General features: G+C 40.5%; 1 protein-coding gene across 1 annotated transcript; it reads left to right on the top strand.

Moving 5' to 3' along the window:
* The first annotated feature begins 14912 nt into the window (after positions 1 to 14912).
* LOC124722456 (Down syndrome cell adhesion molecule-like protein Dscam2) lies at positions 14913 to 71434 on the top strand. Its single transcript, XM_047247614.1, has 6 exons — positions 14913 to 14925; positions 15520 to 15819; positions 21296 to 21589; positions 35107 to 35280; positions 37358 to 37623; positions 71205 to 71434. The coding sequence occupies exons 1-6, from the start codon at positions 14913 to 14915 to the stop codon at positions 71316 to 71318; spliced, it is 1161 nt and encodes a 386-aa protein (XP_047103570.1). The 3' UTR covers positions 71319 to 71434.
* Positions 71435 to 72089: the final 655 nt, after the last annotated feature.

The following is a 72089-nucleotide window of genomic DNA, read 5'->3' as shown; positions in this document are numbered from 1 at the left end:
GTCACCCAATCCTACACTTTACTCTGGAAATGAAAAAGGACTAGGAAGGGTGAAGGTATACTAGGGCATGCTGCTTGTAGGAAGGCAACTTACCTTCAACCCAGCAGTTGTGGCAGTTTGTCTAATTATGTAGGGGTACTTCACACCAAGGTGCAAAGGATCCGTCAGTATTGGATGCTGAATCTCTGCAAATTGATTTAACTCAGATCAGCTATACTTTCTGCTGGGAAATGAAGCCAATCATCTATAGTCTGTCGATGTGTGGAGTGCAGAAACAAGTAACAGAAAAAAAAAACATTTACAGAAGCTTTTGAACACTAGCTCCTTTTCTAGCAAAAGTAAACACATTCACACACAAACACACACTCCCGTGGCCATGACAAGACTGCCTATTGATACTTGATTCTTGAAAGCAAGTGGCTGAGCTGATTGGAGGTGGGGAGGAGGTATGGAAGGACACAAGGAGTGTAGATGTGAAAAGAGGTACAATGACTGCTGCTGCACAACAAAATGAAAAGAATACAGAGGGTACAGCGAAAACAGATGTAGGATGACTGAGAGGGGGAAGAGTGAGGTAGGAAAAATGAATGCAGAAAAGGAGAGATAAGTGAAGATGAAGAGGGAGAATAGAAGGGGAGAGCAGTTGGAGCAGGGGGGGGGGGGGGGACAGGGAAAGTGAAAGAGAAAAAGTGGGAGGGAGAGAGAGAGAGACAGACAGACAGACAGACCACAATAGGGTAATGGGGGGAAGAGTGTTGGAGAAAGGCAGTGCTTGGTCTGAATGGAGGACTGGTTTAGACAGAAGGGTGAAGTTAAGGTGATACATTGATAACAGGTTAATGAAGGCTTAGGCCAGGGTGATTGTAAGACTGGAGGATATGTTGGAGAGACAATTCCCATTTTTGTAGATGAGGGAAACTTGTGCTGGCAGGGAGTATTCAAATGACCCACATAGTGAAGCAACTATTGAAGTCAATTTATTGCGGTTTGTAGCACACTACATGTTCAGCAACGGGATTGACAAGTCTGCAGTTTGACACAGTTTGATGGTAGCTGTTCATGCAAGTAGACAGTTGGTTACTTGTCATGCCCACACAGAATTGTGAATTGTGATTTATTAGTCTCATAACATACACTTACAAATCATGTGATTATGGTACAGGAGACACATCAAAAATTACAAACTAGAATCTAATATTAATTTTTAAAACTATATTTAGTCTATGTAGCAGTATCTATATTTTCTTATTTTCCAACATAGGTAAATATCTTTCTTGATAATGGACAATTTTTTTTCACAATATAATGCTGATTTGCAGTTGGATTCTGCTCAAATTATCAATTCATCTTCCATGAACTCTTCTAATGAGTAATAACATTTGAGTATAAGAATTTCATGTAACTTCTTTTTTAGTATCCCTAGTTCCATGTTTATAATGTTTTTGCCTTTAAGTTTGTTGTAGACTTTCATGCCCATATATTGTGGGGTCTGAGCATATAATTTCAATCTATGGGCAGGAAGCATAAAATTATCTTTTTTCCTTGTACTGTATGGATGATCAAATTGGTTTTTAATGAACAATTCCTGTTTGTTGTGTAAAACTATCATTAGCTCGTATATGTATAGGGAGGGGACAGTCAAAACTTTTAGTTTCTGTAACAATGGATGACATGATTCTCTTTGCTGTGCAGTGCACATATTTCTGATAATTTTCTTCTGGAGCTTCAGTACACAAGATATATTATTGGAGCTGCCCCAAAAAATAATGCCATATCTTATCACTGTTTCAAAGTAACTTAGGTATGCTACTTTGCGAGTGGACATGTTAGTAGCACTTGATAATATATGCATGGCATATGCAAAGTCACCCAGTTTGCTGCACAGATGCTCAATATGTGTGTTCCAGTATAAATTCTTATCAATGTGTAGACCTAGAAATTTGGCAGAATGCACTTCTGTTAATTCTTCACTTTTATGATTTATACTAATTTCCTGGTCTTTTGGCTGTTTGGTTCTGAATTGAATCAAGTTTGTTTTTGATATGTTAAGCTTCAGACCATTTAACTGGAACCATGACTCTAGCCTGTCTAATGTACCAGTGACTCTATCAGGAATCGTTTTTGTTTCTTCACTCATTACAAGACAGATGTGTCATCAGCTAACAGAACGGATGGTGAATTTATGTTTAGTGGTAAGTCATTGACATACAATAGAAAGAGAATTGGACTGAGGATCGAACCTTGCAGGACACCATGTTATTGTTTTCCAGTGTGGATGGTAGTTTGCAGAATTTGAAGAGATTTTTGTTCTCTGTTTTCTATTAGATAAGTAAGAAGTAAGCCATTGAAGTACTGCAGCCTTAATCCCATATTTTTCTAGTTTGTGGATTAGCAAGGAATGATTTACAGAATCAAAAACCTTTATCAGATCACAGAAAATTCCGGCTACTTTACTGTTTTTGTCTAGAGCTGTGCAGAGTTTTTCTGTGAAATTATTTATGGCATCTGTTGTATTTTTCCCTTGCTGGAAGCCAAACTGATTGCGCAAAATAATCCCCGGTGGTACATTAAAGTTTTGGATTTGGTTAGCAGCTACTTTCTCAAAAATTTTTGACAGCACTGGAAGGAGGGAGATAGGCTGATAATTCCCCATATCTTCTCTTGACCCTTTCTTAAAACGTGGTTTTATTTCAGCGTATTTTAATGATTCTGAAAAACAACCTTCTTCAAATGATTTGTTGATTAATTCAGCTAGTGGAGGACTTACTATTTTGTACACTGATTTAATCACTTTCGTAGGTGTCCCATCCCAACCCACCGAATTTTTATTTTTTAGTAATAATATAATGTCTTCTGTTTCTTTCATTGTAATATTTCTAAATTTCATGGGAGATATATTTTTTTCAATCAAGACCATATGAACATACATTTTAATTGTAATTTGTAACATTGACATCTCCCCCATGAACCATGGACCTTGCCATTGGTGGGAAGAATTTGGACGACACAGATAGCCGTACCGTAGGTGCAACCACAACAGAGGGGTATCTGTTGAGAGGCCAGACAAATGCTTGGTTCCTGAAGAGGGGCAGCAGCCTTTTCAGTAGTTGCAGGGGCAACAGTCTGGATGACTGACTGATCTGGTCCTGTAACACTAACCAAAATGGCCTTGCTGTTGTGGTACTGCGAATGGCTGAAAGCAAGGGGAAACTGCAGCCGTAATTTTTCCCGAGGGCATGCAGCTTTACTGTGTGATTAAATGATGATGGCGTCCTCTTGAGTAAAATATTCCGGAGGTAAAATAGTCCCCCATTCACATCTCCGGGCGGGGACTACTCAAGAGGATGTTGTTATCAGGAGAAAGAAAACTGACATTCTACGGATCGCAGCGTGGAATGTCAGATCCTTAATTGGGCAGGTAGGTTAGAAAATTAAAAAGGGAAATGGATAGGTCAAAGTTATATACAATGGGAATTGTGAAGTTCGGTGGCAGGAGGAACAAGACTTTTGGTCAGGTGAATACAGGATTATAAATACAAAATCAAATAGGGGTAATGCAGGAGTAGGTTTAATAATGAATAAAAAAATAGGAGTGTGGGTAAGCTATCACAAACAGCATAGTGAATGCATTATTGTGGTCAAGATAGACATGAAGCCCACGCCTACTACAGTAGTACAAGTTTATATACCAGCTTGCTCTGCAGATGATGAAGAAATTGATGAAATGTATGGTGAGATAAAAGAAATTATTCAGGTAGTGAAGGGAGATGAAAATTTAATAGTCATGGGTGACTGGAATTCGACAGTAGGAAAAAGAGGAGAAGGAAGCATAGTAAGTGAATATGGATTGGGGCTAAGAAATGAAAGAGGAAGCCGCCTGGTAGAATTTTGCACAGGGCATAACTTAATCATTGTTAACACTTGGTTCAAGAGTCATGAAAGAAGAACCCTGGAGATACTAGAAGGTTTCAGATAGATTATATAATGGTGAGACAGAGATTCAGGAACCAGATTTTAAATTGTAAGACATTTCCAGGGGCAGATATGGACTCTGACTGCAATCTATTGGTTATGAACTGTAGATTAAAACTGAAGAAACTGCAAAAAGGTGGGAATTTAAGGAGATGGAACCTGGATAAACTGACTAAACCAGAGGTTGTACAGAGTTTCAGGTGGAGCATAAGGGAACAATTGACAGGAATGGGGGAAAGAAATACAGTAGAAGAAGAATGGGTAGCTCTGAGGGATGAAGTAGTGAAAGCAGCAGAGGATCAAGTAGGTAAAAAGATGAGGGCTGGTAGAAATCCTTGGGTAACAGAAGAAATATTGAATTTAATTGATGAAAGGAGAAAATATAAAAATGTAGTAAATGAAACAGACAAAAAGGAATACAGACGTCTCAAAAATGAGATCGACAGGAAGTGCAAAATGGCTAAGCAGGGATGGCTAGTGGACAAATGTAAGGATGTAGAGGCTTATCTCACTAGGGGTAAGATAGATACTGCCTACAGGAAAATTAAAGAGACCTTTGGAGAAAAGAGAACCACTTGTATGAATATCAAGAGCTCAGATGGAAATCCAGTTCTAAGCAAAGAAGGAAAGCAGAAAGTTGGAAGGAGTATATAGAGGGTCTATACAAGGGCGATGTACTTGAGGACAATATTATGGAAATGGAAGAGGATGTAGATGAAGATGAAATTGGAGATACAATACTGCGTGAAGAGTTTGACAGAGCACTGAAAGACCTGAGTCGAAACAAGGCCCCGGGAGTAGACAACATTTCATTAGAACTACTGACGGCCTTAGGAGAACTAGCGCTGACAAAACTCTACCATCTGGTGAGCAAGATGTATGAGACAGGCGAAATACGCTCAGACTTCAAGAAGAATATAATAATTTCAATCCCAAATAAAGCAGGTGTTGACAGATGTGAAAATTACTGAACTATTAGTTTAATAAGTCACAGCTGCAAAATACTAGCGCGAATTCTTTACAGGCAAATGGAAAAACTGGTAGAAGCCGACCTCGGGGAAGATCAGTTTGGATTCCGTAGGAATGTTGAAACACGTGAGGCAATACTGACCCTACGACTTATCTTAGAAGGAAGATTAAGGAAAGGCAAACCAACATTTCTAGCATTTGTAGACTTAGAGAAAGCTTTCGACAATGTTGACTGGAATACTCTCTTTCAAATTCTGAAGGTGGCAGGGGTAAAATACAAGGAGCAAAGGGCTATTTACAATTTGTACAGAAAGCAGATGGCAGTTGTAAGAGTTGGGGGTCATGAAAGGGAAGCAGTGGTTGGGAAGGGAGTGAGACAGGGTTGTAGCCTCTCCCCGATGCTATTCAATCTGTATATTTAGCAAGCAGTAAGGGAAAAAAAGGAAAGTTCAGAGTAGATATTAAAATCCATGGAGAAGAAATAAAAACTTCAAAGTTCACTGATGACATTGTAATTCTGTCAGAGACACCAAGGGACTTGGAAGAGCAGTTGAACGGAATGGACAGTGTCTTGAAAGGAGGGTATAAGATGAACATCAACAAAAGCAAAACGAGGATAATGGGATGTAGTCGAATTAAGTCAGGTGATGCTGAGGTCATTAGATTAGGAAATGAGACACTTAAAGTAGTAAAGGAGTTTTGCTATTTGGGGAGCAAAATAACTGATGATGGTCGAAGTAGAGAGGATATAAAATGTAGACTGGCAATGGCAAGGAAAGCGTTTCTGAAGAAGAGAAATTTGTTAACTTTGAGTATTGATTTAAGTGTCAGGATGTCGTTTCTGAAAGTATTTGTATGGAGTGTAGCCATGTATGGAAGTGAAACATGGACGATAAATAGTTTAGACAAGAAGAGAATAGAAGCTTTCGAAATGTGGTGCTACAGAAGAATGCTGAGGATTAGATGGGTAGATCACATAACTAATGAGGAAGTATTGAACAGAATTGGGGAGAAGAGGAGTTTGTGGCACAACTTGACTAGAAGAAGGGATCAGTTGGTAGGACATGTTCTGAGGCATCAAGAGATCACAAATTTAGCATTGGAGGGCAGCGTGGCGGGTAAAAATCGTAGAAGGAGACCAAGAGATGAATACACTAAGCAGATTCAGAAGGATGTAGGCTGCAGCAGGTACTGGGAGATGAAGAAGCTTGCACAGGATAGAGTATCATGGAGAGCTGCATCAAACCAGTCTCAGGCTGAAGACCAGAACAACAACAACATTGACATTTGATTTTGTCACATTGATAAAGAATTCGTTGAAGTGTTCCAACATTTGAGCAGGATTTACAATGGTAGTGTTTTCTTGCTTTATTTTACACATTTCATGGCTGCCGACTTTAATGCCCAATTGTGATTTAACAACAGACCACATTGCTTTCGATTTATTCGTATGATTTGAGATTAGTTCGCTGTTACACATTTGTTTTGCTGCATTTACAACATTTTTGAAAACAATTTTATAATGCTTCACATGTTCAATAAAAGCTAGATCTTTGTTATATTTCAGCTCTTTGTGCAGCTGCCATTTCCTAGCACTAGAAATTTTTATTCCTTCTTTTATCCAAGTTAGTTTACTTGTCACTTTGGTGTTGGCACACTTAGGTGGAAAGGTTTCATTGAATACAAGAAGGAAGCTGTTTAGGAGTTTTTGAAAGTTTTCATTAATTGATTTGTTATTGTTACATTGCCATTCCATCTCTTTTAATCTGTCCTGGAATACAGTCAAATTTTCTGAGTTGAAATTTCTTTTAAAGTACTTAGGCTTATTTTTAGGTGAGGTTTCTGTGCTTGTTTTTGCCAGTTCAATAAACAGTGCTTTATGGTCAGACATTCCTATAGCTAAGCAAACTTTATGAATGTCTTCAAACACGTAATTTGTCAGAATTTTATCAATGCTGGTTGCTGACTGGGCATTTTCTCTCACGTATTCTAAGAAGTTTAGTTTGAAGCTGGATTTCTTTATTAGATCAGTGAATTTGTCAGCTTCATGGCATTTACTTAAGACATTGATGTTGAATTCAGCTGCTATTACTACTTTTTTCTTTTTTTCTTTAGTTAGGCTTTCGAGTATATTTTCTAATTTGTATAGGAAGTGGTTCGTTATTTGATTTCCCGGGATTCTGTAAATTGAAATTACAATAATACCTAGATGTACAAGTTCTACACAGCAACTTTCAGAGCTACATTCCTCATTCAAATGATCACACTCATTCCTTATTTTAAACATTATGTTAGAATGAGCGACTATACGTGAGCCTCCATGTGATTTATTTTGTCTGCAGTAGCTAGCAGCTATGGTGAAGTTTTGGATTTTATTTAAAAATTTTAGAGTGTCTTTCATCAACCAATGTTCATTCAGACATACATTTTTTACCAATTTGCATTCAGACAGATATATTTGCAATTCATCTATTTTACACGTGCCATTCGAGGATTTAGAGTTTAGACCATTTATATTGTAATGCATAATATACATGGTTCCAGATTTATTTATTACTGTGGGTAGATTTTCATTTGATTTTGCGTCCCCCCCCCCCTCTGCTTATTTGTTTCTCTTTTTAGTACTTTTTAAGACGTGGCATACATCACTAAACATTTTACTAAGCAATTTGGAGCCTAGCCTGTTTAGATGAAGGCCATCTAACCCCAGGCATTTGTTACAGAATAACCTGTTTGGGTCTATAAATATTGCTCCAAGATCATTACAATGCTCCCTGATATTACAATTTATCCTGTGTATGTATATTAATAACTTACTGACCTGCTGTATTTATACCACTGATAACAATTTTTGAGGTCCTGTATAAGCTTCTTGCCACTCGAATTAAGTTTTGTGTTTCATTGATGAGGTCTTCTACACTGGAGCTGTGAAGAGAATTCTTTCCTACATGAATGAACATGCCCTTGTAGTTTTATGGAGATTCTTCTTTTGAGTTTTGAATGTTATTTAAATGTTTGTTTAGTTGCTGTGTCCTGATTCCTGGACGTACATCGATCTTTGCATTCGGCACGATGATGTTCTTCAGTATAGAATCGCCAATAATAAGAAATTCATTATTTTCATTTTTGACTCCGCCAACACAATGACTTTCATTGTTTTTCTTGTAAGCTTACTTCCTCGCTTAAGTGACAATATTTCACATTTTAGAGTGTCAATTTCTGTTTGCATCACTTTTATGATTTCGTCTTTCGTCTTAACAGCCGATGCTAGATGTACATTTTCTTTATGTAAGCAATCAAAACAAGGCCATTTAAAGTATTCACTTACGAATTTAAGGTATGTTTTTGCGCATTTCTCATGCATCCAAAAGTTGCACTTAACACATAGTACTCCTTTAACTACACATTTTTGACATTTCTTGCATGACGAACTGTTTAATTTGTTTTCTTCCGAGAGCACTGTGTCACTGCACTTTTCATTGGGCCTCATCTTAAATTAATCAAATGGTTCAAATGGCTCTGAGCACGATGCATCTTAAATTAATCCTGTACAGTAATTGCAGCATAGCTGATATCTAACATGACTACTTCCACAAGTGGCCCTGCCTTTTAATGGGTAGGAGATGTCAGTGACCAGGCTGCAGTAGGAGGTGGTGGGTAGTTGTATGGGAGAGGTCTTGCACCTATGACGACCACAAGGCAATGATCCGTAGGGTGCAGGATTGGGGGTAGGATTGGAATAGGGATGGACAAGGATATTCTGTAGTTTGGGTGTGTGGCAGAACACTGTGTGGCATATGTGTAGGATTTTTGGTAGGACATCCCTCATCTCAGGGCATGATAAGAGGTAGTCAAAGACCTGGTAGAGGATGTGGTTGTGGGTTTCAAGGCGAGCATATTACCAGGTGATCAGAGTAGTGCTGGTCAGTGGTTAGGCAACAAGTTTACTGGTGTCAGAAGAGCAGATGACACAGGAAATTTGGGTGTACAAGGTCAGCACAGCCATAGTGACCAACAAGGAGTCTGGTGGTAATGGGACAGGAACTGTGGTGAGGCAGCAAAGGAAGTTATCAGTGTCTTGAATGTAGGATGAGATGGTATGGACAATAATTTGGAGTCACTGGTCAACAAACATGAGGTTTTGTCTGTAGGAGCATTTTACCTGCCATAATGCGACAACCAGTAGGGAAACCTGTGGAGTTGGGTTTTTTGGGTTTGGGGAGCAGATAAAAGTTAGTAGTGCAGGGGGTTGCTGGTGTGAGGAGAGTGATGGATTCATGCATCAGGTTTCTGGATGGGACTATGGTCTTGAAGAGCTGCTTGGGGTCATGTTGGACTTCTGGGATGGGATCATAGTTGTGAGGTTTGTATGCAGAAGAGTTGGAAAGCTGGCATACACCCTCCATGGTACTGCCAAGGGTTCTCACATGGCATCATCCTATGCCAACATATTTATTGACCACCTGGAGGAACCCTTGCTATACAGTAAACACCTAGAATCTCTTTTCTGATTCAGATTCACTAATGATGCTTTTATGATCTGCACTCACAGCAAGGACCACCTTTGCTCTTTTCTTCATAACATCAACACCTTTTCCCAAATCTGCCTCACTTGAACTTTCTAAACTCATCGAGCCACCTTCTATTGTGTTGATTGCACCTGTCACATGGAACCATCAATTTTGTCAACATATTTTTTAACAGAATTAAAAATGTCCAAACCTGTTGTTCTGTGCAACAGAAGTAAAGCTAGTAACTGTTCATGCACATAACAGTAGTGTCAAAAGCCTTCAGAAAATCTAGAAATATGAACTTAATTTCAAATCCCCGGTCAATAGTACTCATTACATCTTGTGAATAAAGGGCTAGTTGTGTTTCACAAGAACAATATTTTCTAAATCTGTATTACCTTTCAGGCAATTCATTATGTTAAAACACAGTAGATGTTCCAAAGTCCTCCTGCAAATGACTGTCAGTGATATGTGTCTATAATTCATTGGATTACACCTATTTCCTTTCTTGAGTAATGGTGTGATTTGTGCAACTTTCCAGTCCTTAGATCAGATCTTTCATAGAGTGGTCAGTTGTATATAATTGCTAAGTATGGGGCTATTGTATCATAAGACTCTGAAATGAACGTAATTGGTATACTATCTGGACTAGAAGATGCATTTTGTAGTAATTTAAGTTGCTTTACTACACTGAAGGTATCTACTTATAAGTTACTCATGTTGGCAGCTATTCTTGATTCAAATTCTGGAATCTTTTCTTCATCTTTTTTGATGAACAGATTTTGGAAAACTGTGTTTAATAACTCCACTTTAGTATTAGTCATTTTTAATATTATCATTAGTATCGTGAGTGAAGATATTGATTGTGTCTTGTAACTAGTGTACTGTGCATATGACCAAAATCTCCATGGATTTTCAAGCAGATTTTGAGACAGAGTTTCATTGTGGAAGCTATTCATATTATCTTGCATTGATGTCAATGCTAAATTGTGAGCTTCAGTATAACACCACTGATCTTGAAGATTTTGTGTTATTTTAAATTTGGCATTTTTTAAATAGTGTTCTGACATTTTTATGTACCATGGGGATCAGCACCATCTTTCATTAATTTATTTGGTACAAATTTCCTAATTACCTCAGATATTGTTTCTTTGAATTTAAGCCACATATCATCTACACTTAGCCAATTTGGAAGATGTGGAGACTGTCTCTTAGGAAGGCACTAAGAGAATTTTTATTTGCTTTTTTAAATAGATTTATGTTGTGTTTACTTTGGGGGATTTAGATGTTGTGGTGGATGTTCTCTTTACAAATATCTTGTGGTCACTAATACCTGTATCCATCATGATGCTTCCTATTTGCTCAGGATTATTTATTGCTAAGAAGTCAAGTATGTTTTCACAACCATTTACACTCTGAGTGGGCTCCTGAACTAATTCCTAAAAATAAATTTCACATAAAGCATTTAGCACAAATTCTGGAAATGTTTTATATCTTCCACCTTGATAACCTTTGCAGTCTGGTCCCTTCAACCCTACAAACCAACCAACCATCTTCCACCTCCTTTGCATTTTTACCACTATATCGAGGGTAGATTATTAGTCACTCCAACTATAATGGTATGTGTGGGGTACCTATTTGATATGATATTCAAGTTTTCTCAAACTGCTTAGCAACTTCATCATCTGAGTGTGAGAGGAGTAGGGAGAGGGGGGGGGGGGGGGGGGGGGAGAGGAGTTGAACCAATTTTTTAAATTTATTCCAGTTGTCAAGTATAACCTCTACCCATGTAACTGCACAGGAACTATCTAATTCAATTTCACTACAAGATACACTAGTTCTAAAAGAAACAAACATGCTACCACCAGCTGAATTTTCTGTCCTTTCTGACAATGTTAGGCTATTTGTAGAAATTTCAAGTGAAATTATCTCTGGCTTTAGCCAGTTTTTGAAACCTACAAGATTTGAGCTTCAGTGCTTTGTATTAGAGCTTGGAGCTATGGTTTTTTCCCAACACAGCTAAAACAATTTACAACTACAATTCTGGTAGCTGTTATGTCTACTCTCATCGTGTGATTGTCTTGCACACTTTGAGAAACAAGCCCTTTCTGTACTTTCCCAAGACCCTCTAACCTATCTCTAACCTACAACCAACACTATCAACACTTTGAGTGCTGTCACATGTTTCAACTATAAATGTTTCATTCTTACAGCCTCACCATCTGTACATGCCACATTTGCAGTGAAAACTGAGAGCTGTCAGAACACTCCACTAATCTTACCACTGCCTTTACTCACAGATGAAATCCTATCCAGTTCATCCATAAACAAATCTCCCATGTCATCTACTCCAATCCTACTCCAAATCCGGCACCCTATGAGTCGTTACCTTGTGGTCGTCACAGGTGCAAGGCTTGTCCCATACATCCACCTACCACCTCCTACTACAGTCCAGTCACTGTTATTTCCTGCCCATTAAAAGGCAGGGCCACATGTGAAAGCAGTCTTGTTATATTTCAGCTGTGCTGCGATTACTGTACAGCATTCTGTGTGGGCATGACAAGTAACCAACTGTCTACTCACATGAATGGCCACTGTCAAACTGTGTCAAACTGCAGACTTGATCATCCATTTGCTGAACATGCTAATGTGCTACACACCACAATGCAAATGACTTCAGCAGCTACTTCACTATGTGGGCCATTTGAATACCCCCTTCCAGCACAAGTTTCTCTGAAGTGCACAGATGGGAATTGTCTTTCCAACATATCCTCTGGTCTCACAATCCCCCTGGCCTAAACCTCCATTAACCCGCTACCACTGCCTCACCTTACCTTTTCCCTTCTGTTTACAACACTCCTTCTCCATCGAGATCATCATCCACTGCCTTTTCCACCGCTCTTTCTCTCCCCTGCTCCCAACATAGTCTCTCTCTCTCTCTCTCTCTCTCTCTCTCTCTCTCTCTCTCTCTCTCTCTCCCCCTCTGTCTCCCCCCCCCCTCCCCCCCCTCCTCCCTGCCCACTCTACTTTCCCCTTCTTTTCAACCCCTCTCCACTCCCCTTTTCTCTCCTTTCCATCCCCTCCATTTTCCCCCTCACTGTCTTCCTACATCTCTTTTTTGCTGTACCCTCTGTACTCTTGTCATCTTATTGTGCAGCTGTGGAGTCATTAGTTCAATGGCCTGCCTCTTTTTTGCATCCCCCATCCTTGTGTCCTTCCCTACTCTCTCCCCACCTCAATCAGTTCAGGCAACTGCTTTCAGTATAGAGTATCAATAGGCAGCCTTGCTGCAGCCAAAAGGCATGTGCAATTGTGTGTCTGTCTGGTTATGTGTGTGAATGTGTTTACTTTTTCTAGTCAAGGAGCTAATGCTCAAAAGCTAGTGTGAATGCTGTTTTCTATTACCTGTTTCCACTCTCCACACTTTGATTTGATATTGGTGAGTGGTTGCCTTTCACCTATTTTACGTATTGCTCCATCCAGGAATTTCTATTATTGTTATACTTTCTGCTGTTTAAAGTGAGTCACACATTTAATGTGTTCATTTCTACCAATCAGCTGCAGTTTCAGAGGGTGAAGCACTGGGGAGATGGGTCCAAAGTCAGTAGTTTTTTTTTACTTTTGCAGTAAGTATTTAACTCTTAATTCACAAGGTGTGTTCACTCATTCCATGCAAAAATATTGTAAATCGCTTTCTCAGGTCAGTTCCAGCAGAATGCTTCTATATCCCTCCTACCCAACTTATTTCACCAACTCTAAAATGTTTTATTGTTGGTAGGATTATTCCCCGTTTTTTGTTTGTTGTTGACTCTTGTTATTGAAATGTATTGAGGTCTCATAGACCACAACTTGTGAACTATATACCTGCTTTCTTCACAATAGTACAAAATGTGTTTGTAGGAATGTGTCAGTTTTAATTATCCTAAGTTTGATGAAATTGTTAGTCAGTGGATTGAGGAAGATGTCAGTGATATAATCAACAAATAGACAAAAAAGATAACAGTTTTGTAATAGATTGTGATCATATTTCTGCAAAAGGAGGATCATTTAGAAGAAGAATTGCAGAACAGTTTTGATGGGGACCTTTTTGTTTCTATTAGTTAAACTCAAATTTGTTCTGAGTGGTGACATAGAGAAACATAGAACCCAACTCTGAATGTCAGTTTTGGAGACTTTCTTCTTGTATTTATAGAGGACAGTTTTTATGTGCAAGTTTAAACCCTGGAATTTAGTTTTATGTGAAAAGTTATTTGCTTCAAGGATACCATATTTTTTCAGAATGTAAAATTCAGTTCTCTAACAGTTTGTTTGTGGGTACTACAGTAAAAGTTCCCTTAATGGGCTCTTTCCAAATGTGAACTCCTGTCAAGAGTGGACATTCGAAAATTCCCCTGCCAAATAACATTAGCCCTTATGGTAAAGCCCTTACAAATAGTGGAAATTCCCAATAACAGATGTGGACACTGAAATGTCTCTCCCAAAAACAATTAAAACTTACAGATAATTGGCAACATGAAAACAACTGTTTTAAGTTAATTGGCAACAATCATAATCATGCATGCCTTCAAATGGCAAGGCACAGCATGCCGCCACTGAGCACAGTTGCAGTTGTTGCTGTTAGTACCTTTGATGCTGCCGTGAACAGCTTTGATGATATCGCTACTGCTACATTGACTTCAAGTGCCAACTTTTTATATGTGTTGACACACTGCTTGGCTGGTCAATCCACAGCACCAGAGGTGAGTCTGCTACCAAGCACTGTAGAAGGCATGTGTGAAAGTGCCCGTTTAAACCATTGCTTGGCCAGCAGAAGCGCCACTGAGCAATGCTTCTCAGTGGCTCTGTGTGAAAAGGCCTAAAGTGCAAACTGTCACTAACTTCAAGTGAGAGAGTTTATGCACTGCAAAGCTAAGATGACACAAAAATGGAAGCTTTAATGCTGAATGAAAAGGTTGAGATAATCAATGTCTACAAAAAGGAAAAGTTTAGTGTTAGAGATATGGCCATGAGGTTTCCTGTTAGAAAAACACAATTCAGTGACATTTTATGAAATGAAAATGACTATCTGAAATCATGGACTAAAATGATAATTTTACCAGTAAATGCACTTTTCCCAACACAGCAGGGTTAAAAGTTGACAATTTGCTTTTGAATGGTTCTGCCATACTCACTGCAATAAGGTGCCAATTAGTGGAGCCTTGATCTGCAAGAAAGCACTCACAATCACCAAGGAGTTAGGGCTTAATGATTTTAAACCATCTGTATGGTGGCTTAACAAATTTAGGTGTTGACATAACATCACTTTTCTAACTGTGTGTGGTGATTCCAGTTCAATGGCCAAAAATATCGCGTGAGACTGGCAAAAATGGATAACAGGAGTTTGTGAGGGTTATGAAGGAAGAAACACTTTTTAACTGTGATTAGACTGGTCTTTTCTTCAGAACTCTTCACAGTAAAACAATGGCGCTGAAAGGTAAAAACTGTTCAGGAGGCAAAATTTCAAAAATTTCTTCTGAACTCTTCACAGTAAAACATTGGTGCTGAAAGGTGAAAACTATTCAGGAGGCAAAATTTCAAAAAAATGACTCACTGTTATGCTGTGTGTTAATTTGATTGGTGAATTTGAAAAGCCTTTAATTATTGATAAGGCAGCAAAACCTAGATGATTTAAGAGCATTGACTTGAGTAAATTGAATGTGGAATAGTATGCTAATAAACAATCTTAAATGATGAGAGCAATAATGACTGAATGGTTGCTGGCATTTGATACAAGAATGGAAAGACAAAGGAGGAAAGTGATTTTGTTTATGGATAATGCCGTCTCCCATTGTGATACTGCACTAAAAATGTGAAAATAATGATTTTGCTGCCAAATTCAACTACACATTGCCAACCACTGGATCAGAGGATTATTCAAAATTTCAAAGTGTTTTACCAGCAGAAAGACATATTTTGTCTCGCATGGACAGTGTTTACTCTGCATATGAAGTTGGGAAATCTATTAGTGTATTGGATGCAAATCATGGATTTCTTCAGCCTTAAAACAAGTAACATTCACTACAATCAGCAACTGTTTCAAGAAGGCAGGGTTCATTTTTTAATGACTGTGCTTCATTGATTGACATTGGTGTTGAAGAAAACAACCTCATGGAACATGAGCATGAACTTCTCACTTTAGTTGAGAAATTTGGTGGTTCTGAGGGATTTGCCAATACTGATTATGCGCAGTGCACAGAAATTATGTCAACTAGCATAAGTGAACTCATACAAGGGCTTAATCAAGAACAGTGTGGTGACAATGTCAAGAATGGACAAGAAAATGAAGGTGAAGATGACATAACTGAACTGGACTTTGCTCAACTTTCAGGTAAGCAGGAAGTGGAAGAGATAAGAAAATTGAAACACTACTTTTTAGTGAGAAGTTAACATTAGCAGTTGAAACACAAATTGAGAAGACAATTATAAATGAATTTCTGATTCAGAAAAAAAGACATGATTATTTCAAACCAACCTTCCAGAATGCATGAAAGAAATTTTAATACTGTATTGTACTAATGTATGGGGATTTATTGTGTAGTACTGTGCTAATAAATTTTCACTGCTTTACTTATACAGTAGTACAGCACTTTTCTGTCTACGCTACATTGAATGCACTGTATTGTATACTGTATTTTTATCCTTTTTGGAATAGCAGACACTTCTTAAAAGCAGACATTTTTAATTTCCCCCAAAATGTCCATTATTCAAAAGTTTTACTGAAAAAAGTGTGATTTTATGTGTTAAAAAGTAAAACACTGCAGGCTGTATTTATTGCAATAAAATCAGCAAGAAGTATATAAACAAAACTTAAATAATTTTAAAAATAAATGTTATTTAAATTAGAAATTTTGAATGAATTGTGCCTTAAATCTCAGTTTAAGTATAGGAGACCCAGAGATCCCACCTAAAAGTGTACATTATAGAAAAGTCACCTTTTGAGTTGAGGGTTAAATTAAAAATGGACATCTTTTGAGAAAACATGATGTTTAGTGTGTTACAGGGCCCACAGAGAATGACTTAGGTCTGCACGAGGCAGGTGTCTTACCATATGACTTCAATTGTGGCTTGTCTTTTATGTCAGATAACTAGAACCATTGAAGGACATTGTATTGAACTTGATGTGATCTACCTGTGATTTTTTTCTTAACCAAATTCCTGACTAGAAAGCAATTTGTGATTTTCCTAGGGATGGTATTTGGGTATCAACACATGTGGCTAGATACAGTCATACATTTGAGCTGTACACATCTGCTTTTGTGCCCATCAGTATATTTCACTGCAATACTGTGATTTTCTTCTGACCCTGCAGTCAAATTACCCAAGTATTAGTATTTAATGTGTATTATTAAGCAATACAATTTGAAACATAAGAATAATAATAAATGAATAAGGATTGAATTCCAGTGTATAATTTATGTTGTATGTTCCAGTTTATTCAGTCAGACAACACATCAGAACTGTTAAAGTGGCAGTCCTACAGAGAATCATTTAAATATGTAGCAAAATTAATAATGATTTTTTAGTGCAGTAACACTTGTGGAAATGCATAAACTGAGTCATAGCAGTATGCTAAGCACCACTGGCATGTGGAACAGAGTCTCTGAGACTAAGTCCCACATCACTCAAAAATTTATAAATATCATCAAAATGAAAAGCATTTGTTACTACTTGCCACTCTAAACTAAACACTTTCCCTCATCTGAATCATCCACACAGACTTCAATGTCCTTTACAAAATCCATTCCACACCAACTCTCATCACCCAGATCTGTACTGTGTCACCCCTCCAGAGTGCCCATACAGAGTGTCTTTCAGAACTTCTTGATGAGTCCTTCCTAACCCCCCAAGAACAAATCAGAATGCTTTAGCGCCAAACTGGCCATGCCAATGAAGATGTTTTCCCCCACTACTGCTGCACAGTTTTACGTAAAATGTAATATAGGGATCACCACTTGATTATTAACACAAGCATAAAAATGAGACATATTTTTCGGTGACAACTCATTATCTTATAATTCTATTCATACCAAATGCTATATACTATTAATAAAAGTTAACAAATAAATAATTTATCAAATAACTAGAGCACTCTTAGATGCTTCCATGTGGTTCATAGTATACTATGAACTGCATGTAAGCATCTAAGAGCTCTTATTGTGTTAATGGCTTCAGTATTGTATTACTTACTGCTCCTGTACATTTTTTTAGGACCATGACATTTTGCTGTATGCGCTTTATTGTCAACACCTGCAAATAATGTGATAGGTATAACTTTCTGAAGAAGGTCACTAAGTGCCTGAAACTGGTACAGAAATTAAATTTCTTTTATACAACTGGTTGCTTATTATTTCATTATAAACAACTACAGTTGCTGAGGATGGATAAAATACTAGATTTCATTAGTAATTACCTATGATTAGTAGGTGGTGCTAGGATCTAGCATTTTTTGTGTACGTGCACAATGTCTTATACTGTCCTCATGGACATAGCTCTGCACAGAGTTTAAATTGTGGTGCATATGTAGATTGCAATACTATTTGCCTTTTGAGAGTGGTGGGGATCTAATCTGTCAAAGAATCAGCAGTGTATTTCATAGAAGGATTCATTCAGTGTATTTGATGGAGTGGGAACATACAATTTTCCTCTTCTACTAGGCATACCACCAATATTAAGACTTCTGTATGAGTTATCAAAGTGATGTACATAAGGAACTTGAATGGTTTCAAATTTCAGCAAGAACTGAAAAAATTAGATGGATATTATTAGCAAATATGGTATTATAAAAGTCTAGAATGTGTTAAGTTCTAAACATGTCTTAAGAAATGTTGCTAGGTAAACACTGACCTGTATTAAGAAGCATTTATTATGCTTCCTTAAAAATTACTTTAATCAAAATAGCTTCTGTTGCAAAACTGTAAAATTCACATCCAATAATAAACAATATTCATTATTTGTGCAATTGGTCTCTGGAAATAGAATGTCCTCATTTGCTATAACTGTGATGCTTATAACTGTTTCCAAACATCGTACTCTGCTTTGGATGCATATTTCTTGAAGTTTGACAGCATATTTAATTTGTAAATGTGAAAATAATAATAGAAAGGGATTTAATCCACTTCCCAATAATATTGATTATATTACACTGGTGTGCAAAACCTAAGAAAAAAATTTTTGCATGGTGTGTCACTGCCCCGTAACATAAGCTCAACGAAACTTGCACCATACATAGAAAGAAATGTTACAGTGTAGTACAGAAGACAACAGAAAGAAATACACAATGAGACAAATGGAAATGACACTTTTATTCAAAGAGAATAATTACATTGAAATCATCATGAATCATGATGGTCCCCTGGGGGCACCAGTACATCATACTTGTGATCAATGGGATTTAAGTTGGAGGAATGGGGAGGTCAGTCCATTCTCCAAATATCCTCTCATTCCAAGAGGCCCTCCACCTGTGCTGTCTGATGCAGTCACACATTGTCGTTTATAAAAATGTAGTCAGGGCCAAATGCAGCCTTGAAAAATTGCATGTGGGGAAGGAGTACAGTGTCAAAATAACACTGACTGGTGAATGCATCAGGCTTGAAGATTTGGAGTACAGTATGCCCATTCAACATTATGCCTCTCCACACCATAACATCTGCAACACCAAAATGATAAAGTTCAGCAATGTTCCTTGATGTATTACTTGTTTGCACCTCTTGCTACATGAAGGTATATCCTGTTTTGTAGAACATTATGATTTTGGTGGTCCAGATGTTATGGTGGGAGGAGGCATAATGTCGCATTGGCGTACTGAGCTCAAAATTTTTGAACACAGTATACTCACCAGCCAGTGTTACAGTGACATCCCCATGTGCATCTTTACTAGGGTACATTGGGCCCCAACTTCATTCTTAGGGATGAGAATGCAAGACAGCATCGAACAGCACAGGTGGAGGAGCTCTTGGAATGAAGGAATGTTTGGCAGAAGGATTTGCCTGTCCATTTACCCAACTTAAATCTCATAGAGAGCATGTGAGGTGAATTGTGGAGACATATTGTAGCATGTCCTTATGCACCAATGACCATGTGGCAGTTTTCAACTGTGCAGGTGGAGGAATGGTATACCCTACCACAAGAACTACTTACCAACCCTCTGGCCAGTGTGGGAGCATGTTGTGGAGCATGCATTGCTGTCCATGGTTATTACACACCCTGTTAACTCTAGAAAAACCATACCAGTCAATCTAACCATTGAGAATTGTTCAAAATTTAATACATAGCATGCATTTTAATTTAGGGGACTTGTATTTCATTACCTTCAATGAACTTTGGTGGTTTATAATTTCTGTAAAAGACAGACATCTATTACAAGAAGTGATCAAATTATTAACATGTTTACCTTGAAGGTACACAGCTGATCATTTTGATAGGTGTGATTTTTTTACATTTCGTGTCTCTAAGGTGCAATAATGGATTTTTACATTTTCTTAATTTATTTTATTTCATTGTAGTGATCTCGTTCCCTCTTTTTCTTCCCATTTTACTTCATTCAGTGGAAACATGAACATATTGTAGTTGCTGTTCTATCAGTGTGTTGTATTGCTCTGGAGAAGCTTAGCATTTATTATTATGGTGCATCAGTGGTTTTATTCAGGTGAGCTTCTACAGTTCCACAATATTGGGAGTTGATAGATGGGTGTCTACAATTCCACAAAATCCGGAATTGAAATTCTGGACCAGATGCCTCATCTGTACACTGTTAAGTTTGGTTGCCACAGGCAGCCTATGCGTGTTTATTCAATGTGCTAGACCTTCCTGGAGTCAATGTATGGATCCTTTACAGAGAGATGTCAGTAAGAAAGAAACATTACCTCACAAATGTTTCTTATCAGAATAGCAGACTCTTCTCTGTGTTTGTATAGTCAAGGAAAGGGCCTTTTCACACATTCATTGCAGCCACTGAAAAATGAAAGATACTGATACAGAAGACCTGGCAGATAGGAGGATGCATAAGTTCAAATAAAACTAAGAATCTGTGTGTAGACTGCAACAAATTCAAATGTGGTCCATATGCTGCAAGTGTTCAGTATGTGTGTGCAAAGTATTTCTATAAAGATGGTGACTTTTATTAAAAATAATGCCATAGAGAGCAAAACAATGTTATTTTCTCATAATTTCCACAGCAGTTTATGTCCATTTTTCTTTTTATTTTGTAATAAATGTATGTTTGTAGCTTTCTTGGGGCTTTGATTAAAAACAAGTCATAGTGATAAAATTGCTATTTTATAATTGTATATTTATTTGCATTTGAAAGTTTAGTATCAGAGTTTAGTTTCAAGTGTTAAGAAGGATATTCCACTTTTTTTAATGTCCAGGGGCCATCATGAATAGTCATAACATCAGCGTAATTATTGTATTTGACTAAAAACGTCATTTCCATTCTCCTCATTGTGTGTTTCTCTCAAGTGTTTTCTGTACTACACTGTAGCAGTTCTTTCTATGTATGACCCACATTTCATTGAGTTATGTTACTTAGCAGTGATACATCAAATGAAAATTACTTAAAGAGGTAGTGTTCAACTCAGTGATAATCTTTTTTCCTATATTTGAATATGTTATGGAATTTACGTGTTATTCTAATAACATTGTAACTGTCTGTTTACTTGTGTCAGAGCTGGTTTTTCATAATATAAAACATTGCTGTTCTTGGTGGACTGAAAATGATTGATATGTGGAAGTTGTAAATTAAACGAATCATTGTGATTATGGTAATATTTCCTTACTTACAAATTAACATGTGCGTTTTATTCCAGCACCATTAGCACCGAGCATATCTGATTTAATACAAGTAAATTCCAGTTTCATTTTGTTAAACCTGACATCATGGGATGATGGCGATTGTCCTATTACATCTATTGTAATTGAGTATAGACAAAAGAATGATAATTCCTGGACACTTGTTTCAAATAACATCAAGAAAGAGCAGAGTGAATTTCTCATTTTAGATCTAAATCCAGGCACTTGGTATACCTTACGTGTTACTGCTCATAACAGTGCTGGTTCAACCGTGGAGCATTACAATTTTGTTACTCTCACACATTTTGGAGGTAAGATATTTGCTGGTGTCTGTGATAAAAAGCTTTATCATGAAAGTTACTGAAAATTTTTTAAATAAAATGTATATGATGAATAGTCTTCATGTAATGTAAAATTTGCATTTGGAAATGAATACAGATGCCTCATGAAATCAAATTAATCTGTATGTAATTGTTACACAAAATTTGCTAAAAATACTGGGTTTAAAAGAATGGTGTATAGGCTTTTAAATCCCACTAGATAAGTATCTTTCTCAGACTGAGTTGTATTCCACTGCACCATATTTTCCAACTCCATTTTATTATTTTTTTTTTTATTTTTATTTTTTCATTACGTTTATAGCAGCAGTTAATTGCCGGAGTATGATATTTAGTTATACTTATCTTTACCTCTTTTAGTTCTCAGTGCATGGTATTAAGTCACAGAACTAATGTGAAAGTTCCATACTTTTTCAGCCCTGTGTGTGTGTGTGTGTGTGTGTGTGTGTGTGTGTGTGTGTGTGTGTGTGCTATCTAAAAGATACCGTGTAGCTGCTGTCTCAGATATCTTCCTCATTCTTGAGTTTGCATGTTAGACAGTGCATAAAAATCATATTCAGATTGTTACTAGCTTTTATAGTTTTTGTCCCCTTCACTTAAATATTTATAGTACATCCATATTTTTATGATACTTACTTACCAATAAACCTGAGTTCAAATTTTGGTGTACCAAATTTTTTGTTATATGAGGTGTGATAAGAAAGTAATGAGAATTCTTTAATTTCATGGGCTTTATATATCCAATTTTCAAAACTTTTTTATCTTGTTGGTACACATGTTCCTGATGTATGTTTGTATTTTCATCTGTTTTGAATATTTAGTTTATTGTTTATAGTTGAAAAAGTTATACATGTTTTTGAGTGCTCAGAAAATTTTTACTTTCGATAAAGATGAATCAAAGAATCTGCATTAAATTTTACGTGAAAAATGGAGTAAAGTGGAGCACCACATTCAAAATGTTGATTGAAAAATCTACTATGAACAAGACAAGAGTTTACGAGTCATATAAACAGTTCCAAAGAAGGATGAGAACATGAAGGTGATGACCGCCTGGGATGCTCTGACACATCAATTACTGATGACAATGTGGAAGAAGTACAGAAAATGGCTCTGGAAAAATCACTGAATCACCATCATAGAGGTTTCTGATGATGTCTGCATATCCCTTGGCTCATGTCAAGCAATTTTTTGGGATGTTTTTGGCATGAAACATGTAGCAACAAAGTTTGTTCCAAAATTGTTGAATTTTGACCAAAAATGATATCACATAGCCATTGCCCAAGAATTGCTGAATGAAGATGATAATGATCCAGAACTTATAAAGAAGACTATAACACATGAAAACACATGGGTATAAGGGTGTGACACTGATAAAGACCCAGTTTTCCCAATGGAAACAGCCTGTAGAGGGAGGAAAAAAAGTTTGATCATATACTTTCTTTGATTACAATGGGAGGAAGAAAGGGAAATTGAGATTAATGTCCCATCAACATCAAGGTGAGTCAAGACAGAGCACAAGCTCGGATTGTGTTAAGGATGGGGAAGCAAACTGGGCATGCCCATTCAAAGGAACTATCTCAGCATTTTCCTAGAGTGATTTAAGGAAATCACAGAAAACCTTAATCTAGGTGGCTGGAAGGAGGTTTGAACCATCGTCCTGCCGAATGTGAGTCCAATATGCTAACCATTGTGCCACCTTGCTTGGTGATTATGGGAAAGTGCATCATTAGTTCCTGCCTTATAGTCGTACGGTCAGTAAGGAATACTACCTGGAAGTTATGCGCCATTTGTATGAAGCAGTTCAAAGAAATTGACCAGAATTGTAGGAATACCACTTGTGGAAATTGCATCGCAATAATGCTACCAACCACATCTCAGTGCTTGTTCATGATTTTTTGGCAAAAGACAAAACCATCATGTAGCCTCATCCATTGTATGCACCTGGAATGGCTCCCTGCAACTTCTTTCTTTTCAAGGCTGAAGAGAACCATGAAAGGATGTCATTTTGTCACCAATGATGAGTTAAAACAGAATTACTGAAGGAGTTGAACACGGTAATGAAATGTAAGTTTCAGAGGCACTTCCAACATTGGAAAAAGTGCAGTCACAAGTGTATTATAAGCAAGGGGGATTACTCATCAGTGTTGACGTAACATCAGAAACTGTTACTCCCACCTCCCTCTAAGCATCATGTGTTTGCCTTTGCTTTGCCTTGGTGACCAAAGCCCACCCTAATGCTCTATGGACCTTAATTAAAATAAGTACACCTTAATGTGGCCTCAGCTGAGGAATTTCTTAACATCAGCCTGCTATGAGTGTTGTATGATTAAACATATGTGAAACTGTGGAGGCTAGGAGAAAACATGAAAAAGCTGTTAACATTTGGAACTTAAATATTGAAAAACATCTTAGGACCATACCAGATATGGAGGATTAGAAACATAAAGAACTGTAGGAGTTATTCAAATGTCATAACATTGTCACAGTGTTGAAGAGGAGAGGGTTGAACTGGTCTGGCTACTTAGCAAGAATGTCATAGGATAGACTATATAATATAGTATTTTTGAATATGGCAGGACAACATCCAGGCTGAGGTAGGGAGGATGAATATCAATGTCAAACAGATATATAATGTGCTAAAGAGAAAGACATGAAGGAGGCTTGGGAAGCAGGTATATGATCAATAATGTCCATACCATACAATAGAAAAAGAGGAGTTCAGTTACAGGGCTGATAGATTTGTTTAGGAAGTGAAGACTAAGAAACTTTGTTACAGAAATGAAATTTAATTAAGACAGTTCCAGAAATGGCAAATGTAGTCCAGAGATAGAGGGAAACTAATGTAACTACCTTAATAAACTGTAGCATCAGGATTGATAGTAGGGAAATGAGGAACAGGAGGAGGAAAATAAGGAAGAGAGGGAAAGAACAAGAACAGAAATGAAACAAAAGAAGAAACAGTGGAGGAATAATGATAATACAGTCTGCCTAATGATGAGGTGTCTAAAATTCACTGATGAACTGAAACATTGACCATTACTCACCATGAGATAAAATGCACCTAGTGGGATTGCAGGCATGTGATGCACTAAAGGGGAGTATATAAGTGGAGTAGAGAAGAATGAGGAATCATTCTAACAATGATACAGGATGCAAATGGCGAAGTACACTACATAACTGGCTTTGGCAAAGGACAGATTTTTATGGCCTTATCCCTGAGAATGAGTATCTCAGGAATGGTGAAGTTAGTCAGCTGTTCAATGCTATTGTCATGAGCATCTATGGAAAGTGATTCAAGGACAGAGAAATCACAAATAGGCAACAAGATGTTGGACATCCACACCTCAGCACAGTATATGCAGGTTGGAGTCCAACCCACTCTGTAAAGCAGGAGTAGTAGTACTTTGTGGCTTATTTGACAGTGGACTGCAATTCTGAAGCAGGCACAAGTCTTTAAAAGCACAGAGCTTGGTGCACATTGTTGAACACGTGGCTCCATGGCAGATGACCCCTACATCATCCATGTTAACCCAACAGCATTGTCGCTTATGATTTCAGTGAGCACAGGATCATCAAGTTTGGACTTTGATTCAATGGAAAAATATTGCCTGGTCATTTCTTGTAACACTAGCTCAGCAGTCATTTCTGAATATGATGTTATCCAAGCAAACAACCACCCAAATATGCACAGTACCATGGACACAGGCTATTGGAGGTTATTTTATATGATCATTCACTGGGGCTTCCACAGGACATGTGGTAGTAATCAAAGGTACAAAACCAGCTGTGGACTATGTGAACATTATTGTGGACTACCTGCATCCCTTCACACTTAATGTCTTCCACAGCAGTGACAGCTTCTTCCAACAAGGTAATTGTCAAACAAAAAGGCCATAATCATGCTACAGAGGGTTGAGGAACATGATAATGAACACATTCTGATGCCTTGGCCCCAATATTTGCCCGATCTGAACCTGATGGAAAATGTCTGAAATGCTGTGTGACCTCCACTTAAGACATCTTGTTTCACATACCTCCAGAAAGCAACCAAGGACTTGTCAGATCCATGCCATGTAGAATTGCTGTTGTATTGCATTTAAAAGGTGGACCAACATGCTATTAAAGAGGTGATTATATTGTTTTAGTTAAGTGATGTTATTCGAATTATTGCTGGGTAATAAGTGCTTTGAGGGGTGCATCTGTCAGAAGTGGACCTAACACAATATATTTATATTGTAAATCTATAAATTCTTTTGTTTCCAATGAATACTAGTTCTAGTGATTGTGAGGTATCAATGACATATGTCGTATACACTGCCAGGAAAAAAAACATTAGTACACTTAGAAAAACAGTAGTGAGTTTGATCCGACATATGGTACATGGGGGATATTAGATGTACTGATAATGGTTTCAACATTGTCCACCAACAGAGAGTGCAGTGGCACTGCTAACAAAGCACCATCTGTGAATACCCTTTAGTAGGGAATACTCACAGCCAGAAATCTCACTGTGGTGCAAACATGTGAAGCAAGGAGGCAATCATGCCATGGAGATACACTAGTGCTTCCTACAGCCAACTGAGTGAGTTTGGAAGGGGTAAAATTGTGGCCTCCTGAGTTGCAGAATGTTCCTTTCAGAGAAGTGCCACCTAATTTTGACATGCTGCATCAGTGGACATTCTCACATCCATAAATGAGGTTCTGGATGACCATACAGCCCTGACAAGTGCCACATTTTTTGTATTGTAAGGGCAGCAGTAGCAGATTTTACAGCTACCAGAGCACAGATAAGAGAGCTTGTGAGCCCAGACATGACAACACAAACTGTTGCAAACTGGTTATTAGCTGTGGGGCTATGGGCACACACACTTCTAGCTCATCTTCCACTAACACCACAGCATCGATGTGCACGGCTCAATTGGTGCCATCGGAGGATCACTTGGAAGATGAAATGGTGTGATGTGGTCTTCAGTGATGAAAGGAGATTCTGCTTGCATGCAGGTGGTGGTAGTTTGCTTGTATGATGTAGACCTGCTGCACACTGTCTCATAGAGTACATTCATCCAAGACACACTGGTCCCACACCTGGACTTATGGTTCGAGGTGTGATAAGCTACAACTCTCATTCACCTTTGGTGTTTGTGGAGGGGGTGCTAGCCAGTACTCGGTACATGCAGAATGTTGTTGGATCCATTATTTTGCCATTCTTGCAATAGGAAGGTGATGTATTGTTCCAACAGGATAATGCTTTCCCACACACTGCTCGTGAAACTCAAAGTTCTGCAAGACATACAGCAATTTCTGTGGCCAGCATGTCTGCGGACTTGTCTCTAGTCAAGCATGTGTGGGATATATGGGAGAAGAAGTGACTTATACAACTTGTTACCAACAATTATTACAGAACTACTTGAGCAGGTCAAGCAAGTGTGGCATAACATATCCCTGGACAGTATTCGACATCTGTATGACTGTATGGCAGAATCTGCACCTACATTGCTGCCTGTCAAGGCTGCAATACATACTAATATGGGAAGTTCAGCATGGGTCAATACCTGGTACCTCAAAACTGCTTGTGCTATAGATCTATAAATGTAATGATTTCATGAACTCTATATACACTGATGCAACAATAAATCCTGAGTAAATTTTAAACTTTGAAAAGGGAGTACTAATTCTTTTTCTGGTGATGAATTTGCCATAATGTCTACACATGGCTATATTCAGGATCCAACTGTGCAGTGTATGAACAGAGATGTGTATGAATGATAAACAGTATAATACAGAGATGGTGTTCACTGTATATTATAGTTTTGGCTTCAGTGACAACCAAACATCTGTTCCCACTACAGAATGAAGTTGCATCACTGACAATACAAAATAAAGAGAAGGATCATATATAAAAGCACCAAATGGTGCTACCAGGAAGAATTATTATGTTGATGCCCCTGTAAGTTCACCAAAAGTTTGAATGCATGCTGAAAAGTAATGCCTCTGAATTTTTTATGTGAAAACTCGTAAAGCTTTTTGAATAAAACAAATCTCATTACCATTCTACATCTTTATTCCTCATGTATGTATATTTCTTTTTCAACATAGTCACCCTGGTGACAAAAACATTTCATGCAATGAGGGACCAGTTTCTTGATACTGTAGTGCTCGTAATTCCGCTTATGATTATTTGTGCAATGAGCAAACCCTATAATTGTGGCCACGCACTCTGCTCAAAGGAGGCCAAGGTGACTGAATACAAATGAAATGCCCGCATTTTATTACAATAATTGAGATGCATACAGTCGAGCTCGATATAATCCATTGCTGACTGCGTGACTGCAGTTGACGGCTTGAGGTGGAGCAGTGCGTGATCCAGAGGGTGTACACTCCACAAGCTGTCACGTAGCCATGTGCTCATGGGCAAGTCTCAGTATGGCCATTTCCTGGCACTATCTGTGGAGTGCAGAGCTTTTCGTGGGCGAGGTGGAAGTGGCTGCATAAACGGACCGGCTTCTGCGTGTGTACGTGTGGGGAGTCCATGATCGCTTGACCTATGTGCTTCACGGCTAGGCAGGACAGCTCTTTGTGTGATGTGTCTGGTGTGTTCTGATGCCCGACTCGCACTGGCTCTCACTTTATCTTCACATGTCTGGTGCACACCACACTGTTGCCGGGCTTCCGGCTAACAGTAAATCTGCGTGCATGCACTCCGAATGCTGTGTCTGCCGTGATAGTAGTTCTTGCAATTGCAATGCTGTGCAGTGGGCCGCCACACAGATCCCCCCTTGGAAAGTGGAACTCTGGAGCTGCGTGACAGTGCAGCCGTCAGTCTACAACACCATCCTGTTGTAATTTGCACACTGTGTGGTGACATCAGCAGTAGCATGGTGGCTACAGTCTGGTGAAGCAGCAATTGTGAGGTGGCTGGTGATGTCAGCGCATGGTGCTGGCTGGCGTGCAGTGGCGAGTCCTCTCACGGCGGCTAGTGGCAGCAGTGGCAGGCAGTACTGCTGGGCACGTGGGGGGCATATCTCCCGTGCGGTGGTTATTATAGGAGCAGCTGATGGCGCTGCCTCTGAACCATCTGAAGCATCGCATGGCATAAGCACATGGCTCTGTAACATCATGACTAGTGCACGAGTCCCAGAATTGTGACAGGCACATCCGTGGTATGGGGGTGGCGTACGAAGCTCGACAGAGAAACGGTTATGGTAACTGGCATGAGTGTAGGGCTGCCTTGACACCTGGCGTGGCAGAGGCATCTTGGCGCAGACGTGGTTCTGATCACAGGGACCAGTGCAGGGGAAACCTGCCTCGATGCCTGACGTGGCAGAGGCAACACAGCACGGATGTGGTCCCGAGAGTGCCAATGGATACACAACCAGTGATGTGGGTGGCAGAGTCTGGGGCTCGACTGGTAACGGCTCGGCAATGAGGTGGCCTGCTAGAGACAAGGTCTCTATGGCAGGCAGCGGCTGGCAGGCTGGGTTCCCACCCATTCAGTCTCTGGTGGCATGGCGCAATTGTCCCACGGCACGGGCATTTGAAACAGACGCACCGACTGAAACACGTGACACACTTTTCTGGCAGCTGTGGTGGGGGTGAGGCAGGTTGGGGTGAGGCACACGTGGAGGCACGGTGACATCTGGCGGCAGGATGACAGCTAGCAGTGTCTGTGTGCCGTTGTCGGTGGTGGGTATTGGTGCCGCTGGGCTGGCGGCACGGCAAGCTTCATCGGCAGTTACGTCTTCCACGGGGTCGTAGAAGTGTGCAGCGTCGGGAGCGGGCAAAACATAAGCCGGTTTGACACAATCGATGGTGACCTTCGTCGGCTTGCCATTGACCTCAAGCTCCAGCATTCTGTCATCATGGATGATGATGCTGTGCAGTTCCGAGTATGTGGGCCGAAGTGGTGGTTGTGTGGCATTGGTGCGCAAAATGACATGGCTGCTGTGTTGCAGGTCGACATGCACAAACTCTTTGCCTGTACTGTGCGGTGTAGGCACATGCAGTCGGAGGCCAACCATGTGTGCACGTAAATGTTCTGCCAGTGGTGGGGCGGAATGGTCGTGCAGCAGTGGTGCTTCCTCCACGAAGTCCCCTGGAATAGGCTCATAGGCCGAGCAGAATCGGGGAAGTGTCTCTTTCCAAGTCATATCGCAGCAAGTTAAGGCGGATTTTAGCATCCTGTGGAGCCTCTCTACCACGCCGTTGGACGCTGGATGGTAGCTTGACGTTTTTTGCAGCTGTACTCCACACCATCAGGCAATATGTGTGAGCAGCACACAGTTGAACTGGTGGCCGCAGTCGGTGGTCATGTGACTGGGGAAACCAAATCGGGCCACCCAAGTTTCAATGAAGCTGGTGGCGACTGTCTCAGCGGTGATGTCTGCAATCGGTGTCACGTCCGGCCAGCATGTAAAACGGTCTACCATGGTCAGCAGGTAGTGCTTGCCAATGGGACGAGGAAAAAGGACCGACGATGTCCACGTGAACGTGTGCAAAGCGCCTTGTTGCATTGGGGAACGAGCCGACGGGCGCGTGGGTGTGTCTGCCGACCTCGGCGCGCTGGCATGCAATGCAGGCATGTGCCCACTGATGGCAGTCTTTCCACATCCCTGGCCAGACGAAACATGCGGCTACGAGCGACGTAGTGCTGTTGACACTGGGGTGCGAGAGTCGGTGCACATGGTCGAAGGTGCTGCGCCAGAATTTCTCGGGATAAATGGCCGCTGCATGCCTGTCACACCAGATCTTGCGATTGGAGCCGGGCACAGGCACAAGTTCGAATTTTAGGCGTCGTGGAGGAGGCTATTTCGTTCGTCATCACTTTCCTGTACATCGGCAACATCCTTAAAGTTCACAGGGGGAGGGATAACGGCACACACGTGAGATAGGCAGTTGGCCATGATGTTGTCAATGCCAGAGATGTGGCGGATGTCTGTGGAGAACTGCGAGATGTACTCCAGCTGCCGGAACTGGCGTGGTGAATACTTATTGTGATTTTTCACGAACACGTGCGTGATAGGTTATGATCCGTGAATATAATAAAAGGACGAGCTTCGACAGACGGACAGAAGTATTTCACAGCCTCGAATATCGCTGGTAGCTCACAGTCATAAGTGCTCCAAACGCGTTGGTATTCCGAGAGCTTCCTGGAGAAGAAGGCGAGTGGCTGCCAGCTGTCGCCAACGCGTTGTTGTAATACCGCGCCTATAGCTGTCTGGCTGTCGTCTACTATGATGGCTAGCTCTCTGTCATGCACTGGTTGTGCAAGTAGCATCGCTTCTGTAAGGGCACGTTTCGAATAGTTGAAACTTTTACCAGTGCGTCTGTCCAAGGAACGGGAGTTTTCTCTTTTGCTGTCGGGCCTTGTAGAGGTGCAGTCAGAGGTTCCTGGATGGCCTTGACGTTCAGTATGTGACACTGGAAAATATTCAGCACTCTCAGGTAACGACGTAATTCCTTGTACGTCTGTGGACGAGGCATCTCCATGATCGCTCATACCTTTTCGGGAAGTGGTTTGCAGCTGCTGGGGTTGACGAGATGTCCGAGGAATTCTATCTCAGTGACTCCAAACACGCACTTTGCCGGATTGATGACAATTCTGGCTTCGCTGAGACGCTGTAAAATGGTTGTCAGGTGTTGGCGTAGAGCTCGGGTGACCTTGAAAACACCAGGATGTCTTCGAGGTACACAAAGCACCATGGTAGGCCTCGTAGCACACAGTCGGAAACGCTGCCAAGTCTGGGGCGCATTTCGGAATCCGAAAGTTATAAAGAGGCTCTCAAATAATCCTAAGGATGTCCCTATTGCCATTTTTGGAATGTCCTCACATGCCACGTGGATCTGTATGAATGCCTTTGCACAGTCAATCTTGCTGTGTAGTACTGACCCCACCAGAGCATGGCTGAAGTCCTACAAGTGTGGTACCTCGTAGCGGTCTGGCGCCGTTCACCCATTTAGCTCACGGTAGTCGCCAATAATTGTCCTTTTTTCGAGCGAGATGCAAGGCGGAAGACCAGGGACTGCTTGATGGGCAGATGATGCCTTGTTGCAGCATAGCCTCAAATTCGGACTTAGCTATGGTGAGCCAATCGGGGGCAAGGCAACGTGGTCGGCTTGAGGTGGGTGGACTGATTGTGGTTAATATGTGGTGTACTGTGGAATGTTTGACTTCTTTTGATGTGCCAGATGGTCGAGTTAGTTCCAGAAATTGGTCTAGTATGTGGGCATAGGGACCAGAGCACTGCACTGGTTTCACATTGAAAAAGGCAGCATGTCACCGCTGTCCTTCTATCTTCAACCCAGTCGCAGAGTCGATCAGCTGGGCGTTTGCTGTGTCAGCTAGCAAATTGAAGTGAGCTACAAAGTCTACGCCCAGGGTTGGCTCAATGATGTCTGCCACAGTAAATGTCCATGTGAGTATGCGGCGCAGCCTGAAGTTCAATTCTTGGTAGTGCATGCCATACGCTTTATTGTGGAACTGTTAGCCGCAGTCAGTGACAGTTCCTTGGCCGGTCTTTTGTCCCTGAGCATAGATCGTGGGTATATAGATAGGTCAGAGCCCATGTCTGCTAGGTAGCTGACACTGTCATCCCGCTCTGCTATGTAGAGACACCTTGATATGGCACCACAGCTGGACGCATCTAATTCTGGCTGCGGTTGATGTTTGGGTGGAAGCACAGAGGCCAGCAGTTTGTCGTGGCATTGCCAAGGCGGGTGACGTACCAAGTGTAAGCATCGGGCATCAGCTCGGACGTCAGTGACACACCGCCAGGCTGGCTACTGCAGTTTGGGTTGCATAGTCTGAAGCCGGAATGGCTGTTGCTGCGGTTCCTGCTGTGCTCTGGCAGTGAATGCACCAAGTGCTCAACCTGTATGGTTAGTTGGTTAGTGATGCCACCTAGGCAGCCAAATCGCGAACTTCAGTGTGGAGCTCAGCATCCATTGTGGCGTGGCCAGGGCAGTGTTTCGACATGGGCTGAGCGTTGGTGCTGGTTCTACAGCGGTACAGGCGGCAGAGGCGGCGGTGTTTGGCACCATTGCGAGTGCATCGAGGACTTTGTCGGCCAGGTCCACTACACTGTCCAACTCCATCTGAAGTTGGGCCACAATTACTGCTTGTACTTGTGTTGGGAGGCTGCACACCCAGATGGCGTAATAGCGAATCCGGGACCATATCAGGCTGTGCCAGGCCCGGGAGATGGCACAGGAACTGCGAGGGCCTCCTGTGGCCACATTATTGATGCTGCAACAGCTGATGCACCTGTTGCTCCTGCAATGCTGAAATATGGTGGATTAGTCCATCCTTCAGCTGCTTATGTGAGGACTGTGTTGGTGGGGTAGTGATAATGTCTCACACTTTGACAGCGATGTTCTAGTCGAGCTGGCTTACGACGTGGCTGAATATCGCAAACTTGCACATCATGTTGTAGCTATAGAACACTGCCTCCACCTGACTAAGCCACAGGAACGGATCATGTGGCCAGAATGGTGGCAGCCTAACTAACATGCGTCCTGTGCTTGCGGCGGCATGCATGGGTGAATTTTTGGAGGCTAACTTCTCATGGGCTGTTCGTGCCCGTAGCTCAGCCTCCAGTGCCTGGTTGTGCCTTAGCAGGTCCTGGACTGTCCTTTCCAGTTCCTCTGCAGTTGCCATCTTACATGATACTAGACAAATTCACACAAAATTTTAACACAAAAATCAATGTTTAGTTCAGGTTCACACACGACTGTGGTTTACAAACAAAATTGGCACTGCGCGAGATCGTAAGCATAGATAAGCGGTTTGTGACATGGCGAGTGGTAAAAAGAAAAGTTTGTCACCACGAATTGATCTACACATCATGTCGGGGTCACCAGTGTAGCAGGATTGCTCATAATTCTGCTTATGATTATTTGTGCGACGAGCCAACCCTATAGTCACGCCCACACACTCTGCTCAAATGAGGCCAAGGTGACTGAATACAAATGAAACGCCAGCGAGAGGCAATCACATTTATTACAAGGATTGAGATGTGTTCACTCGAGTGTGATATAGTCCATTGCTGACTGCGTGACCATGGTTGACGGCTTGAGGTGGAGCAGTGCGTGATCCAGAGGGTGTACACTCCACAAGACGTTGCATAGGCGTGTGCTCATGGGCAAGCCTCTGTACGGCTGGCTCCCGGCACTATTCGTGGAGTGTGGTGTTTTTCATGGGCGAGGCGGAAGCAGCTGCATAAATGGACAGGCTTCTGCGTGTGTACGTGTGGGTAGTATGTGATCACTCAACTCATGTGCTTGGCGGCTAGGCAGGACAGCTCTTGATGTGATGCATCCAGTGTGTTCCATGCATGGCTTGCACTGGTTCTCGCTTTGTCTTCATACGTCTGGTGCGCACCTCGCTGTTGTCGTGCTTTTGGCTAATGGTAAATCTGCGCACACGCACTGCAAATGCTGTGTCAGCCACGATAGTAGTTCTAGCGTTCGCACGGCTGTGTAGCAGGCTGCCACAATACTGTCACTTGAGAGTGTCTGACTTTGCTAATGGAACCACAGCCTCAGCTCTACTTGCACTACTTCATTGCTATCAAAGTGAGGTCCTTGATGGTGTAATTTAAGTTGTAGAAACAGATGAAGAGTGGATGGGGCCAAGTCAGAACTGAAAGGAGCATAATTAATTTTGGTGAACCCGAGGTGTAGGGATGTTGCAGATGTCACAGCACTCATGTGTGATGTGGCATTTTCAAGCTGAAGGAGATAATGCTTCATGTGTGGATGAACTCTTCGAATTTGACACTTGATTACATTTCCCATGTACCAACAGAGTTACATTACACACCACAAATTTACGTGCTACTATTTGGAAGAGTACTGCAGAGTACTGCAAATACATAAACGTGATGAATAAAGATTTAGAATGCTAAAAATGTTTTAAGATTTTTCATACAAAAATTCAGAGGTATTACTTTTCAGCATGCCCTCATATTACTTCACTCACTTTTTCATGGAGATAGATAATCCCTTTTTTATTTTGCTGCCATTTCCATTCTCTATTATATCATATAATATTGAATTATTTAACTATGTTTGTTGCCTTTTTTATTCTCTATTCTCTCTAACAACAGGGTGGAAAGATCTTCAGATTTCTATGTTCTCCTAACATTCCTTAGTTTTTGACATATACTGTGTGAAATGTACATTGTCGTATATGTGGGACTGTTTCTTAGTGTGATTGCATCAGACAACAAACTCAGACGCATGGAAAGCTTGATCCCTGATGGTTTTATGCAGCATTTCATGTGACTTTCACTATTGTGAATGAATAGTGTGTGTATGATGGACCAATGTCCAGATTTCACATTAGACTGTATTACCCCTATCATTCACTGGGTGAACTGGTTCTCAGGCTTCAGGAAAGCAAAGGTGTACTACCTCAAATAGTATCATGCCTAGCTAAGCACTGTGATTATTAATGTCTTCATTCTGATGCTTTTTTGTTTAATTGCTTTCAGCTACAGTTGCTCCAGAATTAAGAACACCTCCTGGATCTGGAAGAAAACCATTTTATAATGATGCAGGAACAGTAGCAGCTATTATCATTGGTCTAACACTTGCTGTTATTGCAGCTGCTGTTTTGTTTTTCTGTTTGAGAAGACACAATATGATATCATGTAACAAGTACAGAGGTAACGATTTTTTACATTTGATATTTTGGAGAGTCTTTTTAATTTTTCATTCTTTGTTTCTATCAAATATGGTCATGAATATTAAAATATTGATAGTTTCTTTGATTTATATAATTTTAATCTATGTAGTAAATTATCTGACCTTACAACTATGCACTGGCAAGATCAATTTAAAACATGATTTTGCTGAAATGAGAACAATAAATTACAAATCAAAACAGAAACAAAGCTTTAGACTATCAGATAATACAAAAACTTTATTTTTTGAGATATTTTTGTTACAAAATTTAATAAATCCAAAGTAACTGCTTGTTTAGGTAAGGATAAAGAAAGGAATAAGTTACGGCTTGCTGGTGGAGAATGAATTAATGAAATGAGGTGTTACACAAACAGATTAATCTAGCTGTTCTTCAGTAAAAACCTAATGTCAAGAGTGTACCCAGAATCCAAGACAATAGGGATGGGAGATGGGGTGCAACTCACATTAATTTTGCAGTACCTGACAAAATGCTTTTGAAATTTCACAACAAATGTTTCTGGGGATACTTGCTACTAGTCAACATCCATAACATGTTCTGGCTTTCTTGAAGCTGATAATGAATTTATAATTCTGTCTAAGTGGTTTGTCAGTTATTGTAATTCCTAATAACTGAAGTTTTGTGTAAACTATATTTTTTCAGGGATTGCAAATAAAACAAAGACAGCAGTACAAAATAACACAGTAGATGCAACAGCTTTCAATTCAGTATTTGATTTAAAAGCAAAGGTTTCACATACACCTTTGATTTTTAAGTAAGGACCAGATACTGGCTGTGTGGGCTATGTTCCTGAATGATGATTTCCACTAGCAATAAATATGCAAACGTTTGTCTGCTAGAGAAGTGAGATGTGTAGATTAGTGTGAACTTCCTCTATCCTAGTGAGTGCTTCCTTATAACTGCACTTAGAAGAAATATGTGTTGGAAATTTGTAGTATGTGACATAGTTAACTTCCCCAACTGGCAATCCCTCATTAACAACTGTGGGCAGGTATATGAGTTCCCCCTGCTCTAAGGATGTTGGATATGTTTGGAATGAACTGCAGGTCCTTTGAGTACTGCTGGGCAGTATTATCACTGTCCTGTTGCAGCTGCCACTGTTAAGTCTCTAGAGCCTGGTTGTAGCTCACCTTCAAAAGAAGAGGTGATATAACATTCACAGAAGGTGCACATAAATTAGACACTTGGATAAGTAGTTGCTGCTCCACTAGGGAAAGAAAGTGGCCCGTGTATTATTTGGGCTGGGGTCATCAAGTTGATGGGGGTTTTGTGGACAATGCTGCCAAACAAAGTCTTGAGTCACACTGCAGTTCATTTCTTGAGGTGACTTGAAAGTCAGGATAATTCATTATGCTATGGTACTTGTGAAGAGCCATGGGATGGAGCTGTGGGGTAGATGACAAATACCATTCAGCATGTGTAAGAAGGTGAACATGGAAACCTTGAGCTGGGACTCAGTGTCAATGTCTCTCACTTGTGATAACTTTCTATGGCAAGTATAACACTATTTTTGTTGGATTTTTAGAAGATAATGAATGGAAACATATTCTTGAGGCTCAGATGCCACACATGGAAACTACAGGGTCAGCCATCTGTTGTAATGTTGTGGATGGACCATGGTGTTCAGTCCATTGTTGGTGTATCCTTTATGTGTTGAACAACATTCAAAATTAATGCTACAGTTATAGTTACTCAACAGCCATGTCCAGTTGTTCAGTCATTATTCTATACATTCCAGAATATATTGTTCTAACCTAAAATTATCAGAAGCAACTTATGGTTCATAATCAGTTTGTTAGGACTCTGTAGAGGTAGCAATGGAACTTATGAGAGTGAAAGAAGATGGCTAAAGCTTCTTTATTTATTTGGGAATAGTTAATTTGAGCTGAATATGTTAACATGTTAGGTTCTAATAACATGCAGATCCTAGTTTCCATTTTCTGTTGTTTTTCAAAGTAAAATCTATTAAAACTTTTGTTCAGCATTCAGAATTTCAATTAATGAATAAATCTTGGATTTTTCTTTTTCTGTATTTGCAGAGAAACCTCAAGATACAGGACAGTTAGCCATTGCAGACAAAAGAGTGGCACAGAATACATATGTTAACAGCGATAGTGGTAAAGACTCCTCAAACATCCCAGAACCAACATATCTGCCAAATCCCATGTGCATGACTCTTGGTCACCGGCAAAACATAAGTCCATATGCAACTTTCCAAGTGCCAGTTTCTGGTGGCCCTAACTGCTCTGATGGTGAAGTGGAATCAGAGACACAGGACATCAGTCACAAACAACACATAAGCAAGGTACATTTACTATTTATGACAGTAACATGTTTATTTGATATAAATCTGTTGTGTGTTTAATGGAATTTTTATTTATTTCTGTGGACTTATGTAACTAGCTGCACAATATAATCAATATATCCTTGGCAGGTTTTGTAATATGGGCATTAAACCAGGGTATAAGGTGTATATGCTCAACACCAACACAATTACAGTAATTTACTTGTATTTTAAACTGTCAGACTTAGATCAGATCAAGTTACTGTTGACTAAATAAAGGCAATTTTAAATTATATTCAGTTGACAGTCACACTTGATTAACAGAACCAAATTTAATGAGTGGAATCTCTCCTTTCTTTTTTAAAAACATGTGACAATGCATGTGTGTTCATTTACAGACCATAAAGTGACTAGTGTTTGTATTAACTTGAAGTTTTTCTTTAATGAAAAGAAGGATATCTAGAGTCAATGATAAAAATTGTGTGTTATTATGGAAAAAAAGTCAGGGAGCAAAATAATGGAAAACAACAAAAGTATCAGTTGACTTACAGGGTGACAATTATTGAACTATATGAAAAAAACCTAAATTAGTTACAAACTGCACACACTTTATTCAACATGTAAATGTCACTACAGATATTCGTATTTAGGTTATGACATGTTTGATTGCCTGCCATCATTGGCAATGATGTGGCACAGACAAATAGTAAAATTCTGTATGAGCCCCTGAAGTGTCGTTAACATCAATGCTGTCGATGACCTTCTAAATGGCTGTTTTCACCTCAACAATGGTTTTGGGGTTATTGCTGTACACCTTGTCTTTAATATAGCCCCACAAAAGGGAGTTGCATGTGTTCAGATCCAGAGAATATGGCGGACAATCGAGGCCCATGCCAGTGGCCTCTGGGTACCCCAGAGCTGAATGCAGTCCCCTAAGTGCTCCTCCAGGACATCAAACACTCTCCTGCTTTGATAGGGTCTAGTTTCATCTTGCAAGAACCACATCTTGCCAAAATCAGGGTCACTTTGGATAATGGGGATGAAATCATCTTCCAAAACCACATACCATTTGGTAGTCACTGTGCCATCAAGGAATATTGCTCCGATTATTCCATGACTGGACACTCCACATCACAGTCACCTATTGAGAGTGAAGAGACTTCTTGATCACAAAATGTGGATTCTCAGTCCCCTAAATGCACCAGTTTTGCTTATTGACAAACCCTTCCAAATCAAAGTGGGCTTCATCGCTAAACCAAACAACAAAGTGCATCCTACTTCCTATCATGCCCCGCAGCCAAGCATACAGTTTGAACATCCTAATGCATACTGTTAAGAAGTTACGATAATTGTATTTCATCTAGTTCAATAACTGTCACCCTGTACTTTTTTTGTTTATCATATTATTCAAATTTTATGATAATTTTATTTCATCTAGTTCAATAATTGTCACCCTGTGCTTTTATTCTCTCTCATATTATTCAAATCAATGAGCACAGTCTCATTTTTCCTCCATAGTCATTGTATACACCATTCCCATTCTCTCTCAGTTTCCATCTAAAATTATGTCTTCTCTAGGTGCATAATAATTTAATTTTCTCCTACAAGATTATAACTGTAATGTGTTAAATTACTCAGACTATAAATGAAATCTAATTTCCAACTCTTCCTTTGATAATGTCTTTATACATTACTATTGCTGGATGATGGGATATTATGTAACACTCCATTAACATACCATATTGTTGAAGCAAGTGGTAGGCAACACAACACAACAGAAAGTTTGAACTTTGTTTTATTTTTATTCCCCCCAGAATAAAACTTCCTAATGAGATATGTTACAGTATTAAAAATATCTGCATTTATTTTCACCAATTCATTTCAAAATTATTATGTGGCCAGTTTCTTTGAGATATATTTTGATTTCTGTTGGGCTTTTTATGGCAAAAGCTTACTGCACAAGCTCTTTATGAATGTTCTTGAAATACAGAGTGATGCTTGAGGTGCTGGACTGACCATTACAATTTTTATGTAAGTAAGTATGTACATGATTTACAGTGTGTTTCAAAAAGAAAGGAATTTCACTTCTTTATAGCAGGCAAATACGTGTACTTCAAAAACAGACCTCATTACATGTAATACATTCCATCATTTTATTACACTACTTACAAGATTACCTGCCATTTGTTTATCTTTGTTACATAGTACCATTGTTATGGCACCTCTACAACAGAAATACTTAAGTTTGGTTTAGTTTACAAAAAATGAGATTATCATTTAAGTGCAATGTGAGCTTAATCACTAATTAAATAAAGATCCTATACATTACATAAAACTGATGAGCAATCCAGTTTTGGCAGATGGTTCCATTTGTAAATGCACAAGCTTAGATATATAATCATTTGCTGTTTGGAGATGTCAGATGAAAATGTAGCACAAATATGCTAACGATTTGCTAAATCCTGATAGATCTCATTTTTGTGAAAAATATATACATGGATTACTGAAGAAATGAATCTACCTCAGTATCTGAGTGGTGAGCATAACTGACTGCCATACAGGGGGCCAGGCTTGATTAGGGGATGGTACGGGACATACTCAGCCTCATGAGGCTAACTAAGGAGATACTTGACTGGTAAGTAGTAGAAACCCAACAACAATCAGGAGAGTAGTGTACTAACAACTGGCCCCTCTGTACCGCATGCAGTCATGCCTTTGGCAGAGGATGACATGGTGGGTGCTCAAGAATGATGCAGAATTTTACATTTTTTGTATTGTATCTTTATTGATCCATTAAATCATTCAGTGTTCAGAAGTGTACAACACAATATGGGACATGTCATGCAGATGATGAAAAACACATATACATACAACATTGTTAAACATAGTATACATCACACAGAAGACATATTACATGTGTATTCCTACCCAATCATTCATTGTGCACAACATAATAGGGAACATATATACACATACCTCTGGTTCACTTAGTATACATCACATTGGTTTATAGATCACACTGAAGGAAGTATTGTATGCTGTAGAAGCAATGATTTGTTAACAATGCTCTTAAAGTTTTCTTAAGTTTAGTTTGTTCTTGAATAGTTCCTATTCTTTCCAGAAGATGGTTATAAAGTTTGATTTCCATTACTGTAGAGTTTAGTTGAATGGCGAACCAACCTTAACAATCTCTTCAGCCTTGTCATGGTGGTGTTTATCCAGGTTCCACTCCAGTCTACTGATGTTTTGTTTAATAAAGCAGAGCATTAAAAAATGTATTGACTAGGGAGAGGCAGTATGTTTCATTTTTAAAGAGTGGTTTACAGGTTTATCTTTGATGCTTGTGTAGGATTGTTCAAACTGATCTCTCTCTCTCTCTCTCTCTCTCTCTCTCTCTCTCTCTCTTTTTATTTGAATAAATTCACTGATTTGGTACTATGACCCCAAAAAATGATTCCATAACTTAGTACTGAATGAAAAAGAGCATGAAACATACAAGTCAATGTGCTGGTATTTAGCTCATCCCTCACTGAGTGGAGCATATAACAGACTTTGCTGGTTTTTGCATGTATGTGTATCCATGATGTGGATCCCTAAGAGTTTTGCCTCATTGGTAAATTTGATTTACTTTAATTATATGAAAATACTAGGCTTAGTCTTTAATAAGCTACTAATTCAGCCACAGGCAGTTCTCCTTATCCCATACCAACCCAACTTTTGCAAAATTGTGTTGTGGTTCACCATGTCAAGGTCAAGAAAAACTCCAATAGCTGGAAATTTCTTGGTAACCAGGTGTAGGGTAGAATCAAGAAATTCATATATTGCATCAGTAGTTGTTTTATTTTCTTGAAAACCATACTGAGCAGAGGAAAGAATGTTATTTTTTCTGGGAAATGAGTTAAGTCTGACAGCCACTTCATACTCAAATATTTTACTGAATAGTGAAAGCACTGCAACTGGACAGTAGTTGCTAGGATCTTCTTTGGATACCTTTGGGGTATGATTTTTGCCATTTTAAGTTTTCTTGGAAATATTGTATCAAAAAATGAAGCACTTATTATGTGAGACAGTGGCTTACTAATACACTCCTGGAAATGGAAAAAAGAACACATTGACACCGGTGTGTCAGACCCACCATACTTGCTCCGGACACTGCGAGAGGGCTGTACAAGCAATGATCACACGCACGGCACAGCGGACACACCAGGAACCGCGGTGTTGGCCGTCGAATGGCGCTAGCTGCGCAGCATTTGTGCACCGCCGCCGTCAGTGTCAGCCAGTTTGCCGTGGCATACGGAGCTCCATCTCAGTCATTAACACTGGTAGCATGCCGCGACAGCGTGGACGTGAACCGTATGTGCAGTTGACAGACTTTGAGCGAGGGCGTATAGTGGGCATGCGGGAGGTCGGGTGGACGTACTGCCGAATTGCTCAACACGTGGGGCGTGAGGTCTCCACAGTACATCGATGTTGTCGCCAGTGGTCGGCGGAAGGTGCACGTGCCCGTCGACCTGGGACCGGACCGCAGCGACGCACGGATGCACGCCAAGACCGTAGGTTCCTACGCAGTGCCGTAGGGGACCGCACCGCCACTTCCCAGCAAATTAGGGACACTGTTGCTCCTGGGGTATCGGCGAGGACCATTCGCAACCATCTCCATGAAGCTGGGCTACGGTCCCGCACACCGTTAGGCCGTCTTCTGCTCACGCCCCAACATCGTGCAGCCCGCCTCCAGTGGTGTCGCGACAGGCGTGAATGGAGGGACGAATGAAGACGTGTCGTCTTCAAGGATGAGAGTCGCTTCTGCCTTAGTGCCAATGATGGTCGTATGCGTGTTTGGCGCCGTGCATGTGAGCGCCACAATCAGGACTGCATACGACCGAGGCACACAGGGCCAACACCCGGCATCATGGTGTGGGGAGCGATCTCCTACACTGGCCGTACACCACTGGTGATCGTCGAGGGGACACTGAATAGTGCACGGTACATCCAAACCGTCATCGAACCCATCGTTCTACCATTCCTAGACCGGCAAGGGAACTTGCTGTTCCAACAGGACAATGCACGTCCGCATGTATCCCGTGCCACCCAACGTGCTCTAGAAGGTGTAAGTCAACTACCCTGGCCAGCAAGATCTCCGGATCTGTCCCCCATTGAGCATGTTTGGGACTGGATGAAGCGTCGTCTCACGCGGTCTGCACGTCCAGCACGAACGCTGGTCCAACTGAGGCACCAGGTGGAAATGGCATGGCAAGCCGTTCCACAGGACTACATCCAGCATCTCTACGATCGTCTCCATGGGAGAATAGCAGCCTGCATTGCTGCGAAAGGTGGATATACACTGTACTAGTGCCGACATTGTGCATGCTCTGTTGCCTGTGTCTATGTGCCTGTGGTTCTGTCAGTGTGATCATGTGATGTATCTGACCCCAGGAATGTGTCAATAAAGTTTCCCCTTCCTGGGACAATGAATTCACGGTGTTCTTATTTCAATTTCCAGGAGTGTAATTTTACTGCATCTATGGAGAAAGAAGCAGGGGATAATGTCTTCCACTGCTGATGATTTTTTTGTTTAATTTACTACTGATTAATTTTTCTATCTCTGCTTCCCATGTAGGTGATGAAAAATTGTCTTAATGGAGGTACTGAGGACTGATTGAGGGAGGCCACTACTTTTTTGATGCTCTGTTAGTGTTACTATAGTTTCAATAAGGTATGAATTAAATTCCTGAGCTACTTCCTCTTGGTCAGTAATTAAAGTTGAATTTACTTTAAGTTTAATGTTACTTACATTCTTCCTATTTCTACCTGTTTTTGTGTTGATTATTTGCCTTGGGTATTTGCTTTTGTTGTATGAAGACTTCAGAAGGATGTCATTTTGTAGTTTTTTAGCAGCACTCACATTTATAAATATTCTTTTGTATGCAGTAAAGTTTTTTTGTAAATTGTTCACTGTTGCAAAGTTTAGTCTCCCTGAGGGAGAACAGCTCACTCTTTCTCTTTGCTGATGTTATGATATTATGCATACAGTATATCATGGCAGTCAGCCATGACCATAAACAAATGAGAACTTAGACTGCCCGAGAGAAGAGGCCCTCCCGCTTGGAGGGCTGCCACCCTATCTCCGCATTCTGTGCTTCCACGAAAGCAAAACTGACATATCGGTCATAGGGATCACAGATTCCTTTTGTTTTGGTGAGGGTCGCATTTAAAAAAAGGAAGAAGAAGAAGAAGCAATCCACAACAGACAGAAAAATGGAGTACACAAAGCATTTGGTAGTGGCTACAGCACGATTGTTTGCTGCAGTTGGTAGTGGTAGTTCAGGCCTGACCTCTACTGGTATAGTACACAATTACAGTTCAAAACACTCCCCACCTAAAACTGCCATGACATAGTGTCCGCATAATACCTGCTGTGATCCAATTGGAGGATGCTCCATTGTTACATACGATTTTTGTTTTTAAAAGGAATTGATAGTTGAAATAGCAGCAGAAGATGTTTAGAAAATTCTTCATTTGTGTGGTCATAGTGTCCGTAGTTGCTTTACAGTTCTTGAGAGTATTTTTGTTCTGTCACTGCGGCTACAAAAATGCATGATTTTTTTCACCAGGCGCGTTTCGCTTTATTGAGGTAAAGCATCATCAGTGAGTGGTCTGCAACTAAGTTTTTACATTTTGATTTGATTTTAGTGATTGGATTTAAATACAAATCCACATATTCTTAACAAACTGTTTTTTGATCTAAAATCAAATCAAAATGTAAAAACTTAATTACAGACACTGATGATGCTTTACCTCAATAAAATCAAACACATCTGGTGAAAAAAATCATGCATTTGCATAGTTGCAGTGACAGAACAAAAATACCTTCAATGTTTAGAAAAGTTTCAAATTTTCCATCTACTGTTTGAGAGTGGTATACAGTCTCCCAGTTTTTTCTCATATGGGACAGAAATTTGAGTACATTGCTTTGACAGAAACTTCTACATTGTATAGTCATTTTTTTGAGTTGAATGTTTGTATTTAAGAAAGACTGTCTGTAAAATCAGTGCATTATGGTCAAAAAATCCCAAATTTATAATCTAACAGAACAATCCTTGTTGCTAATCATTTGGTCAAGAGTGCTTACATTTTGGCTAGTTACCCCAAACATTTTGGCTAGTTACCCCAGTTTGGGATGTACCCTTCATATTAAGGTTGTAACATTTCATAAAGTTTTTAAAGTCAGACTGATCATTGCCTTCAGTGAGGAAATTGATATTAAAGTCATCATAAATTATGACCATTGATAGTTTTCTTTTCATCACTTTTTCTAATGCTGGTGTGAAATTTCTATAAAAGAAGTGCAAGTTGCCCAAGGGAGAGCTATAAACTGATATTACATGGTCATCAGTATCTTTGGTTTCAATACCAGACAATTCCATGTGTTTTTCAATAGAGTAGGAATTGAATATGTATTGGAGCAGCTGAAACAGTGTCTTTTACAAATATGCAGCTTCATTCACCTCTTAAGTTTTTTCTTGAAAAGGTGTGCACTAGCCTAAATTGTGCTAATACAACTGATTCTGTTTTGAGAGACCTCATACAGTGTTCAGTAATACACAGTACTTGGGTGTCTGATAGTTCACTGTTGATATTGTTAACAGTTCTAACTCATTTAGCTTATTCTTAAGTTCCTGCACATTACGAAAATAGATTTTTGTGACAGACTAATGATTTATACTTGTCAATACATTTCTGTGAGAAGATTCTGGCATTGTTTTATTTATTACAATTGAATGTCTAGATTTATCAATATCATTGTTGTGAGACTGTACCTTAAGTAATGTTGTCACATTTGGTCTTTTTTGGGGGATGAGAGAGAAAAATCCTTTTTCGTTTCAGGCCATCTTGGCCTTAAGTTGACACTTACTGTGGCTGGTGTTCTTGGCGCCACTGCTGTTGCTAGTACCTCTTCATTGATGCTGATGGTATTGCTGCTGTTTCCACTGCTGTTGCTGGCAATTCCACTGGTGGTGAACTGTTGAAGTCGTTGATGGAGCTGTTGGAGTCACTGCTGCTGGCGATGTTGTTGCAGTAATTACAGAAAGCTGCACTTTTGCCTTCCTTTCTGGTTTCTTTCATGGTAGTGTTTCTGTTACTGCTCTTGATGGTGCCTCTTCAACAAGAGGTTTCTGTGCAGAAAGCACTTCTGCATAGAGGATTGTCAATGAAGGAGCAGTCCTGTTTGGTTTGTTTGATTCTGTGGCTGCTTCCTATGCTTTCCTGATGATTCTCTATCTACTTTCAGTTGTGTTGCTGCTGTGGACTCATCTGTTCTTGTCAGATATTTCTCTATGGAGGGTAGGTTAGGCTTGACTGTTATTAATGCTGGTCTACTGGACACTGCCCATAATGCATACTCTAAATTTTTGCAAAGTTTTTCTTTTCCCTTAAACACTAAGTGAAGCCAATATTTTGTGTAGTCACTCTATTAGAGGAAGACATTTATATCCACTACATCTTCACCTACTGAAGAAAGGAGCATGACCTGTGTCTGGGTTAGAATACGTATGGCTGGTTTAAAGTTCCAGGTGCTACAAGCTCTGCTTCCTAGAGACTATAACAAATAATTGCAACTAGAATAAAATATGGCTCAGATCTGGAGGATGATTGCTTTTAATGTCAATCTCTTTTTCTTTCAATTTTCAAAATAATAACATTCTCATCTCTCGTATACAGTACATAATGGAACCTAACCCGAGCTCAATCAAACTGTCCAAAACACCCACTATCACTTTTATGCCACAGAGCAGAATAGGGGAAGAAATTAAATTTTTATTAAGTTCATGCTAGCACAGTGACAGGTGACACCTGGCAGAGGCGATGACATAGCTGTGCAGCAGAAAGAAACAATCAAACCTGTAAGTTGGTCTGTACATAAGCACACTCTGCTACATCAGCACCAATTGCCAAGCACAAGTTACACATTTAGCATATTGTCAACCAAGAGAGAGAGAGAGATGGAGGTATATTTGTTAGCTCTTGTTACATGAAGCAACAAGTATTACCGCAGATGCAATAACAAATTTCAGAGACTTGACAGTAGAGTTAAGAGACTGTAACAAATTGTTCAGCAAACACAGCAGAACAAGGACTACTGACCACTAGTAAAGAAGTGAGCCACATTCAGTCATTATGAACAGCAGTGCCTCATGTCAGTATCTCCAGCTCATCTCCATAAATACTGTGGTTCTCTAGCTCTCAATTCAGCTGTCCATTAGGATCGATACTGTTTGTACCAGAGCACTCAATTCAGTGATTATTATGGTGTTGTGACATCCCTGTATTAGTTTTTCCAGCACTTCTCATGAACATACTGCTTGCCATTCCCGAGATGACAGTATCTGAGTAACTGTGATCTGCCACTCATGGAGCTTAGAACTGGTCACCATCTACCATGTTGCTGAAGGGGGGACTGATGCTCTTCCAACACTAGTACCTATTGTGGTGCTGATCATGCTAACATTGTCATCATTGCTGGGTGAGAGGGCCATCTAGTGCTTCTTTTTCTGATCATCGCTGCAGGCGCTTCAGTGGCCAAGGGCCTCCCGGTCCATTGGGATCAGGATCAGCTGACTACACGATTTGTCACAGTGTGGTACATCCCTGTGGGTCATCATGGATCATTGTCATCTTCCATTGGCAGGTTGATGATCTAACAGTGTGGGGCATACTCTCTCACTATGGATTTGCTTCCTCAAGACTTAATCTGAACTGTTGGAATAATAGCCTTGGTAACCAGCCAGCCCAAGCCGACAACAGGAGTCAGCAGAATGCCACCATCACCAGCATGTGGCGTCAGCTTAGGCTGATGAGATGACACTGACCTGTAAATTGGAATCAATAAATGTTAACTTGTTAGCCATCTTTTATTAGTGCTGAAAGATGCTCAACAGATCCTGACAATGTAGCGGTGACTCTGTACACCACCACAACCACCACCATCCCGCTATGTAATTTGATGCCAGAAGCAGTCTTTGGTGACATCGGTATGACACTGATGTCTAGGAGTGATTGATGAAACAGGTCAAGATGTCACAGCATTAGCAATAACTATCTGACATCTCAAATGGCGTCCACGTGTCTCAGCTATGACCACAATGTGGTGAGTTGCAACAGCATTTTCTACTGGCGTTTCTATTATGTTGTTTTATATTGGCAGGGTTGACATAGAGATTGGCATGCAGAGTGGAAAGTGACTTTTGTCAATGCTGAAGAACCTGTAGATCTGTCACAATTTAGAGGAAAATGTAGGGAAACTTATTTGGTATCTGTAAAATGTGAGAGCTGTAATTTAACTGGTCATAATATCCCATGTATTGGAATAGTATCAGTAACTTGCACCACTTATTATGCACTACGCGATTGTACTGAGTTGCTGGGCAGTGATCAGACATAAGGAATTGTTAAGACTATGTGCGTGAATTCTGGGTATCTATGTCTGTGGAGTTTTTCTGTTTCTTTTAAAAGATGATTTGTTTCCTTTATGTTAGACTTGTGAGTGTAAAAGTAGTAATCAATTACACAAAGATGCTAGAAATACAATCAGCTAATACGAGTAATATTGTAGCTGCTCTGATGGTGCAGATATCAACATTGGTAGAGGATGGTACTAAGCAGAAGTTGTGTAATGACAGGTTACATAAGCACCTAAAAGCTTTGCAAGCTATGCAACAGTTACAGCTGGGTTCAGATATGGTTAAGGCAGTAGTGAGTGTACACTATTCATCTGTACATCTTTCAGCAGTGTAGCGGCACCACAATTTAGTATAGGAAAAAATGTTTTGTGCAATATTCTGAGCACAAGTTACAGCCAGGTGCAGGCCGGATTGCAATGAGTTGCTCATACCAACAGTTACGAAGTAGAACAGAGGCCACAGGGCCATCAGACTGCCGAAAGAGTATACATAGCAGTTTTGCATGGCGCAAATCACAGGCAGAAGGGGCCCACTGGCCAACCTAGCATGTTATGAGTACGTGACACAAAGCAGTGCATATGGCAAAACAGAAGCGCACAGCCACGTATAAATAGATGCAGGTTTCTAACGAGATTCTTTCAAATGTGGAAGCTCTACTGGATGGCGAGGCATGTCACACCACCAGCTACGTGCAGCTGCAGATGGAGCACCAGCATTCCAGTCAACGGTGGGTCGCTGGTTCGACCCTTTGAGGCTGACACAGGGCCCGTAGCCATCCAGCAGCGGGCCACTCCATGGCTCGCTACTGCGGGCAGTCATTCTGGCTTCCAACATATGTCAAAGGCATCCCAAGACGAGGGCCACAGATTTGGACTCTAGATCGCGGGCACTTGATGTCCCCATGATCTTTGGCACGCTGGCGAGAAGTATGCAGCTGGCCACCTGCGGCTCACACTGAGCGGCACTGAGATAGCAGAGTCACAGACCACTGAGTCAACTGCTGGCATCCTGATGACAATGTAACTCCACTGCCGTAAAAGGCTGACTCACAGCAGTCTGTGCATGGGTCGCTGAGGCAGCCATTCTGCACCACGCCATTTCGCAGACAGTGAAGTGGTGTCCTTAGCATTGTGGGACCCACTGGAAATGAGCGTTTGTTGTCATTGGCCGGGAAGCTCTTTACGAGACATGTCCAGCCGCCTTGGTGCAGGTCTTATTACATTTGACGCCAATTTGGGTGACCTGCACGCCAGATGGGGATGAAATGATCATGAGAGAGGAACTGGAGCACTGTAGTTGGAAACAATAAATCACTTGGAAAGCTCAGCCGAGTCTTAATATGGTACCTTCTACCTCTTCCTACTACATTTGGTGTTGCTGTTACATTCGATGGCAGAAGTTTCCACTACATTTGGTGTCAGAACAGTGGATGTCGTCTGTCCAGTACGACATTTGAGCCCACCATCCGCATTACATTCACAAGATGTGGTGAGTTTTGAGCAGTTTTCTTTTGAGTATTGGATGTTTTCTTGCCAGGCCATTTCAGATGTTTTGTATAGGCATATTATTATTTTTTTGTCAGAATAAGTGTTAGTGTGTTTGGGGCAGTAAGACTTTTTTTCATGGCATTGAATTACTTTTGTATTGGTTTGATTATGATGTTACTGAATATGATGATACTGAGGTGTACGGAGTTGGGTTATTCTTGTACTTAAATATTTTGTTTCGGGACTAACTGGCAACAAAAGCAACACAATGGCAGAGTCAGCAATGTGAGGTGTGTCAGAACCAGAAGCAGTACAGATTTTGTTGAAAAAAGTAGCACAATTGACACCAGACAATATGCAGTTGAGAAATGAATTAACACCTAGAAGCGAGTGGGAAACCGCATCTGATCAGTCGTTGTTGCCTAGGGTGCAGGAGATTGATCCAGCTGCCTTGAGTTTGATTATTCCATTTTCTGGAAAGGCATCTGAGGTTGTGTGTTTGTTTGTGTAGGACTTTGAGACTTCAGCGGTGATGAATTGTTGGTCTGATGAACAGTTGCTACAGGTAACCAAGATTAGATTAACAGGTGAAGTAAAAACCTATGTAAGGTGTTCTGAGGCCTTAAGGAAGGCAGGACAGTTTAATCAGTTAAAGGAATGGCTTTTACAAAGGTACAAAAAACAGAATAGTGCTTGTTACTTTAGAGAGAGGTTAAGTACAATGTCAAAGAGACAGAGGGAGATGATGGAGAAATTTGCGGACAGGATAAGGGAAATTAATGAATATACTTATGAGTTGGGTCAGAGCGATGAAGCGAATAGTATTCTGTTGCAGGAGGCCAAGCAATGGGCACTTTATGTATTTTTGAGAGGGTTAGTGGCACATATGTCATGGGAAGTGTGTGAAGGGACTCCGAAAGATTTGTATTCAGCCATTCAGCTGGAAATTCAATGTGAGGAAATAGGTGTGGCAACAGGGGTATGTGAGAGGCAAACAGTGTTAACAATGGATGTGAAATGTTATAAGTGTGGTCGTACATGGCATGTGCAGAGGCAATGTACCCATTCACCAAGGAATAAAGGAAGGAGTGTAAATCCGCAGCAGGGAGGATGGGGAAGTGGAGATAGGAGAGGTGGACAAGCGTTACATGGCAGAGGGGGACCAAGATCCACCTAAGGGAGCTTCTGTTTAATTTCAATGTTACAAAAATGTATGCAGAGGTGGAATGTTTAGTGATAGGATCCATAGGAACTAAAAAGTTTAAGATGTTGTTGGACACAGGGGCACAAGTGTCAATGGCTACTAAAAATATAATGGAATGAAGGAAGCTAGACCCACCACGTTATAGGTTGCGTGGAGTGGGGGATAACGAGGTCACGCCTTTGGGGTCAGTGACAGTTGACTTTCAAATACAGAAAGTCTGATTTAATGCATGCATGGAGGTAGTACAATGGGTAAGCAAGGGCTATGGGATGATCCTAGGAGTAGATTTCTTGCATCAGCATCATGCCAAAATTGACCTTGGACAACAAACTGTGGAACCTGGTGGAATGTTATTTCAGCTAGGGGAAACTGTTGTCAATGCAGAGCTGCCGTGAGGGACATTCAATGTAATAAACAAACAAATTGAACCACGTACATTAGCAGTAGGGCTTAATTCACATGAGTGTGTGTCTAGTGCCATCGGGAAGTTGCTTTGGGTAAGTGTGGAATCAGATCTACCTGTGGGTACAGTATGTGTTACTGAACCGTTGGAGGATAATGAAGTTTTGGGACCATTGGGTTGTTTTGTGAAATGCAGTGTTGTACGCATACAGGAGGGGAATGACGGGCAAGTAGTTCCTATGAACATGGATAACTTTAGTGCTGTAGATGCGAATGTGAGGAAAGGAGTTTTAGTAGCAAATTTGGATGTGCCAGATGATGAAGACTGGTGTTTGAGAGGTATGCAAAGCGATCAACCACTGACTGCTGATAGAACTGCATTGCGTAACAAAATAAAGCATTTGAAAGGAGTAGCAAGAGAGCATATGGCAGAATTATTGTGGGAACTTAAGGATTTGTTTTTTCCACGAGGGCTGTTACCAGCAACTCCATTATTCAACATAGGATACCAACAGGGAATGTAGCACCTGTTTACCATAAACCATACAGAATACTGAGGTATTTGCAGCCGATTGTGGAGGATTACATTGATCAGCAGCTTGCGGACAGTGTTATAGAGCATAGTAATAGATGCTTGAGAGCGGGCATTGTCATTGTGCCTAAAAAATCTATGGATGGAACTAAGAAATACAGGTTCTGTTGTGTCTACCAATACATCAATAATAAGACAGTAATGGATGCATACCCCATTTCCAATATATCGGAGACTTTGAATCACTTAGGACAGTGCCAGTACTTTTCTACAATGGATTTGACAAGTGGTTATTATCAGTTAGAGGTGGCCACAGAGGATCATCCAAAAACTGCTTTCTCTACTCCTGGAGGCCATTACCAGTACATCAGAATGCCATTCGGTTTGAAAAACGCTCCGGCAACATTTCAGAGGTTGCTAGACAGGGTCTTGAGGGGTTTGAAGCCACGGCAGTGTCTTGTCTATTTGGATGACGTTATAGTGTTTTCAAGTAGTGTGGAGCAACATAGACAGTGGTTAACGGAAGTCTTTATGAGGTTAAGAGCAGCTCGTTTGACGTTGAGCCTGGAGAAGTGTCATTTTGCATTAGAGGAAGTAAAATATTTGGGTCATATTGTCAGTAAGGACAGAGTGCAAACAGATCTGAGGTTGGTACAGGCTGTAAGGGATTTTGGGGAACCAAAAAAGAGTTAAGGAAGTGCAGTCATTCATCAGAATTTGCTTTTTCTATCAAAAGTTTGTGAAGGGTTTTGCAGATTTAGCACAGCCTTTGATGCGATTATTACAGAAGGGTGTGAAATTTGAGTGGACAGAAGAGTGTCAGAAAGCGTTTGATGAACTGAAAGAAGTGTTAACATCAAGTCCAGTTCTTGTGTTTCCAGATTCTAAAAAGGAGTTGATACGATGCACTGAAACAAGAATTAGGGTGTGTTCTTAGTCAGGAAATTGATGGAAAAGAACATCCAGTAGCCCGTGTGTCTAGGCAGTCAAATGCAGCAGAGAGGAATTACTCAACAACCGAGAAGGAGATGCTTAGCTTAATCTATGGAATCACATATTTTAAATGTTATTTATATAGGAGAAGATTTCGGGTAGTGATAGATCATACTGCATTGAAGTGGTTGTTGGAGTTGAAGGATCCGTCCACTAGACTCTCTAGATGGGCTGTGAAGCTCAGTGAATTTGACTACGAGGTGGTGCACAAGCCTGGGAAGAAGGAAGCATGGTAATGCGGATGCACTAAGTAGGAAGGTGGCGAAAGTAGAAGTCATAGGTCATGACCTAGCAGTATGGCAAGAATTAGAGGACACAGACAATGGTTGTAAATTGTATCGGACACAGCTATAATTTAATGTGTATGATGGTCTTCTGTGCAGGGAAATGAAGTTATGGCCAAGGGTAGTAGTGCCAGTGAAGTTGAGGGATGAGGTTTTAAAGGAAGCACATGATCACGTGTTATCTGGTCATGGACGGGGTTGAGCGATCAATAGGAGAGTGGCAGAAAGGTATTGGTGGAGAGGTAGGAAAGCAGATGTGGATCAGTATGTCAAGAATTGTATACCATGTGCGCAGAGAGCAGATTTGAGCCAGAAACAGATACAGCTACAACGATTGCCGGAAGCGACATGTCCATTTTCTATGCTGGTGATCAATGTCTTAGGACATTTCAGGCGAACACCATTGTGGAACAGATTTGTTCTGATGATAATAGACTATTTTTTGAGGTATGTGGAGATGGTGGCTATGCCAAATCAACAGGCAGCAATGGCTCCGCAAGCGTTAGTAAACAACTGGATTTTGAACTTTGGTGTACTGGAGACAATAATTACTGACCAAGGGACCAACTGCATGTCAGATTTAATAAAGGAACTGTGTAAATTGTTGAACGTAAAGAAGTTGAGGATGAGTAAATTGCATTCACAGACCAACAAAATGACAGAACGGGTACACAGAACAATTGAGAAGATACTGAGTTTTTATGTGGATTCTCATCACCATCAATGGGACAAGACTTTGAAGCATATTGTGTGCGTGTACAATGCAAAAGTTCATGAGGTATCAAGGGTCATACCAAGTTGTTGCAAGTTAAGCTTCAGCTGCCAACTAGAACAACGATAGCACACATTGGGCGGTTACAGCCATTTATGGGTTGCCCAGATGTGATTCCAGGAATGACACAGGAAGGAAAGAGGAAGAAAGAGAGAGTGAAGAGAGGTGCTAAGCACAGAGAAAACCAGAAAGGTAGAGTACAGCATGAAGTACTGTATGCTTTGTAACCCAGAAAGTAGCAGAGCATTTGTAGTTTTTTTTTTTTTTTTTTTTGTTTTTTTTGTTTTCGTGTCATGTATCATTGGGTTTGCATAGAGTAATTAGGCATTTTATTTTCATATGTAGTATGTATTTTTGAATATAGTCTGCTGTGGACAGCACTAGACCAGATTTAAGTTTTCTAATAGTAAGGAAATATGCCATAGGTGCTGACCGGGGACTGGATCTTTCCGAAGAGGGGAATAATGTAGCTGCACCACCGTTTAGGATAGGGAAAGTTAGTTTAGTGCAATATTCTGAGCACAAGTTACAGCCAGGTGCAGGCTGGATTGCAGTGAGTTATGCATACCAACAGTTGCGAAGTAGAACAGAGGCCACAGGGCCATCAAATTGCCAAAAGAGTATACGCAGCAGTTTTGCATGGCGCAAATCACAGGCAGAAGGGGCCTACTTGCCAACCTAGCATGTTATGAGTATGTGACGCGAAGTGGCGCGTATGGCAAAACAGAGGCACACAGCCACATATAAACAAGATTCTTTCAAGTGTGGCAGCTCTCCTGGATGGTGGGGCAGGCCACACCACCAGCTACACACAGCAGCAGATGGGGCACCAGCACTCAAATCCATGGCGGGTCACTGGTTTGACCCTCTGAGGCCAACGTGGGGTCGGTAGCTAGCCATTGGTGGGCCACTTCATGGCTCGCTATCGCGGGCAGTTGTTCTGGCTTCCAACACATGCCGGAGGCATCCTGAAGGGAGGGCCGCAGATTCAGACTCCGGATCATGGGCGCTTGTTTTCGCTGTGATCTTAGGCATGCTGGCAATAAGCATGCAGCTGGCCACCTGCAGCTCACACTGAGTGGCGCTGAGTCGGCAGGGTCATAGACCGCTGAGTCAACTGCCGGCATCCCGACCACGACGCAACTCCGCTGCCATACAAGGCTGACTCACAGCAGTGTGTGCATGGGTTGCTGAGACAGCCATTCCATGCCAAGGTGTTTCACAGGCAGCAAAGTGGTGTCCTCAGCATTGCAGGGCCCAGTGACGCAGATCTAGAGGAATGGGGGCCCTGTAGTTGGAAACAGTAAATACTTGGAAAGCTCAGACGAGTCTTAATACAGTGCCTTCTACCTCTTCCTGCTGCATTTGGTGTGCTGTTACATTCGGTGGCAGAAGCTGCCACTACAGCAGCTAACATAGAAAACCCTTCTGAAGCAAAACAATTGAGTATGTGACAGTACTCATAAATGATGTTTCATTTACAGCTGTAATGAATAATTGTTCAGATGTAACTACTTTGTAGACGGCCATTAGATATCTAACAGGTGACTAAAATATAAGTGATGCATCATAAGACACTTAGCAAACCTGGCACATTTGAGTAATTATCAGAGGATTTATGGCAGAGATACTGCAAACAGCAAATGCCAGTGTTTTAGAGAGAAGCTGAGTGGATTAGTACAGAAAGCCAGTGAAACTGTCAATGCCTTTCTGATAGAATTCAAAAAATTAATGCACAGATATATAAGTCATCACAAAATCCAGAAGCAGATTGAGTCATGCTTAGAAAAGTAGTAAATAGGACTGTAGACATCTTTCTATGGGGGATTCCTACAGAATTTTAACATTGAGTCTGTATAAACAGTCTGAATGATTTTGCTGCAGCATTTGCTTTGCCATGCACTTGCAGGAAATCAACTTTGTTACACAAGTACACAATGATCAATGAATCTTTGCTTCTGAAAAATATTGTTGTCGGTGTGAGAAGAAAGGACATCTGAAGGTGCAGTGCCACCAGCCACAATATTATAGTTGTGAATGCTTTGGCCACAAGGCACATGAATGTAGAAGCAAGAAACAAGTTAAACAAAGTAAGCAGAAGCAGGCATTACATATAAATGGGAATGTTTAGAGCATCAGTAAACATACCTAGTAGACCATAATACTGCAAACACATGTGCAGAGATGGACTGTGCTTTGATGGGCTTAGTACAGGGCAGGGAACATACATTCCTCGTAGACACTGGTGCATATGTATTGGTCGTTAGTCTGGATCTCGTGGACAGGAGGAGACTTAAGCACTACAAGTTACTGATAACGTGGAGCAGGTCACTGGGGACAACACAGGTAAGCTTTAAGATAGGAACAAAGAGTTTTGTGAGCACATGGAAGTGTTGCCAACCGTGGGACAGGGATATTTCATTATTCCTGGGCTTGACTTCCTGGTTAGGCATTGTGCCAACGTTAATGTTTGGAAGCATACAGTTGAACTTAGTATTAATTCATTTCCAATGGATGTATCAGCTGCAAATGTTTCAATGTCAGAAGGTACATTGACTGTTAAGATGTCACCAACTGAACTCTGAACAAGTGCGTTAAAGATCGCTTCACACAACAAAGTACTGGCAGTTACAGGGAAGCTTATTAGGGTAACCATGAATGTCAACATACTAAAATGAGTACTGTGTGTGGTTGAGCCACTGTCAAACAATGAAGCATTAGATGAAAGACATTGATTTATATTTTATATGCAGGAGCATAGTGTGCATAAGCAACATAAATGGAAAATGGTAAGCCTGGATAATTTTGGGATGGACATAATAGTAGCTACTTTAGAGATTCTCAATGAGGATATCAATAGATCAACAGATGATTCAGCCTCAAGCAAACCATCAGTGCATCTGCACTACACTAAAGTTCATTACTTGAAAAACAGTGAATAGGAAGCCATGGAAACATTGTTACTCAAATACTCAGACATGTTTAACTCAGATGGCCATTACCAGCAACACTCATAACACAACTTCGCATTCCAACAGGTGATAACACACCAGTCTACAGGAAGCCATATAGTACACCAAAACAATTACAACTGCTGATAGATGAATTTATAGACCAACAGCTAACTGAGGGCATTATCAAACATGGCAATACTGTCATTGTACCAAAAAACTCATGGAACCAAGAAGTGTAAAATGTGTTGTGACAACTGTTACCTAAAACACACACACACACACACACACACACACACACACACACACACACACTATAACAGGTGTGTATCCAATCCTGGATTAGACAACTTGGGACAATGTAAGAATTTTCTGACAATGGCTCTTAGAAGTATTTCAAGTTGAGATGATGATGTTTGGTTTGTGGGGCACTCAACTGCGTGGTCATCAGCGCCCGTACAAAGTCTCAATTTTTTTACACAGTCCATCTTTTTTACACGGGCCAATCTAGCCAATGTCACGAATGATGATGATGAGGATGAAATGATGAGGACAACACAAACAGCCAGTCCCTGGGTGAAGAAACTCCCCAACCCGGCAGGGAATCGAACCCGGGACCCCGTGATCCAGAGATAGCAATGCCAGCCACTAGACCATGAGCTGCGGATATCTTTCAAGTTGTTGATAACCACTTCTATCAGACAGGCCTAAAACAGCGTTCACAGCATCCTCAGGTAATTATCAATACTGCAGGATGACATTTGGATTAAAAAATGCTCCTTATATGTTCCAGTGCTTGCTAGACTGAGTACTTTGTGGGCTGAAACCAAAGATATGTATGGTGTATCTTGATGATATAATAATTTTTCAAGAAATATAACTATAGTGAAGAATCATTTTACTCAAACAAAAGTTGATTTTGCATAACCACAGATAACATAACAGTTGCAGTTATTTCTTGACTTGCGTAACTATTACAGTCAGTTTGTAAAGGGATTTGCTGAAATGACACAGCCATTAACTTAGCTACTCCAGAAGGCAGTTAAGTTTCAATGGACAGCAGAATGTTAGGAAGCATTTCAGAAATTGTAGGAAATACTGACCTCAGATTCCATTTTGCTATTGCCTGATTTTGAGAAGGAATTCATACTTTATTGTGATGCTAGTAACAATGCATTGAGTTGTTTTCTGAGTCATAATTACAATTTAAAGGAACACATGGTAGCTTACACATCTAAACAGTTGAACGAGGCTGAGGAAAATTACTCAGCAACAAAAACAGAGATGTTGGCAATAATGTATGAAATTTCTTGTTTTTGTTGCTGTTTGTATGATCATAGATTCAAAGTGATAACAGATCATGCATCCTTGTCTGTTAGCTCTATAAGTCCATTCAACTCAGTTAACATGGTACATACTCATATTGAATGAGTTTGATTATGAAGAGCTTCAAAAGCCAGTAGTAAAGCATACAAACATAGACACTGAGTCAAACAGTAGCTGTATTGCAGGCATTAAGTAAGAGAGAAGCAGATTGGAAAAAAGGCTCAGGCAGCTGACAGTGAATGTTAACTGTTTACAATGCAACCTCTGGAATTCAATATGGTGTTGGACCACCCTTAGCCTTGATGACAGCTTCCACTCTTGCATGCATACATTCAATCAGGTGCTGGAAGGTTTTTTGGGGAATGGCAGCCCATTCTTCATGGAGTTCTGCACTGAGGAGAGGTATTGATGTCAGTCAGTGAGGCCTGGGACGAAATCAGCATTCCAAAACATCCCAAACATGTTCTATAGGTTTCAGGTCAGGCCTCTGTGCAGGGCAATCCATTACAGGGATGTTATTTTCATGTAACCAAATGGTTCAAATGGCTCTGAGCACTATGGGACTTAACATCTATGGTCATCAGTCCCCTAGAACTTAGAACTACTTAAACCTAACTAACCTAAGGACATCACACAACACCCAGCCATCACGAGGCAGAGAAAATCCCTGACCCCGCCGGGAATCGAACCCGGGAACCCGGGCGTGGGAAGCGAGAACGCTACCGCACGACCACGAGATGCGGGCTTCATGTAACCACTCCATCATAGACCGTGCATTATGAACAGTTGCTCGATCGTGTTGAAAGGTGCAATCACCATCCCCGAATTGCTCTTCAACAGTGGGATGCAAGAAGGTGCCTAAGACATCAATGTAGACCTGTGCTGTGATAGTGCTCCACAAAGCAATAAGGGGTGCAAACCCTCTCCTTGAAAAACACGACCACACCATAACACCACCACCTCTGAATTTTACTATTGGCACTACACACACCGTCAGATGATGTTCACCGGGTATTCGCCATACCCACACCCTGCCATCAGATTGCCACATTGTGTACCATTATTCATCACTCCACACAACATTTTTCCACTGTTCAATCATCCAATGTTTATCCTCATTACACCAAGGGAGACGTCGTTTGGCATTTACCGGCATGATGTGTGGCTTATCAGCAGCAACTCGACTATGAAATCCAAGTTTTCTCACCTCTCACCTAACTGTCATAGCGCTTGAAGTGGATCCTGATGCAATTTGGAATTCCTGTGTGATGGTCTAGATAGATGTCTGCCTATTACACATTATGACCCCCTTCAACTGTTGGCGGTCTCTTTCAGTCAACAGACGAGGTTGGCCTGTGTGCTTTTGTGCTGTACGTGTCCCTTCACATTTCCACTTCACTATCACATCAGAAACAGTGGACCTAAGGATGTTTGGGAGTGTGGAAATCTCACATACAGACGTATGACACAAGTGACACCCAGCCACCTGATCATGTTCAAAGTCCGTGAGTTCCGTGGAGCACCCCAATCTGCTCTCTCACCATGTTTAATGACTACTGAAGTCACTGATATGGAGTACCTGGCAGTAGGTGGTAGCACAAGGCACCTAATATGAAAAACGTATGTTTGTGGTGGTGTCTGGATACTTTTGATCACATAGTGTACATAAGAGCTTACTATGCAGAATCACAAAGTGTGGTTGACACATCCTGGTTCCTGCAATCCTCAGAACCAAAGTCTTACAACAGCCATATGACCATGTATTGTCAGGTCTTGGGGTAGGAGGACAACTGATAAGTGAGCTCCAGAAAGGTTTTGATGGAAAACATGGTGTAGTGATGTAGAACAGTATGTCAAATACTGCATCCCATGTGCACTTAAAGGTGATTTAAGTCATCAAAAAATACAGTTACAGGGATTACCAGAAGCTGAAAAACTGTTTCAAATGGTAGGACTCAATATGTTAGGACCTTTCAACAAAACTCCAGTGAGTAACAAATACTGTGACTACTTACTAAGATATCTGTAGTCCATGTCAGCAGAGTGAAGCATTTTAAAGAGGAATTGATGTGTTACAGCAGGTTCTTTCACTATTACCAGATAAGGACACATTGCCATAGGAAGGAGAATATGGACGTAATGTCCCATATGTTGAGATATACATAACGCTAATTGGATTAACATTATTTTTCATTTGCTTGTGTTTTGATCCCATAGATATACACTGATCCAGAGGAGGGAGGGGATTCCTTTTCTCTAAGGTGGTGAACCAATCATGGTATCCAGAAGGATTACCATGGGCATAATACTAATACACTTTTGCAGAGGTGGTACGATTCAGGACCAGCCTCTGAACATGGAGATTCTTCTCTCAAGATAACCAGATGAGCTACTCACAAACCACGAGTGAAGAATTAAATTGACATTCAACAATTGGGATATGAGAAAGGAAGTCAGAAGACTACAGAACGTGTTCATAGAGTTGCACAAAGAGGTGATGAAAGGAGGGATATTAGCAGAAGCTCAAAAAGAGTTAAGGGCTCAAAAGGAGTTAAGGGCTCAATTGCAACAATTGATGCAAGTAGTTCCATGATCATTAGTATGGAAGCCATTAAAATGTTGTTTGGAACAGCAAACAATGTGGACATAGCAAGCTTGAATGACATTATAGGAATCATACAGGGTGTGACAGAAGAGGCAAAAGCAATAGTGGGTTGACACACAGTACAGCTAATTAACACAGAACAAGCGATATCAAATACTACCAGACCAGTGCAGAAATTAACAAGAGAATTAGAGCAGTATACATGGAGCACTATGGATACCCTGAATAGTAATTTACAGGAGGTGCAAAGTACCTAAGTGCACTTGATGAATGGATGGTAGTAGCCAAGTGATTGTATCCACTAGCAGAGAGTTTGGTGGATATGAGGTTTGAAATTGAATTGTTGCAAGAAGCAGTTCATCACATCACCCATGGATAGTTAAGTGTGATGCTGCTAACCCCACATCAATTTCTGATAGGGTTACAACATGCATACAGGGACATTTATGTAGGGTTAAAAACATTTTTCACCCATGTAGCAGAAAAATGTATACCCCTCTTTCATCTCATATCTGTCATTAAATTTAGCACTGACTGAGTGATTCATCCATCACCATACAATTTCTGGTAGTAGGCATAAATGCACCATATCACTGTTTTACAATCCATCTATATACGATTAAGTGAGACACCACCAATAAATGGGTACAAGTAAAGACTCACTAAGTGTTATTGGTCTCAGAATAAAAAGATGCTATCCAAAATTTTCGGGACTGGTGCTGCCAACTGTAAAGTAGGAGTAGTAGATCTTTGCACCGCTAGGTAGTGAGAGCTGCATAACTGATGAGTCAGTGTGCGGAGTGGCATTCAGCTGGGAGAACGTGTCGCGTGTCCACAGTGATTTCCATAATACTCTGTGTTTGGTGTGTGGTGATTTTATGATGGATCCGTGAACAGAAAAGTGCGTGTGTACCAAATTCTGTGCGAATCTTGGGAAAAGTTCTACGGATACAGGATTCATCCCACCCAACCAGACAGTGAATTCCCCTTACTACTGTGATGTTTTGCGATGGCTCTGAGAAAACGAGCGGTGACAATAGCCCGAACTTTGGCATCAAGGGGATTGGCTGCTGCATCACGACAATTCACCCTGTCACACGTCCTTGCTCACCTGGACCCTTTGGGCAAAAAACAACATGGCGCTTGTACCCCACCCACCATACTCACCAGATTTGGCACCTTGTGACTTCGCGCTATTCCCAAAACTGAAACTCAAGTAGAAAGGCCATCGGTTCGACACTCTAGAGAGCATTCAAGAAGCATCACTGGCAGTGATAAACACACTCAAAGAACAGGACTGCCAGGAAACGTTTAACCAGTGGCATAAGCACTGGGATCAGTGTGTACATGCAGATGGGACCTACTTTGAGGGTGATAGTGACCTTTAGTCCAAAGGTAAGGTTTTCAACAGATGGCAGCACCAGTCCCGAAAATTTTGGATAGCAGCTCAAATTACCATTTGTCCAGCCAGAGTAGTTCAGACTGATGAATAGGCATGTGAAATGCAACTATTTCTGCTGGCCGGCGGCCCGAGCGGTTCTAGGCGCTACAGTCTGGAACCACGCAACCGCTACAGTCGCAGGTTCGAATCCTGCCTCGGGCATGGATGTGTGTGATGTCCTTAGGTTAGTTAGGTTTAAGTAGTTCTAAGTTCTAGGGGACTGATGGCCTCAGAAGTTAAGTCCCATAGTGCTCAGAGCCATTTGAACCATTTTGCAACTATTTCTTGGAAAAATGGAAGCTGTGTAAAAGGGGAGTACTATCCCCATGGCCATATTTCCAAAAAATTGGAGATCACTGACATCTACCCCATATTTTCACTACGTACAGTGATTGTCAACTGTTACAGAAACAGAAAATCAATATGGATGACAAATTTAGAATTGTGGAATAGTGTATTAGTAATCAACGGAACACAGTTTCATCTTCCAATTAAGATCAAAGGAACAACAATAATTACCTGGATCAGTGTTGTATTGGCTGGAAGAACTATTATGAATATTATCAGACGCTCCAACATGTAAAGAATATCATGAGAAATGCAAGAAAACATACTAAATGTTGGTGTATCCACGAGTGTTATCCTGACTATATTACTCATTTGTGCAATTTACTTCTGCTTAAAATGCAAAATATCTTGCTTAAATGGATCGCCAATCCATCAAATATCCATGTAATAGATATTTACTAGTGATAAGACTCAGGGATAGGATGTGTAAATTGTATTAGTAGTAGGAAACAGACCAGAAAGTCAATGTAAGTTGGATAATTATGTTAACACAGACTAAGATTAGGAGCCTTACAGCTCAGCTCAAGAAGCAACCAAGGGACTGAACTTTTAGTACAGCCACATGTGACACCTTGCAGACATGGTGGCATAGCTATGCAGCATAAAAAATAGAGGGAAACATTCCACATGCGAAAAATATATTAAAAACAAAGATTCCATGACATACCAAATGGGAAAGCGCTGGTAGATAGACACAATAAAAAAACACACGAACACACACACAGAATTTCAAGCTTTTGCAACCAACGGTTGCTTCATCAGGAAAGAGGGAAGGAGAGGGAAAGACGAAAGGATGTGGGTTTTAAGGGAGAGGGTAAGGAGTCATTCCAACCCCGGGAGCGGAAAGACTTACCTTAGGGGGAAAAAAGGACAGGTATACACTCGCGCACACACACACATATCCATCCACACATATACAGACACAAGCAGACATATTTCGCATAACTTAATAAGAGATGGGACTGATCCACCATGGTACACAAAACACGTCAGAACACTGTTGCAGAAGCAATGAAAAAACCGTGCCAAATTCAGAAGAATGCAAAATCCCCAAGACTGGCTAAGTTTCATGGAAGCTCAAAATTTAGTGCGGATGTCAATGCAAAATGCTTTTAATAGTTCCTGCAATGAAACATTGTCTCAAAATATGGTAGAAAACCCAAAGAGATTCTGGTCATATATAAAGTACACCAGTGGCAAAAAACAGTCAATACCATCACTGCGCAGTGGTGATGGAAATGTTACCGATGATGGTTCCACTAAAGCGAAGTTACCAAATATAGTTTTCCATAATAAGACGAAGTAAATATTCCATAATTCGAAACCAGTACAGCTGTTAGCATGAGTGACATAAAAGTAGATATCTTAGGTGTTGCTAAACAACTCAAATCACTTAAGAAAGGCAAGTCTTCCGGTCCAGATGGTACACCAATCACGTTCCTTTCAGAGTATGCAGACACAATAGTGCCTTTCTTAGCAATCATATACAACCACTCACTTGACAAAGGGTTTGTCCCTAAAGACTGGAAAGTAGCACAGGTCACACCAATATTCAAGAAAGGAAATAGGAGTAACCCATTGAATTACAGACCCATATCACTGACCTCAATTTGCAGTAGGATTTTGGAGCACATACTGTACTCAAACATTATGAATCACCTTGAAGAAAATGACTTATTGATACATAACCAACACGGATTCAGAAAATATCATTCTTGTGCAACACAGCTAGCTCTTTATTCCCATGAAGTAATGAGTGCTGTCGACAAGGGATCTCAGATCGATTCCATATTCCTAGATTTACAGAAGGCTTTTGATACCATTCCTCACAAGTGACTATTAATCAAATTGCATGCATATGAAGTATTGTCTCAGTTATGTCACTGGATTCGTGATTTCCTCTCAGAGAGGTCACAGTTCATAGTGAGAGATGATAAATCATCGAGTAGAACAGAAGTGATATCTGGCATTGTGCAAGTTAGTGTCATGGGCCCTCTGCTGTTCCTGATTTACGTAAATGATCTAGGTAATGATCTGAGCAGCCCCCTTAGATTGTTTGCAGATGACATTGTAATTTAGCATCTAGTAAAATCATCAGATGATCAATTCCAATTAAAAAATGATCTAGAGAAAATTTCTATATGGCGTGAAAAGTGGCAATTGGCATTAAACAAAGAAAAGAACGAGGTCATCCACACTGTTACGAAAAGAAATCTGATAAATTTTGGGTATACGATACACCGCACAAAGCTAAGGGCTGTCAATTGACTAAATACCTAGGAATTACAATCGCAAGCAACTTAAATTGGAAAGACCACATAGGTAATATTGTGGGAAATGTGAAACAAAGACTGCGCTTTGTTGGCAGAACACTTAGAAGATGTGACAAACCCACTAAGGAGACAGCCTACATTACACTTTTCCATCCTCTGCTGGAATATTGCTGCGCAGTGTGGGATCCTTTCCATGTAGGATTGACGGAGTACATCAAAAAAGTGCAAAGACGGGCAGCTCATTTCGTGTTATCGCGTAATAGGGGTGAGAGTGCCACTGATACGATACGTGAGTTGGGGTGGCAGTCACTGAAACAAAGGCGGTTTTCTTTGTGGCAAGATCTATTTACAATATTTCAATCTCCAACTTTCTCTTCCAAATGTGAAAATACTTTGTTGACACCCACCTACATAGGGAGAAATGATCATCATAATAAAATAAGAGAGATCAGAGCTTGAAAGGAAAGATTTAGGTGTTCCTTTTTCCCATGCGCCATTTGAGAGTGGAATGGTAGAAAAGTAGTATGACAATGGTTCAATGAACCCTCTGCCAGGCACTTAAGTGTTAATTGCAGAGTAACCAAGTAGATGTAGATGTAGGTGTAGATGTAGATGCATGCATGTAGGCAGACAAGTGCATGTGTTCACACAAGCACACACATATTTGAAGGGCAATGGTGGCTAACTATTCCTTTTTAACGTCAGTGATAAACCAGCCACCTGCATACAATGAACATTGATAAATAACTGTTTATTATTATTGGACAGACAAGTGGTGTTCATTTTTTCTCCAAACTGTTACATCTACACCTACATACTCGGCAAGCCACTGCATGGTGCATGGTAGAGGGTATATTGTCCACTACTAGTCATTTCCTTTCCTGTTTCACTCGCAAATGGAGCGAGGAAAAATGACTGTTTGCATGCTTCCGTACAAGACCTAATATCTCTTATCTTATCTTTTTGGGTCTTATGTGAAATAGACAATAGTGGAGTAAAATCATTCTGCTGCCAGTTTCAAATGCAGAAGACTGTTATCATCTGACAAAATATAGGCAGCACGTGATAGGGTCACATGTGGGCTTGGAAGCCTGAGTATTTATTGCTGTCCATGTGAAGCAATGACATTATGTTTTGCAATTGATGACCACATGTATCCTCATTTTCTAGGCTCTGGCTTTTCAGCATTCTTTGCTGCACCTCGGTGTCACTATAGTGGCTTTCAGTACTTCAGCTTGTTGCTTTTCTGCGATCTCAGAAGGCTGAAAGGTGTTGTTGTGGAACATTTAGCCATTTTTGCAGCATCATGCTGAGCTGTCAGGATGACATTTTGATCCCTTCTCAGTGAGGTCATGTTACAGAATTAACAATTCAGACTTCTCGCTTGAGCAAAATGAAGCAATAACTTCTGGGATTTGACATATTATTTACAGTATTTGCAGTATGACACATTATTTGTAATATTTGCAGTATTGGTCCTCAACCTGTTCGACATCCTGATTGCTATGTGGCACACTGGCCTGGTTTGATATGGCTTGGTGCTGGCTGGAAAGAACTTTAAAAATTTCTTTCCATTCATCCACGATATCTTTCTGTGGCAGAGATGTCTGTCAGCACATTCTACTGTTGTGTGCTTCATCTATTGCCCTTGCCACAGATGCAGAGAAGACCATTCAATTGTAATACTTAAAACTGAATAAATATTTATCTTGCTAATGCTATTTGGACAATGGCCTTGCCATAGTGGTAACACCAGTTCCTGTTATATCACTGAAGTTAAGCACTGTCGGGCTTGGCTAGCACTTGGATGGGTGCTGGATAGGTAACTGTCCTGTCTGCAAGCGCTGTTGGCAAGCGGGGTGCACTCAGCCCTTATGAGGCAAACTGAGGAGCTACTTGATTGAAAAGTAGCCGCTCTGGTCTCGTAAAGTGACATACAGCCAGGAGAGCAATGTGCTGACCACATGCCCCTCCATATCCGCTTCCAGTGATGCCTGTGGGCTGAGGATCACACAGCAGCCGGTCAGTACTGTTGGGCCTTCCAAAGCATGTTTGGACAGAGTTCAGTTGTTTAATGCTGTTTGATTCATGCACAGAGTGCCAACTGGCTTTCATTTATATTTAGAGAGAATAAGAGTGGTCCTACTACACCTCCCTGGGGCACTCCTGATGACACCATTGTCTCCAATTAACACTCACCATTGAGGACAATGTACTGGGTTCTACTACTTAAGAGGTCTTCAAGCCTTCATATATCTGGGAGCATGATCCATATGCTTGGACTTTCGTTAACACTGTGCAGTGGGCTGCTGTGTCAAATGCTTTCTGGAAATCTAGGAATACGGAATACCCCATCGCCGTCCATCCATGGATTGCAGGATATCACATGAGAAAAGGGCAAGCTGAGTTTAATACAACTGATTTTCTGTCTGTGTGTAATTTATTACACTCAAACTCAGAATAAGTTATGTATAAGAATTCTGCAACAAACCAATGTTAAGGATTTTTTTTCTTTTTCTTTTTGAGCCACAGTCACTTCACTGTGTCTAAACATCAGTTGATGTTTAGATACAGTGATACAGAAATTAAGCTTATGCCTTTGTTTTGGATGTCTTATTTACATCACAGCTTCACTACATTTGCCACACATACTTTTTGTATATTGAATATATGTTCTCGCAGCTACATTTCAGACAATTGGCTTATAAGTACATTCTGATTTACATTTTTTGGCGATAACTTGTGTTTCACATAAGCTGAATGATTTTTGATATCATAACACTTGAAAATGGCCTAAGGCTTAAATTTATATAGTGAAATAAATGTATTAATAGTGTCAGACAGCAGAAATACCATAAGGATATCGGTCTGTAATCATGTGAATTTCATTCTTTTACCCTTCTTACATATGGGAGTCATCAGTGCTTTTTTACAGTCACTTGGGACTTTGTGCTGGGTGAAAGATTCATGGTAAATGCAAGCTAAGTAAGGGGCCAGTGCCTCTGTAAAACTGAAATAGGGTTGTGTCTGGATCTGGTGACTGATTTCTTTCCAACTCTTTTAGGTGCTTCTCTATGCCAGAGGTTCCTATTACTGTCCTCCATGTGGGAGCCTGTGTGACAGTCAAACAACAGTACGTTTGTATGACCTTCGTGCATGAACGATTTCTTAAATGGGAGATTTAAAATGGCAGCTTTCCTTTTGCTATCTTCTATTGCCGCACCAGACTAGTTGAAGAATGAAAGGACATAAGCCTTCAACCCACTTATTGATTTTATGTAGGACCAGAATTTTCTCTGGTTCTTCACTAAATCTTTTGCTACGGTGTGATGGTGAAAATTGTTACACACTTCATGCATCAATCTTCTTACCGACACATGAACATCTACTAACTTGTATTTGTTGACACTTGAGTGTTCTTTATTGATGGCTCTGAGCACTATGGGACTCAACTGCTGAGGTCATTAGTCCCCTAGAACTTAGAACTAGTTAAACCTAACTAACCTAAGGACATCACAAACATCCATGCCCGAGGCAGGATTCGAACCTGCGACCATAGCGATCTGGCGGTTCCAGACTGCAGCGCCTTTAACTGCACGGCCACTTCGGCCGGCGTTCTTTATTGATCCAAGAATGCAACAATCTCTGCTTCCTCAGCATTTTCCAAATTTTATTGTTAACTGTTGGTGGATCTTTTCCATCCTTAATCCATTTATTCAGCGTGTTCTTATCCATGGTGTGATTTACAGTCAGTTTAAACTATGCTCGTAATTCATTTATGGCCATCATATTGGAACTAAATGTTGTTCATTCATTGTCTAAGTGGGATGCTAACAACAGCTTATCTGCTCTTTCCAGCATAACTTACCTCCTAGCCTTCTTGATGGATTTCTTAACTTCAGTAACCATCATTGCTATGATATATTGAGTGCTAATCTCTCTCTCTATACTGACATTGTCAGTAAGAGTAGGCCTGTTTGTAGCTACAATGTCTTAAGTACTTTCACTGCATTTGGAATGTTGAACTAGCTGCTCAAAACTGTTTTTGGAAAATATATTCAATAAGACTTCCTGTCCATACCACCTGCAATGAATCCATAGATGTCCAAGTCCACACGCAGTAGATTAAAGTTGCCTCCAACTATTATCGTATAATCTCAGTTTTTCCCTGCTACTGAGTGTAGACTTTCTTTGAATGATTCTACATCTGTTAAGGCTAAATTAAGTGGCTCATAAAAACATCCTATAATTGATATTAGTTTGCCTAGGGTAACTACTCCTGTCCAGATAACTTCACAGTCAGGCTCAATTTTGACCTTGATAGACATTATATTTTTGTCAACTGAATTGAACACTCTCTCTCCTGTGGCGTCTGATGTGTTGGTCAATATATATTCCATGCTTCACTAAATTTATCAATGCTTTCTACTTCAGGTTACAAGCAGTTGTTAGTTCAGAGAGTAATTTGAAGGTGACAACTTTCCTGGAGGGCATGAAGGTCAGGAACTTTGTTGCAAATACTTTGACAGTTCACTGTTAAAATTGTGACAGTGGAAGTTTCTTTATTTTGTATACCATCTGATTTTTCTCTCTGCATATAGGCTGGTGAGCATTCATCATAAAACCTCAGATTACCACCTAGTCTATATAACCCGCATGTGCACTCCACAAGTAGTCTACTATTAAAGTAGCTGCTTCCTTTGTGTAGTGCACAACTTACCTATCATGTGGAGTCCTACAATTCTTCACCCCATAATGCAGGGCCACAAATCTGCAGCTAAGACCATCACAGAATCAATGGAGTCCTTGGCTGAGGCCCTTCAGTCAGCTCCAAACCAGAGAGTCCCAATCAGTTCTGGGAACCATGCTGCTCATTGTCAGCTCTCCTTGCATCCTGCGAACTTGGTCAGCAGCCTTCATCACTTCCACCAGCCACCCATGCAAACTGAAGATGGCCTCGGAGCATAAGTGCAGGCATCATTGATGCCACCATGAACAACAAGTTGCAAATGACTGCACCCTACACACTTGAGAGCTGCAGGCAGGGTCTCCTCTACATCTCGGATGAGGCCCTCCATCAAACAACAAACAAGCACATGTTGGACTTCTTTCTGACCCTGGACTCTGTCTCCCTAAGGGGTTTCATAATGCACCTAACATTGGACCTCCCGATTACTAGCAAACAACCCCCCCCCCCCCCTCGCCCGCCACCACCAGTGTACCAGCTTGGACTGTGGCATTGTCCACTCACAGGGTGAATGGGTGAAGACAGATAGCCAGCCTCCACATTTCCACATTGACTCTCTGCCTCAAGTGACATGACTGCGTAACATGCTGCCACTCACTCTGCAGTGAGTGTGGCTGCCCTGTGTTGGGCGTACTGGAAGGTGCCTTGGCAGCAGAGCCCATGGACGAAACATGCGACACTTGTGGTGTATCATGCAATACACCAGCTCCACCACCACTACACCCTGAGGCCAGCCTGCAAACAGCTGATCACAGCCATTGGTGGCTTCAGCTGCTCATGAATTGCAGCCAGATCCTCATGCATTTGCTCACAACGTGCATACCCCCTATCTATGCTACTACTACTACTAACTTAAGATTTAAACTATAAAAGCAAATAAAAGATGCTAAATGTGTGATTTGTTGCTCTCCTGGTGCATCAGCAATGGAGGCTGGTGGGTGGCTTCCGTGATGAACAATGACTGGCCATTCAAAAACAATAACAACTACACTATAGAGTGCACAAATGTACACAATACAGTTACTAAAACACAAGACTACTCTCTCAAATGCAAAAACATGGAATGAATTTAAGAATTTATCTATGCAATCACAAAAAAACATGCAAGTAATATAAGAATTAAACTGTGAAAACCAACAGGAATAGCTAAATATGTGACTTCCTACTCTCCTGGTGCATCACCAACAGAGACTGGCACCTGACTGTTGTTTTAACACATTAAAAGCAAATATTTCTGTTAAGTCTAAGACTCAACTACTCAAAAGGAATTTTATGTAGAGACTGATGACATCAGTATTGAATGCTGTAAATTCAAATAGCAAACTGTAAAAAACTAAAGCAAGATTCATTCAAGAATATAATGTCATATTGCCAACTTAAAATTATGGTATTTGTTGTATTAGTCACACTGTTGTAGATGATGCCGAGGACTGAAGAGTAAACATTTCATGGAATAAATGAAAGCAATGATAACATACACCTTAATGACCCACAAATGAATAGTGTATTTGATATTACTGCTAGAAGACATAGACAGTGTATTGCAGGAGTGCATGCATTTTCTACTGTATTATGTAATGAGTTGACAATTTTTTTAGCTCATTACTCCAGTTTGATTCAGCCTTTCACACTCTGCAGTTAAGAAGCAAAAGATAGCTAGTTACCTTTTTATTATTTCAAATAATGTGATCTAATGTTATCCCTCTGGGTAAAAGGCAAATTCTGTTTAATTTAATTTGATTATGTGTTTGCCAATCTATTTTTTATATTTTTACAGTGTGGTAGCAGCACTGAGTCAACATACTCCAGAATTCATAAAGGATTTCAGCATGGAAATGAAACTCCTGAATGGATTCCTTTGCATAATTTGTATCAAGCACACAGATACTAACATCCATCCTTCACAGTTTGCAATATGACTAAGTCATTGAAGAATGCAGTAAAGGAAGCAAGTCAACTACTAAGTGCCTTCTAACTGAAGAAATAAAACACTATTTATAAAGCTTTATGAGGCAGGTGATTTTTTTTTAAATATACGTATATATTTGATGTTGATCTCAGGTTGATGTTTTGTACAAAATCATTCTACTATTAGTGATTGTGACAATAATGTTTCTCTCCACACATAAAAAAATATTTGCATGTAAAATTTATTTTATGCCACTCAGTAAGCCAAAATATGTTATCTTGTGACACTTCATCTACTGTATTAAAATGATGTCAGTCACCTCTAAATAAAAGAATGATGATAAATCTATCAGTATTTCAGAACTTTTAGTGGAGGTAATGGAACCTATACATTTTATTACTTACACTGCAACATTGGAATATTACATACAACTAACTGTTACTCTCTGACTTGACATAACAACTCATGATACTTTTAAGTATTAAATAATGATTAAGAATATATGTTAAATGTTTTATATTACTAACAACTTTGTACAAATTTAAAAATATTTATAAATTATTTAATAAGATTTCATTAAATTGTTTCACCAGAAAAAATAAATGTTGTATAAATGTGAAATGGTGTCTATAAATCTGCTTATATAACATAGTGTAAATTCTTTAACAAGATGTCATTAAATAGTCTCACCAGAAAAATAAATGTTGTATAAATGTGAAGTGGTGTCTATATATCTATTTATATAACATAATG

This window comes from Schistocerca piceifrons, chromosome X (genome assembly GCF_021461385.2).
Source record: "Schistocerca piceifrons isolate TAMUIC-IGC-003096 chromosome X, iqSchPice1.1, whole genome shotgun sequence".
NCBI lineage: Eukaryota > Metazoa > Arthropoda > Insecta > Orthoptera > Acrididae > Schistocerca > Schistocerca piceifrons.
This window is presented reverse-complemented; position numbering and strand designations above follow the sequence as displayed.

Coding starts and splice junctions, on each gene's coding strand:
- LOC124722456 (XM_047247614.1), top strand. Junction 15,820..21,295: donor GGACTTTGCTCAACTTTCAG/GTAAGCAGGAAG, acceptor GTTTTATTCCAG/CACCATTAGCACCGAGCATA. Junction 35,281..37,357: donor ATCATGTAACAAGTACAGAG/GTAACGATTTTT, acceptor CTGTATTTGCAG/AGAAACCTCAAGATACAGGA.